The 72,089-nt window shown below is 39.9% G+C and overlaps 6 protein-coding genes across 6 annotated transcripts in view; 3 read left to right on the forward strand and 3 right to left on the reverse strand.

Moving 5' to 3' along the window:
• Positions 1-1,848: 1,848 nt before the first annotated feature.
• Positions 1,849-8,811, reverse strand: LOC306737146 (activin receptor type-1B-like; the record flags this gene model as incomplete). Its single annotated transcript, XM_079218847.1, has 9 exons — positions 1,849-1,974; positions 2,911-3,041; positions 3,159-3,283; positions 3,411-3,567; positions 4,057-4,224; positions 4,317-4,547; positions 4,674-4,940; positions 5,873-6,118; positions 8,745-8,811. The coding sequence occupies 9 exons, from the start codon at positions 8,809-8,811 to the stop codon at positions 1,849-1,851; spliced, it is 1,518 nt and encodes a 505-aa protein (XP_079074973.1).
• Positions 8,812-11,218: 2,407 nt separating this feature from the next.
• Positions 11,219-14,726, reverse strand: ankrd33ab (ankyrin repeat domain 33Ab; the record flags this gene model as incomplete). Its single annotated transcript, XM_079218739.1, has 4 exons — positions 11,219-12,060; positions 13,208-13,348; positions 13,610-13,739; positions 14,466-14,726. 4 exons carry the CDS (start codon positions 14,724-14,726, stop codon positions 11,219-11,221), a joined length of 1,374 nt encoding a protein of 457 aa, XP_079074865.1.
• Positions 14,727-17,223: 2,497 nt separating this feature from the next.
• arhgef25b (Rho guanine nucleotide exchange factor (GEF) 25b) lies at positions 17,224-43,008 on the forward strand (the record flags this gene model as incomplete). The annotated part of the gene is made up of 17 exons (XM_079218740.1): positions 17,224-17,286; positions 17,940-18,045; positions 32,655-32,977; positions 33,066-33,167; positions 35,970-36,097; positions 36,838-36,904; positions 37,089-37,192; positions 37,515-37,584; positions 38,748-38,837; positions 38,936-39,028; positions 39,239-39,289; positions 39,626-39,703; positions 39,804-39,995; positions 40,090-40,270; positions 40,361-40,566; positions 40,674-40,787; positions 42,919-43,008. The coding sequence occupies 17 exons, from the start codon at positions 17,224-17,226 to the stop codon at positions 43,006-43,008; spliced, it is 2,058 nt and encodes a 685-aa protein (XP_079074866.1).
• A 4,212-nt stretch (positions 43,009-47,220) lies between these two features.
• On the reverse strand, positions 47,221-54,947 carry b4galnt1b (beta-1,4-N-acetyl-galactosaminyl transferase 1b; the record flags this gene model as incomplete). Its single annotated transcript, XM_079217935.1, has 11 exons — positions 54,899-54,947; positions 53,575-53,797; positions 53,302-53,478; positions 51,844-51,950; positions 51,425-51,462; positions 51,158-51,338; positions 49,341-49,433; positions 49,039-49,226; positions 48,813-48,953; positions 48,453-48,690; positions 47,221-47,438 (listed from the first exon to the last, which is right to left on the reverse strand). Exons 2-11 carry the CDS (start codon positions 53,787-53,789, stop codon positions 47,221-47,223), a joined length of 1,596 nt encoding a protein of 531 aa, XP_079074061.1. The 5' UTR covers positions 53,790-53,797; positions 54,899-54,947.
• A 2,755-nt stretch (positions 54,948-57,702) lies between these two features.
• os9 (OS9 endoplasmic reticulum lectin) lies at positions 57,703-69,091 on the forward strand (the record flags this gene model as incomplete). The annotated part of the gene is made up of 15 exons (XM_079217869.1): positions 57,703-57,870; positions 58,318-58,500; positions 61,402-61,465; positions 61,546-61,622; positions 62,285-62,383; positions 63,527-63,728; positions 64,038-64,193; positions 64,287-64,402; positions 64,649-64,709; positions 65,012-65,094; positions 65,217-65,420; positions 65,540-65,741; positions 66,153-66,320; positions 66,782-66,891; positions 67,800-69,091. The coding sequence occupies 15 exons, from the start codon at positions 57,703-57,705 to the stop codon at positions 67,935-67,937; spliced, it is 2,031 nt and encodes a 676-aa protein (XP_079073995.1). The 3' UTR covers positions 67,938-69,091.
• A 1,028-nt stretch (positions 69,092-70,119) lies between these two features.
• c1galt1lb (core 1 synthase, glycoprotein-N-acetylgalactosamine 3-beta-galactosyltransferase 1, like b) overlaps positions 70,120-72,089 on the forward strand; it is a gene marked incomplete at both ends in the record, with an annotated part of 5,754 nt that continues 3,784 nt past the window's right edge. The window contains one exon of the mRNA XM_079218741.1: positions 70,120-70,339. Coding sequence (XP_079074867.1) covers positions 70,120-70,339 — 220 coding nt within the window. The remainder of the gene's footprint in view (positions 70,340-72,089) is intronic.

The raw sequence follows: 72,089 nt of genomic DNA on the forward strand, positions 1-72,089 counted from the left end.
AGCATACACATATAAATAACATGGGAAAGACGACACACAGACAGTACCTCTTGAGTTTGCATACAGGTAATGACAAAAGTTCACCTATTTCCTGGTAAACCTAAACATGTAGACAGTGATTAGCTTGACAGAAACAATCCACATACAATTTGCACATTGCGGAGGTATTGTATGGTGAACAAACAAGAGCTGTGAGGGGAAACATTGATTAAAAATCAAACACTGCTCTGCCGTAGAGGGCTGAAGGAGAACGTCAACATGAGCAGTGCGTTGGACACGCACAGCGACGTCGCTTCAGAGGTCAAAAAGTAGGTCGATACACAACTCTGTTCACAAACAGCAAAATAGAAGCACTTTTCTTTCTACCAACCAAAAAGCTGATATAAAAGATTCAACCATCTATAACATTTTATCTAAGTATTAACATACAATTCAATTTAACTGTCAAATTTACACACGTATTACCTTAAAAAGCTAGTATATTTCCAGTAGTTATACTTGACCAGGGAAAATGTGCCCTGAGGTGAAAAGAACATTGGACATGCTTTGACAATATACAAAATTAACATAAAAACAAACTATTATTCAGATTCCCGGAGTTAGTGTATTTAAAAAGGGATTAAAAATAATAAAAAAAAATTCTCGTATTAGAGTACAGTGTAAATACGATTGGATGAGGCGAAGGGCAAAATGTTTATCTGAATGTCGTGCATATCAGCAACGCGTATTCTCATGGCAGGTTATGGTCTGTGTCTTGATCGAGAGATAACGGCTGCTTTCAGATTGGAATACTATCATATATATATATATATATATATATATATATATATATATATATATATATATATATATATATATATATACAGTATCATACATACACTACTACTGTAAACATACAGTATCAACTCCTCTACGTTTATGCCTCCATCTTAGTGAAATGCATTTTGCTTATAAATTCAACATGTGTATTCAGACAAATAAAGGGTTGATTATAAGCATAAGGAAACCTGAGGTTTACAACAGCTTATGGGAGGGGCTCCTGGCTCGGGGTCCAAAGGCTAAATCCTGTTTGGCAAGTTGCCCTAAAGCTCTGGTGAAGTCTTCAAACACCTTGTTGTAAAGTAAATGGCCTGCAGCTACACAAATGGTCTCGGCTGCTTTGTACATGCTCACATAGTAATCAGCAGACAACTAAAAAACACAGCTGTAGCAGAACCAGGTGGATTATTCTCTTTGAAGGATTTCTAAACCGTTTGTAATGAGCCTGAATGCTGTCGGTGGCAAAGAGAAACCTGCACAATAGCCTCACAAACACCCATATATTAATAACAAGATCTATTCATTAAATGACAGAATAATAAAATATAAGTAAATCAATCCAACCCTCCCAGCTGGCCCTCTTTCAAAAAGACAAAAACAGCAAATGCTATTTGTTAACTATCAAGCAACTGTGATCAAAGAGACCTTGAGGAAACATCAGCAACCGCTTTTTAAAATGTTAGGTGGTTAATTACATATCCTGCCATCAATTGCATACGAGTACAAAGGAAATCCAAGGATCCTTGTTAGTGCGGAGTGTAGAGGAACAAAAAGGGCAGCAGTAGCTGAGGACAAGACAGGAAAGGTGTTCTTGGTAGTTTGGCTGGGTAAGCGAGGTAGGGTTTGTCAGAAATCAAGTGGCTTCAAAACTGGCAGGAGTGTCAATGGAGTAATATTTTACAAAGTGCGAATCTCCATCACATTCTCTTACTTTTTGCGTTCTTTATCGAGGGCCCGGCCCCTTCGTCTCAGTGTCATACAGTGTGGAGTCTGGTCCCGCTCAGTGCTCTTTCTCCGCGCCTTGCTGACTCAGACTTTAATGTCCTCTTCAATACTGAGCTGGGAGAGGCTCTTCTTGATGCGCAGGGCCGTCAAGCGGGCGGCGCCGTTAGCGTACCAACACTCCCTCATGATTTTGCCCATAACCCGCAAGGCCTGGAGAAGCAGAATGGAAAAGCGAATTAGGATTAAGAGACTACAATACAATATAAATTATCATGAGGATACAAATGTAGTTCAAGAAGTCAAGTAGTGTTCGAGGCTTGGTTGAAAGACCCTGTTCCTGTAAGCATATTTTTGCCCGTGTCAATCAACTCATTTGGCTTGAAAATATAAATAAATATGTACATTTTGCATAAAAAATTAAAAACGATTGAAAAGATAACTCAGTTTATTGCATCATTGGTTATATTTTTGTAGTTTTTGCCGTCATTTCCAGCAGTAACTCACTTAAGTCACTGCTGAGATCTGGTAAATCAGATTGGGCAGGAAACATAAACAATCTAACAGGCGGTAAACATAATACTGGGTTTTTGAAGCCAATTATCAATAATTGTGAACTTAAAAAAACGAAACAAAAAAAAAAAGTACTTTTTTACGTATGCAAAAAAATAAAACATGAAGATTTTATACTTGGATCCCTTAAATGATTTGCTTAAAGACTAAGACCAAGACATGAACTGGACATTTGGACAAAGTAAACTAGTCAAAGTGGACAAAATAAACTAGTCTGGTGGACAACAATGTGATGGAGAAACTGTTTCTAGATTACATCAAACACACCTTGATCGTCTGAATTAAGCTCCACTGAATCTAGTAATACCGGCTGATATATCTTTCTCTAGTTGTGAATAAGCAAACAGCTTTGCCTGATTGGAATGGAAGGCAGACTGTAGACAGAGTGACAAATATCTGTTAAAGTAATCATTTTTACCATATTAAAATGATTTTAACCCAGGGGACTAACCTGACAACTTCTTGGACTACTTTTTAGTGATTTCACAGCGTTCTTAGATCTCAGCAACTAACTAGATGTTGTAATAAACTTACGCTGTAACTGCAGATCTTAAACAGTAACATTCATTGTTATACCTCATAGCTCTGCCACCAATTAGGGATGTTGGGTCGTAGCTTCTGGTCACACACCAGCTTTCTCATCTCCTCTATGGAAGGATCAGACGGTACCAGGTCATAGTAGGGCAGCTGGTACTCTTCATGGATAGCTGATAACAAAGGACAATGTCAGGGTCAGATCAGCGCTGTGATCTCAGTTGTTAGCATCAATAAAAAAATCAAACAACACAGGTTGAGTATCCAGAGTAAAAACAAAAGAGTCTGACCTCCACTATTACAGCGGCGAGTAATCTCCCAGTAGACCAGCCCCAAAGCGTAGATATCAGCACATTTGAATGAGTCGAAGTGTCTCATATTGATAGTCTCATCCAGAACCTCTGGCGCCATGTACCTGAGAGATGCAAAAACAATCCTAGTTTGCAATCATGTGCAGAGATAAAGGATTTTTGGGGAAAGTTGTCAAGGATATCTGTGAGAAAGGCCGGTCAGCTGCTGAAGCTGTGTGTGTTGACACAGACCTCTTGGTGCCCACCCTCTGGTTGGGCGCAATGTCGATGGTGTCTGTGGCCGAGTCGTGACGGACGGCCAAGCCCAGGTCAGCGATGGCACAGGTGCAATTCTTCTTCACGAGGATATTCTTGGACTTCAGGTCTCTGTGGGCGATGCCCGGCTTTCCTACCAAAGTAGAAATGTACACGTCAGACACTTGTATTTTGTCAATATCAACTCAAATAGAAACTACAACAACTTATGCATTTATTTATTTTTGGGCATACGTTAAATAGAAATCAATCATCATATTGTGCAACAAAATGTCCTCAACTGCACTTTAATCTTCCATGACGGACAGTTAAACAGAGGATTCAGTAATGAACTGCATTAAAAGAGAATCAGTATATTATAGATATATACGATCAGATGGCTTACTATTTCCCCTGACCATTCCAAAAACAACAACAAACAATGTCTTCAAGAACATAATTTATAAATCATATTTTTGTGGGTAACATGTAATCAATCAAATTCTACACGGTTACTGGGACATATCATATTGTTTAAATGTATAGGTCCGTTGTTAACATGAGAGGCCTTGTGCAGAGGAAACATAAGGATCGGGTTTCAGAGGAAACAAGCACTATAAGCGGTGAAACGTGTTGCTGTCACCTTGGGTTCCTAGAATTTCCATGTGCAGATGTGCCAGACCGCTGGCAGCTGACAGAGCCAGTTTGATCATTCCTTCAGTAGTGACAGAGTAGCGATTCAGGTAGTCAAACAGAGAGCCGTGCTCATGGTAGTCCGACACCAACCACAGCTGGGTCCACGTGCCGTTGTCTGGGCAGCAGACACAAATAAAGAAATGATACGTTTAAATGAGAATGATTAATTATTTCACGACAAACAAATATACTGTCACTGTTTTGCACCTTTGTTGTCAGCAGCTATAAAACCCAGGATGTTTTCATGGCGGAGCATGATGGTCTGATAGATTTCCGCCTCACGGAACCAGGAGCGCTCCTCTCTGGATGAGAAGATCTTTACCGCCACGTCACCACCCCTCCAACGTCCTCGCCACACCTCCCCGAAACGCCCTTTGCCAATTATCTCTTGGAGGACAATTGTTCTGGCCACGGTCCGCTGGACAAACAAAGGCAGACCTGCTCAGAAAGGATGAGAACAGTCATCAGCACTTTTCTGATAATAATCAGATCTAAAAGTGTAAACCAGTGTAAAGTGCAACATAAGTGCTGGCCTGCAGCTATATTAACACGTTGTGCACTGACCGGAGCCTGAACCAGACGTGGACAGATCGTAAATCAGGTCCTGCAGGGTCCTGTCTTTGGTCATGTAGAGGTGGTCACAGGAGGGGTCCTCCACCTCTAACCTCTGCCTGTGGCTGTAGGCCCTCTGGTGGTACTGGTACAGGAATGCACCCATCAGCAGCAGCAGACACAACAGAAACAGCGGCCCTGCAATCACAGCAACTAGTTCCACCAGCCCCCATGTCCCACCTGGGCCGTATCCTCCCCCGAGACCTGATGGAGACCTGACTGAAAAGGTAACAGTATAACATTAAAATTAAACATCTGGCATTCAGAACACACATAAGACAGATGCTGCTCTTTTATATGAACTGCTTAGTGTACGAAACAACAGTACAAAGCTTTTGACTAAGCAGATAATTATAAAATGGAGTCAACATTTTGTTCTTGCAACTTCTATTGATTCTTCCCAGTAATTTAGGAAAGAAATGCTCAATTGTATACACAGAAAGGCTTTTACGATAAAAAATGTGTGCAAAAAGTGCTGAAATTCCATTAACAGCCCACTAATAGTGTAAAAGCCTACTTGGTTCTGCCTGTTCTCTCTAATGACCATTCTTTGTGAAGCTCGAGTTTCTCCTCAACTCCACCCTTGATTCATAAAAATTAATGACTTTCAGGATCTTTGAAGTTCTGACATAACCTTCTTCTGCACTATACTCATTCCAAGATAACCTAACATGCATACTATCGAAGGGAACACTTTGTAGTCTTTTACACCCATTTGTCATACATTGCAGCATAGTTCTGATGAAAATCCTCTTGTTTATACAAGTCTTTTGAAGTGCTTCATATATTTCAAATCATATGAACTTGTGTTTTATGTGCATGCTGGTGATGAATACTGTCACAATAGTTTCATATTAACACTACAGGAACTCACTCTGAAAAATATTTATAGACACTGTACAAAACCCCATTGGACACTTCTCAGGAAGCATGAGTCACAAAACTGTGTAGGAAAGAGATACATGTTCATGCCTCGGGTTATGTTAGATGTGTGGTACTTCAGGTAAAGATACTTTTTTTGTATTTGCTCCAAGTCGTATGATAGACTTACATTTGTGTTCTGATATGTCATTAAAAAAGATAAAAGCTTGAAGGTCAGCCACTTGGTGACCTAAATGTAAATGTATGGTGTGTGATACCTGACAGTATACCTGAAGGTACTTTGAGGTCAATGCTGTTGCAGAAGTCAGTGTAGCAGCAGTGGATGTTGAGCAAGCCCTCTGCACTGAGGCAGTAGAATGGTTGTCCAGGGGGCACAAGTTTGTCCCGTGTGATGCAGATACGGATGTGCTGCTCTTGGGCGTCAATAAAGGAGGTGGAGGCCATGCAGGCTCCATCGGTTTCACACTGGGAGCCAGTCTTCTCACACTGGGCAGTGGTGCAGTTACACCGCAGAGCTGCAAATGTAATAATTTGCATGATTAAAAATACTCGACTTTGAAAAACAGTCAAATGTATGAGCAACATGTGCAGGAACTTAGAGTACACATGATGTGCAGTAGAGGACCGTGGCAGTATGCATAACATTATAATCTATGGACTTATAAACAATGTGCAACATATCCTCACATGAAAAAAACAAAATATAAACGACAATAACTAGCAATACTTTGTCAATGATGAACTCCGCTTAGCGTGTGGCATCTCACTTTGTGAACGCTAAGGATGATGGCTATATAATTAGTTTGGTTTGTGGGGGACCCGCTTGAGGCAGCTAACTCACAAGGTTAGAGAGCAAAATCTCTCTCAAGAGTCTCTTCAATATTTCAAACACTAAAGGAAACTTTTACAATGACTGATGTGTTGCAAAGATGAACTAGAGAGGTAAGGACAGAGAGTCACCGTGGTGCTGGTAAGGTCAGGAAGTAGAGGAAGTGTTGGAGGTGGGGTGTGTTAGGCTGACATGGGCTTTGGGAGGATGGGTGGAGAGTTTGTGTGAGGGTATGTAGGAGTAGAGATCAAATGATCCGCTTAGACTGTAATAAAAAATAAAAAAAGGAGACTGAGACTTCCTCTGTGAAATCAAATAATAGCATTAAGACACAGACATGAGATCACATTCCAGCAATTCTGGAAAAGCCTCCAGTGGATTCCCAGTAGAAATGATGTAGCTAACTAACCTATGTTCTTGTTGTTAGAAAACCCAAATACATGCAGCTGAACTTCAGTCTCATTCACGTCAAACAGGGGAAATGTTATTGTGTTAGTTTGTGGTGCTGACTCATACAATGCCAGCCTACATGGTGGATGCTGGTGGTCAAATGCGAGAAATTAAACAAGCGGGGATGAAATAAGGAAGATACATGGTGACTCATTATGAAATGATACTGACATTTCAGACTTTCTATGGCTTTAAATGTCACGCAATTGTAATCCACATTTGGCTGATTGTTTTAAAAACACCTCAGATACAAAATAGAGGAAAGATACTGATCACAAATATAAACTCTTGTTAAGTACACATCAGTTTGTATCACCACTGAAATTCAGCTGCATTAGCACTGGGTCATCTTTTTCTGTTTCCGACAAGAACAATAAGATGAGATGTTCCATACGTCTGAAGACAATAAGAGGAACAGAAATAAGATATCTACAGTGCACTGTGTTGGCACTCAAAGGAATGTACTGTACAGTGAAGATGTGTTCCTCACACTATTTCACAGGTTGCAATGACAGAAGAAAGAGAAAGAACAGTTTCCACATTTTTCAACATAACTTTGTCCTATTGGTGGTGTTAAATAGATCTGTCCTCAAGTATCTGTGTCTGTTGATCGATGTAACAATTAGGGGATAGACAGAAAGTGAATCGGCAGCTATTTTAATAATCAACAAATCCTTTAAATCTGTCTTTAAGCAAAAACACCACATCAACCTGGTTACAGCTTCTAAAATGTGAGGATTTGCTGCTTTTAAAAAACAAAATAAAATAGAGTATCACCAAGACTGTTGATCTAAAAAAGCAATTTGAATGCTAATGTTTCCCTTTTTCGGGACAATTTATGGAATAATAATCAATTTATTGAGAAGATAATCACCCGTTTAAATGCCATAAGAATAACTGCCAGTAAGCTTCTTTATGGCTATACTGGATTTTTGCATCAATGTCTTGAACACTTTTTTTCCTCTACCTTCTGCTTATTTTATCTATGAACCGTTTACCACTGAATTTTCAGGAATTATGGATTATAAATAAGAATAACAAACATATTGCCCATCATGTAATAATGTACCAACATATCCAGTGAACTTAAGATAAGATACGATAAGATAACTCTTTATTAGTCCCGCAGTGTGGAAATTTACAGGATTACAGCAGCAAAGGGGTAAAGTGCACACAAGAGACATAGTACAAAAACTAGTGATCTAAATAATAAACAGTAAAAACAGTGAAGAATCTACAATAACTGAATATTATATGGCAGAATAACTCAAATAAAACATCTGTGTAATATTTATCTTTATAACAAAACTGTAAACAGAGTTTCATCTCTATGTCTGTGCCTGGAGACTGTAGTAATATTTGTAATGTGTAGCTACATCTACTGTAATAACATTAACATGTGAGCACTCTGACTTGCAGTAATAATATCCACATGACAGTATAATATACAGCAACATGTCACATGTCTTGAGAGGTAAAGGACGTAGATAACCATCTCTTTCGCGTTAGTTTTGTATATTAAATAATTATTCCTCCAAAAAGACCAACTGTTTGCAGCCAGAGAGGTTAATGTTTATCCACCGAGCTGTCGCTCCACAAACAGCTTTACCTGCCGCACCAGACGTGAGGCTAACTAGCGTTAGCTGGACAGAGACACGGTGACACGTCGTATTTGGTTACATTTACATGACTGATATTGAGACTAAACCTAGGTTTAAACTACCTGAAGCTGACCTGGTTTCATGTCTATGTGTCAGTGAAACACCAGCTAGCCCAGCTAACGCTAGCTAGCGGCTAGCTCCACAGCAGCAGCAGCAGCAGCAGCAGCAGCTAACGACCAAAACAAACAACACGTCTCTCACCCTCGCAGCTTCGGTACAGGACGACCTGGACCACCACGACGGCCAACGCAATCCCAAGGTGAGCCATGATCAATGCATTGCCGGCTCATCGCATTGAGACGTTCATCAGATGTGTCGAGGCGTGATGGTGACAGCGAGCCAGGCTGTCAGGGAACAGTGAACAACATGCTCCACCAGCAGGCTGCAGCACGCACACAGCTGGGACCGGAGAGGCGGGGGACTCATAGTCTGTCTTTCTTTCTTTCTTTCTTTCTTTCTTTCTTTCTTTCTTTCTTTCTTTCTTTCTGTCTGTCTGTCTCTCTTTCTTTCTTTCTTTCTTTGACTTTCTTTCTATCTGTATGCCTGTATTTCTTTCTTTCTCTCTTTCTGTCTGTAGTTCTGCATGTCTGTCTTTCTTTCTTTCTTTCTGTCTGTCGTTATGTCTGTCATTCTTTCTGTCTGTAGTTATTTCTGTCTGTCGTTCTGTCTGTCTGTCTGTCTGTTGTTCTTTCTGTCCGTCTGTCTGTCTTTCTGTCTGCCTGTCTGTCTATGGGACAATGGGTGGAGAGTTTGTGTGAGGGTATGTACTTACAAAAAAATAAAAAGAGCCTGAGACTTCCTCTGTGAAATTAAATAATAGCATTAAGACACAGACAGGATGTCACATTCCAGCAATTCTGGAAAAGCCTAGTAAGTAATAGTAGTAGTAGTAGTAGTAGTAGTAGTAGTAGTAGTAGTAGTAGTAGTAGTAAATGACGAAGCCAAAGAACCTGTGTTCTTGTTGTTAGAAAACCCACTTCGGTAAAGGTCAACATCATGAGGATGTACTGTTGTCCTGGATGTGGCAGACAGGATTCTCTGAGATATGCCAAACAATTTCAGGTCACTCACTAATGGCCTATTTGTCTACACCAAGCATATATTTATTTGTCAGTATGGCCTCGTTGCTGTCAGAAGAATGGAGGAAAGACTGCTTCTGGAAATGTGTTTTTGTCACATTTCTTCACTTTCATATGACTGGGGGATTGCTGTCTTCAATATAGCCTATGGTCTTTGGTCTTAACCACCGTCAGCATTTGGACATTACAGCTGCATTGGATTATTATTTTTGGCCCCTTAGGGGCAGCAGAACAAGCTGAAAATACAACATTGACAACAGACACCTCCAGTGCTGAAAAGTGAAGCCACTGTGGAAGTACCTTAAACTTGCATTATTTCTAATGGGCTTCGGAAGGTGACTCCTCTGATTGCAAAAATAAGTCAGTTTGTTGAGAAAGAAAGAAAAAAATGAGTGATACAATGTTGATTTTGACAACTATTTATATACAGTCTAAGTCAATGGTGAAATTCAATTGTTTGCAAACAGTTTCCTATTTTCACATGAAGCTGATGTAGTGGATCAACACCCCTGAGAAACATATGTCTCTTTACCTGTTAAATGTTCCACAGCTAATCGCTAACTGTGTTAGCTTTTCTGCTGAACACAGTTGCCTTCTGCGGCTGCAAACAAGGTTGATGAGAGGTAAACCAAGACAATGAAATAGACTTACAATCAGAGTTTGGTGGAAACTCCTTGTGCGTTCACCCCTACGAGCGACACCTTTCACATTACACATTGTCATTTGAGCCATTGTTAATAGGAAAATATTGACTAATGCAACTTTAAACACCAATTCATTCATTGATTGATTGAATTAATACTTTCACTGTCCTATATTTATTTTGTATTTCTCACAGAGTTAATAAAATCAGCAGATATCATATGAATACATTATTGGCAATATCAGAAAATGGCAATACACCTGAGAACTGAAATAGAGGATTTAACAGATCCTCCATTGTGATGATGCATGTTTGCTCCATACTGTACAATATTTACAATAGATTTTGGCTAGCATACTGTACAATATTTACAATAGATTTTGGCTAGCTATTTACAAAAATATACAACACATAAAACAACATTTTATAACATTACAAATGAGCTATAAAGTAGCTATGTTTTTAAAATATATTTCCATCTTGCATAGGAAAATGATGCAGCTATACACATTATATGCTGTGTTTTATGCTAATGGTAATGAGGTAGATACCGGACTTACTTTAGCACCTGTGAAACTGAACCAATAAATATGGGTTTCATACATTGTATCATAATCGTTAAAAAAAAGGTATTGTTAGTCATATGTGATTCTACATATTTTAATATATCCATACGATTTTGTTTTCTACGCTAACTCAAAATATTTATGTAATATTTGACTCAGAGTCTTAAAGCTACAAACTCTTCTAAAAAGAGTCTCTGCAGTGCTCGTTTGAGGTTCTTTGTCATACAGTTTTAGGAGGAACAAATATCTCCTCTCTAAATCGATCTTCCTTTTAGGTTAAAGTTGCAAATGTCCACTATATTTGGTTTGAAAGTTGAAAGTTTGGACACATTTAAAAAAACTAAAAAAACATTGATTTCAAAAGGGATGATTCATACAGCAAAACTATTAAACATTTTTGGCCTTCTTGTTGTCTTTTTCTTTCTTTTTCTCTTTCTCAGCATTTTCTTTCTCAGCTTTCTTCTTCTCCTTCTTTTTCTCATCCTTGATCTCCTTGTACCTCCACTTGGGTAGTTCTAAGAAGCCCTTGGTCTTCTTCTTCTTCTTCTTCTTTTCTTTCTTTGGCGTTGCGTCTGAAGGCCGGCTGACATCGATCTTGGGGATGCAGCCGGATGGAAACACGCTGTTCCTTCTCGCCATAGTGCGGGAAATGAATCCGGTTGTAGCTTTGGTGGAAGCCAATGAGAGCATGCTGCCTCGCCGTTCTGTCTCGGCACAGCACGTTATAGCGTTGCACTCCGCAGACTGGATTGGGGGGATGACATGTGCCACTGAGCCGTTGCTGTGGCACACTGAGTTCCCTTCTAGGTCCTTAGCTGGGTGTTTCTTCATCAGCTCTGACACAGCCATGCGCCTCTTCCCCACCTCTGGAGGGCTCGTAGGGCAGAGCGGACGGCATCCAGTTGAAATTAGGGGACTGTGGACACTGGTGGTAATGCGCACCATGTGGTCCAAGGCCCCGTTGTCTTGGGGGTCACGAGGAAATCTGAATTCAAATGTGCTTTTGATCCGCTGGGTGATTTTTTCTCTGGCACTTTTGTCACCTGTGGCCTTTGCTACCCTCTCCTGGAGCTCAGGCCACTCAGGGACATAGCTTTCACAGCACTGCTCGGCTTTTGGACGCATGTTAAGGCGGCGGAGACGGAGCAGGGTCTCATAGCGACCTGTTTTCAGTGCCCAGTCCCGAGCGCATTTTCCTCTTGTGGAGTCTACTGCGTGTATGTGAGCCCCTGGAAATAAAGATGGTAGAGCAATGGTTAATTAACATGAATCATTTATTGTTTCTACATTTGAACTCTTTTTGGTTTTATTCAGATCTGCAGAGAGCCGATAAGCCTTTTCCATGACTGACATTTTAGCTTGTCATTGCACAAAAAGCACAGGTGTCGTTAATCACATTAACAATGGTCTATCCAAGTTACTGTACACTTGGATAGACCATTGTTAATGTGATTACCAGTATGCCGTACCAGTGAGCCAACTATCACAAACCCAGAGCCCTGAATCTGAAACATTCAATGAATGCAACCATTATTAATGATGAATTACACCTGTGTGTTTTCAGTTATAACATTATAAAATCTCAAAAAAGGACAATTAATGCCCGCAACCGAACAATATACAGCATGGTTGTCACTGTACAGGCCTTTTTCATAGCACGCAGTAGATTCATCAGTGAAGAAAATAATAATAAGTTGTGGCCCTACTGCAATCTTTAACAAGAATTCATGATATTCAGAGATTTTAGGAAACATGTCTACAAATAGCTCTATATGTGGCTAATTTACAACCAGCCTGCGAGACCAGTAAATCACAGGTTACTTGAGGATGTGCTAAAATAATGTCCTCGTAATGATCCCTTAAACCGGTCTGGCGTCACTGGCGCATTCACTCGCAAACAGAGTTAGCTGGCTTCAAATATGGACAGATAAACCGTGGGCTCAGCTATTCTCACCACCTGTGCTAACTGTTAATTTAGAGCTGCGGGTTAATGAGCTAATGTCAGGATTTCCAAAAAGACCTAATAATATCATAGTGCAGCAACTACTGTGTGAGCGCAAAGGTTGTTAGACTGGTGGATGAAGAAGCTACGAAGAATAGTTTTTGTAAAAGTTAAATGGTGAGAAAACTGTAATATCAGTCATCTGAGCATTAGTTTATCCACATTAATGTACTTATATGCATTTTTTTAGACAAGAAAAGGTTTGTAATCGATGAAAATGCAATAGACTGTACAGGAAAATGGCTGTGATGAACACCTGAATGTTTTTATGAATGAACATGTCAAAAACTTGTCAACTTGTCAAAAATGAATGACAACCACAAAAGGCTACCGAAAACTCTGATGACAATAAAGCAAACATCGGAAAGACATACCAGCCATAAGAAGGGCAGCCATGACATCATTGCGGCCGGTCATAGCCGCTTTGATGAGTGCTGTAAAACCGCGACAATCCTTTATTTCAGTGTCTATATCAGGATAGTAGTTTAGGAGATACATGACTGTGTTGACATGACCTGCAGATAAAAACAAAGAATTCAAAGATCAGATCAGTTGTGTGTCAGAAAATGTGTAACGTTTGAAAACTGTCTGGCTGGGACTTTATGCATTAAGATACAATAAAAGCACTTATGTTTGACATTTTTCAGTCTATATATGATGTATCATGCTGTATAAGATATTTGATACTGTCTTATTAAACCAGAATTGTGTTGTACTTTACTGGTTTATCCCCTGAATTTGACCTTTGTTTTGTTTATTGTGTAGGCACCACTTACCTGCTTGGGATGCAATCATCAGAGCAGTGTTGCCTTCATTGTCTTGGTGATTTATGTCTATAAAGGGGCAGGTGTGAAGCCCGTATACAATGTCCACGAAACCTTTGCAGCAAGCCACCATCAAGCCATTCTGTTGGTGATAGACAACGGTGAGGATGAATGACTTGAGAATAAGGCCGGGCGATATGGCCAAAATCGTGACATCGCACATTTCATATCTGGATAACAATATATATCTCAATATATAGCATCTTTTCTATTAGTTCAATAAACAATCTATATGAAATAACCACATGGTAAAGTCTAGTTTTGTATACTGTGATGTGATACTTCTACTGTGCAGCCCTGAGCTGCTAAAACGTCCACAATGTGAATAAAGTACTTGATAAAAGAAAGGTATTTTTTCATTTGATTAAGCACTTAAATGAAAAATTAGGTAACAGTTTCAAGTATGATTTTACAATTAAATTGAAATAAATGTTAGAGAATATAAAATAAATGGCAGCTTTACATTGGTTCTTATCATGTATCCCATCTTTCTCTCTGTTTTTTTGTGTAGTGCTACACAGTGTTTTATGTCTTGCGAGTGTGCTATTGTAAAAAAAAAAAAGAAGTAAAAAATATTTCCAGCTATACACTGACTTTGTTTTTGTCCATACACATAATTAAAGAGTTTGATTTAACTGAGCAGTTTGATCAGATTTTCTGTTTTTATCAATTTAGACAGCATAACACAACATAATTGTGTATTCCATTGAAAGGCGATAAATGATCACATTGAATTACATCCCCGCTCCACTGTGTGAGTGTTGACATTATGAGCTATGATTTACAGCATTATGAATGAGACTCTCACCATGCCATTGATGTCCAGCTCTGTGACCTCCTCTTTTGTGACCCCTCTATCCAGAACTCTCTGCAGAGAGACGGATTCATTACGGGCGCATGCTCGATACAGCGTTGATGCCGCATGGCCGTCTGTTTCCTCTGATGTGTAATCTGGAAGCACCGAGTCATCAGAGAGGATGCTGTCCGAGTCGGACTCGCTCCCCAACAGAGACTCGTCGTCCTCATCCGGGCCTGAGCCCAGGTGGGCGTCATTTGCTGCAGTGGCCATCTTCCAGCAGCAGAACAGGTGAGATGTTGTTGTATCCTTTGGCTACATCTACAAGAAAATACAAAAATAAAAACTATGTGGATGTTGTCTGGAACAACAAAGGTGCAATCAGGTGGGCTCGAGAGATGGAAACTTTGAAAGGATGAATTTTTCTTCCCTGGAAATCTGTCCGTAATTACACATGCTGTAATACCAAGTTGAAATCATGTCCTCGTTGTAGACACATAGCTGTTGGTGAATCACAACATGCTATAGCCTATATGAAAAGCTTCAGATCTGCCACCCTCAAAGATCAAAAGTTTGCTTATTGTCAAATTGATGAAGGGAAAAAATGAGTCCGTCAGTCAGGGATTATGAGTGTGTTATCTGTGTGTCATGAAGTGGGTGTGGTTGTATGAGCTCAGAGTTTTGCTGTTGAGTAACTGGATCAGCATCTTAAAGCCCTGCTGAGCATCCAGCAGGGCTAAATGAGGAACAACCACCTCAGAATAACCCCAGTCACATGTGGCCATGATCAACTCATGTTTTGATTGCTGCTTTCTGAAGCCAACAAAACTATCGACGCTAATGATGACTGAAATGTAGCTCGTATGTAAACACATGCAAATGTTTATACTTATACTCAAGTGCTCCTGACTGATGAAATCAAAGAAAAATAACTGTGATTTGGGAATATTCAAAATGTCTAAAGAGGATCACTGACACTGGTTTTATCACCCGTGTTGCCCAAGAAAGCGCTTGTCTCTATGAATGTTTTTTATGAATCTCAGACATGCCAAATGTTTTATGTCAGAGACCAATGAAACCGCAGATCATAAAACCAAAGTGAAGATTCAGAGGTAGAACTACATAATCTACCATCCCTCATCAGTACAAAGAAAACACTTTGATCAAACTAACAGAACATAAAGAATAAACACTCACCATAAACCAATTAGCTGCAAATGTAGACGTATCCATGTGTCGGTCAGTGTATGTCACTCCTTTGTGACTTCTAGCTGGACGCCTTCTGACTTCCTCCAACACTCCTACTGCGTTTCCAGATCAGCCGAGAGATCACAGTTTCCTCCTGGGCCTGTAAATAGAGGTACTTTAACCATTTCCATCCCACATATCATTGTGATGACATACAACTGAGAGGAGGAGTCTCTGCAGAGTGACACTGGATGTTCAGCTTCTGTGCTTAGCTCATCCCAATTACCACAGCTTTATGGAGAGGATTACTTTCTGGCCTTTTTCTTCTTTCAACATAACACCAGTGTTTCCTGCTGCTTTCACCTGTTTTTAATTGTTAAACTAAAGAGAGTTTCTTGAAGTTCCATGCCATTTTTTCTCTCTTTTTGTCTATATTTAGATATTTTTGGGCAAATAAGTTAATTAAATTCTAGTCATAAACTGTCAAGAATACATAAAGTATGACCCACAATGAAACGGCACAAATCAAGACCAGAATCTTATGAAACAAATGAAAACAGAAAAATGGAGGAAAAAAAACAATCACACTCTGACAATAACCACACTTTATCTTCTGTCAAATATAATTAAATATGGAATCAGACACTCTCACTCAGACAAAACACAGAACAGTATTTTGTATTTCATCCACTAATAAGTCATTAATCCATTTGTATTAAACCGTACACTGCTTAAGCCAGAGGATTTTGATTAATTGTTCAGAGGTGACTGACCGGCTCTGAACAGATGGGACCGATCCAAGACTCAATAGTTTAAACACCAACAGAAGTCATTTCACAGAACTGCAGTGGCAGCCGAGGCTAAGTGATGATCTTTCTCAGATGTATCGCAGGATGACTCTCACTCGCACAGTTCAACAGGCTTTAATCTCACCTTTTATAATTTGGTCATAGAAGAGTGAAACTGATGAATACCCAGTTATACATGTGTTCTAAATTTTAGGAATGTACAAATTTAATAAACATGATTTAAATCTGAAGTGCATCACTCTTGAACTCTAAATGAGATTAAGATTTTTTTTTTCCTATTTTCGTAGAAACTGGAATAAAATCTCTAAATGAATGAAACTGGACCAATGAAAATAAAAGAAGGAAATCATAGAGGCAGTTTAATCTGGTCTACTCAATGACAATGATAAAGCACTTTATGTTTTTCTGAAGCTGTTTTGAGTTAGTTAAAACTCCTGCTTTAGGAATGGTCACAGTCTGAAATTAGCCTGTGGGACGTGGCTGGACCTGTCTGGACCGATTGATCCTCCTCTTATCCAGAAGGGCCTGAGGACACAATTGAACAGCTGTCCTCATCTGGCCGAATTGTCTATTTGTTTCCTTCTGTTGGACGTCAGGCAGGACACCAGAGATCTTTTTCTGAAGATTTTCAACTTGTTTCTGCTTATTAATTAAATAAACATCAAATAATCCGGCATGGATGCTTAATTGAGGTGAGACAACTGAATTCAAGAACATTCAGGTGAAGAGAAAAGACGCCACATTAGGACAAACGGAAGAGAAAGGGATGCAACATGAAAACTTTGGCAAAAGTGCGAGGGAGGACTGAAGAACTTCTGGATTACGGGGTTGATAAAGTGAGTGTCTTTGGTTTATGAGGCCAATGTTGTTCAAGTGAGGTAATGGAAATAACAAACTTGTTAAAAACCTGAGTACATCAACTTGGGCTATTAATTGTTGTACACTTACATAAATGTTGAAATTGTGTGAAGTGTAATGGAGTTAGACCCATCATTAATACCACAAAACAAGACGACCACACCTGAAAGTAAGAATATTCATTCACAAATTATCTTTACATTCTTTGTTAATAGGAATTGAAACACCCAAATATTGTTGCAGCTCATCATATGTTCTTATCATATTCATCTGTTTTAGAAATATGGTTGATTTGAAAGAAATCCTAGTTGAATTGGCTGTGTGGTTTTAAAAATCATATCATGACTTGTAGTAATTTAGCTCATGTGCTGATACAATTTTGCTGTGGCAAATACTCTCCTGATCAGTTTAGTCCTCTTAGTGAAATTCCTCAGATAAGATAAAAAAAATGCTTAAGATGAAGCAAAAATAGGAAAGAGAGAGAGGTGAAAAAGTGGTGTGATCAGCTCAATCAATCTTTTAGTTCTGTTAGTTCCTGCCTACTTCTAAATCGGTCACGTATACTTTTAATACAGCTACAAATAAAGTTGATTTAACTTGAACTCTTTAACTGTATAATATTTTGTGTAAGGTTTCAGACACCAGCCAAGAGAGACAGTTGTTGGATAAAAACAACCAGGACATTCAGACGCAGTTCAAGTGGGCCAGGAAGTCCAGTGTGGCTGCAGGATGCAAAGGTAACGCAGTGGGTTTATCTGCTATACTCTTGTGTTCTGGGACTTTTGATGCCCATGTTGTATCAGCATGGGGAGCTATCTGACAGAAAGGAAGAGAATCAGAGTTGCACTTTGCACATAACACATCATGCATGCATTGAACTTTTAAATACTAAAAGTAACACCAAAAGCAGAAAGCCCACATCACCGTATCTTTAGAATTAAATACTGGCTAATTAGGCGTGTGCACACCCACATACACATGCATGCACATACAATAATCCTACATTGTGGAGAGATCAGTGTTTTTCAGCTCACATGGATCATTATGTCAGCAGTTTTTTAAAGCTTAACTTGATGGCCAAGAGAGCATTTTTATATTTTTATAGCTGTAATCCGTCCTCAGTGGATTGAGATTGCAGGGTTATGTCGGTCGACCTGTGACGTGAATGTTTGTGTATCTATCTGTGTGTGTGTGGAGCTGTCTAACTACATAGAAACAGCAGCTGAAGTCTTCGCTTCCTGTTTGGTTTTCTTCTTCACTGACACTTGTTTGGGTTTATATATGTTTATGCAGAAATATTCTTAAATCACACCACGAGCCTGGACAGCTGTGCTCAGAAAATCATCTCGTCGTAAATGCTTAATCTTGGCTTTGAGATTAAATCGGTCTGCCTTCATCCTGCCAGCTCAGTTTGATGTGTGTGGGATATTTATACATGCTGGTTTTTTCGCAACAGACAAAATGCTTCGGTACTTGTGGTGACAAAGGAGAGCAGACAACAGATTTATTGATTAGAGATTACGATTATTCAGCAGTTAAATAACAAACATATATGATAGATTATCTTCGTTGATCCACAAGTGCAAGTACATCTGAGTGACTGGGCCTGAGTCTGAGTCCCTTTCCCAGGAAGGTTTTTGAATTGCCTATAAAACATATGGTATGTCTACTGGTTACCCCTCAGTAGAGTTTGCAAATGTTAAAGGTGCTAAATATGAAATTTAGAACATTATTATCTCAACGAACCACTATGTAAAGATATGGTGGTGCAATGTCGTCCTGAGCAGAGAATTAAGTCTGTATTTGTGTTCGTAGCTGGTCTGGCTGTGCATGCATGTTGATGCATATGAGTCCTAGTGTGTGTGCCACTGTAGCTAACCGCCACCGTTCTGTACTGCATTAATATGACGTTCACTGCTGATAATGTCATCCCAACCCCGAGCATCATCACATAAGCATACCGGGTTCCCCCAGGGTAAACACTGTTAGCGCTCTCATCACTGTTGCCCTTGTTTGCACTGTTTGTGCCGTGTGCATTGTTAGCTCCTTGCCACTGGCTCAGCCGGCGCCACGTTGAGAGCCGTGTGGAGGCAATCCTGCAATTGTAAATATACTCTGAATTTGGCATTTTAAAACCTTTAATTGTTGGTGGCTAGCTCATCTAAAAATGGATTATCCAGTGTATCACAAGTCAAAAGAAAAGATTAAAAGAGAAAAAGTAACTGAAAAATATTTTTCCCAACCCTATCATCTTCTAATGACTCCTTAAATGTATCTTGTGGCACCATGAGGGAGTCCAGCAACCACTGCCATAAAATACATACATTTTCAATTTAATTCAGTTTATTTTGTATAGCCCAAAATCACAAATTACAAATTTGCCTCGGAGAGCTTTAATCTGTACACATACGACATCCCTGGGATGTTTGGGATCTTGTTCTGCGTCTGCACATCTGTAGCTGTTTGTGTGTTAGTGGGTCATTGCCTGTGACAGTAAGTACATGTATGCAATTATATTTCATATGATTCTGTTACATTTTAGTAATTTAACTGCATGGTTGAAATAAAGTACTGCTTATTTCATGGAAAAGTCCTTTGCTCATGCAATGACAACACTGGATGTCCCACAGCCACAGAGCTAACACTGAGAAGAGACGCTGAGGGGAGAGGGAGCAGAAGGAGCAGAAGGGGAGGGGAATGAGAGGAGGTGGGACCTGGAAACAGATGCTGGCACAGCAGTGCAGCATGTTAGCCCCCCCCCCCCCCCCCCCCCCCCCTTCCCTCATCACAGCCCCTCCCATTCCCTGCCTCTCTGTTGCTCCCTCACTTATTTCTGGTCCCTCTCATAATCTTTGTCCACTATTTGACCACACAGAGAGGCTGACGAGTGGAGGAGAGTGCTGTCTCTGTGTTTTTCCGTTGTTATTCTTCAAATCATGGGATAGAAACAGCATTTTTTTTGTCCCAGAGGTTTTGTGCTGAGAGTTGGACTATGACTGTGGAGCTGTCGGTACACTTAAGCTCCCATCTCCTCAGGGTATTACCAAAGGAATAGTGTGGGTGTGTGTGCGTGTGGGTGTGGGTGTGTGTGTGTGTGGGTGTGTGTGTGTGTGTGTGTGTTTGCGCGTGTACACGTGTGTATGTGTGTCCGTCCAGCATGATGTCTGTTTCTGATAGTCTTGAGTGCAGCAGGAGTGGATCATCATGAGAGGGGGTCACCAACAGCGAGGCTGTGGGTGTCAGCACCTGTTCCAAAAACTTCTCAGCAAATGTGGCTGCTGCTTTGTTCGAGTTCGAGGTACGTAGATGCTCTTCAGGAGTATTTTTACTGTAGTTGTTCTCCGATTGTGGAGTACGGTCATATTGATTATCATTATTTTTGTTGCTTGTACACAAAGTTTAGTAATGTTAGGAGATGCACTCGATTCTTACTTATCTATGATACATCAAAGACAACGGTAGTTTATCTAAGTCAAAATAAAATCCAAAGTACCTTTTTTATACATGTTTTTTTTGCAACACTTTTATTAATCATTATTATGTTTTCCATTCATTAATCTCACAGCCTCATTGTGCTTGTCATACCGAGAGGCCAGTAGCATATATAAAGAAGCTTTGAGAACTTTGAAAAGCACTACATTAATCAGATTTATTGTTCTAACCATAATTATTGTTATTAAATATCCAGAAAACAAATAATGGTGTTGTTTGGACAAAATCATAGGCTTCCTACTGTGTGTCCTTCATGTTCACATAATAAAAGAAAAAGTGTTGAATAAAAACAAGTATTCACTCCCGGATTATATTGTGGATGATACACCAATCTTACATTTTTAATGCAAAAAAGTATGAAATACACAGATTATCAGCTTCAAAAAAAACATTATTACTTACTATTACATGTACGTACCCCTTAATTAGGTCCGCTAAGGTAATTGTCTTTGTTCTTATTGTGAATACATTAGCTTCCACGAAGTGGTTGCTCGTATTCCAGGGCTCCCGGTTTATATTATCAACCCAATGTGTGCTCTGTTATTATCTCCACCAGGAGAATCAAGCAATGGCTCGCACGTGTGCACCTCTGTGTCTGTCCACGGCTAGTGTCACATTCTGCTGCAGCAAACTGCATATGATTTTGGGTGGCCAGTTATGGCTGCATGCTCAAGGATCTCTCATGGTTGTAGGGACTCAAAATCTCTCAAAACTCCTTTTCTTGCCTGTTGTATACTGCCATTGACTGACTCCAGACTCCTCACTCACGTCTCTATACTCTGCGGTCAGAGACACAGTGGAGGAAAACCGCAGACTGTATGTTTATGGAGAAAACAGTTACTTTTATTGTTTGGCAACTAACAGCTTACGGAACTACACACAAAGCTGACTGCATCACTGCCACTCAACTGCCGCTCGGATGCCACTTATGCTGGTCTGCGCCCAGAGACACAGATATTCGGTGCCTTTTTATTGCCTAAACAAACGCTTCAAGTCACATTTAAACATCCATGAGAAGGAGCTGAGACGCCCGCCTCTACAGAGCTGGTGAAGAAATCTGCATAGATTAAAATGGGAGCGTATCTGTTGTGTGAGATGTGCAGGTAAACAACTCATCTGACTCTTGCAGTCTACATGGAGGGTTAGCCAATTATAGGTTGTGTTTATTCAATCAAACATAGCAGTAGTCGTCATTACAGACACACCTGGTGGACATCTGCACTCTAATGAGTACATGTTTCTAGTGTTGGTTTGCATTTGTTTGTTTATTGTGCAGTTACACCATTATTTGCACTGTTAAGATGCACAACCAACACAAAACAGCTACTTTACTGCCAGTAGGAAGGGTTAGCTGAAAAGATGAAGCTCACCATATTAACGCTGCTAAATAGCTACTGTAAACAGAAACCTCAGCTAACAGATAGTGTGCTACAGCTTTACTCGTCAATGGCTTTTTTGTCCCTGTTGGTTTTAGTTTATCTTTGAGAGGACATGTGAAGTATGTATTTGTCATCCAAGCACAAAAGGCCTCATTGTTAGTTTGATCCATATTTTTGGGGGATTCATTTCGTGGAAATCAGCAGTCTGTGCATAGAAGGATGCGATACAGATACAGCAAGAGCAGCCAGTTATTCATGTCGGAGTCACATCTGGATCTCTGCAGTGACTCCGAATATGCTGCTGATCTCTGAATCTCTGAAACAAATGAATCAATGAGTCACTTTACCGACATTTCTCTGCCTGGAAAACTACACACACACACATACACACACACACACACACACACACACACACACACACACACACACACACACACACACACACACTATTCCTTTTAGGAAGCGAACACTATAGATGTCAACTGACGGTCTTTAGTTGAGTCTTTTTAACTTAATGAGAACTAATCTACAAAATATCAAGGATAAAGTCCGGTCCGGGTTCCGTTCTGGAATGTGCGTGTTCCGGCAAGTCCAGGTTACAGAATGTCCGTGTTTTGGAATGTCCGAGTTCCGTTTCGGAATGTCCGAGTTTCTTTCCGGAATGTTCGGGTTTCGTTCCGGAATATATCAGAGTTTCGGGTTCCGTTCCGAAATGTCAGAGTTCCGTTTTGGAATGTTCAGGCTCCATTCTGGATTGTCAGAGTTCCGGGTTCCGTTTCGGAATGTCAGAGTTCCGTTCCGTAATATTCAGGTTCCGTTCTGGAATGTCAGAGTTCTGGGTTCTTTTCCGTAATGTTCGGGTTCCGTTCTGGATTGTCAGAGTTCTGGGTTCTTTTCCGTAATGTTCGGGTTCCGTTCTGGATTGTCAGAGTTCTGGGTTCCTTTCTGGAATGTCAGCGTTCCGTTCCGGAATGTTCGGGTTCTGGAATGACTTGATCGGAATATCCTGGTTCCTGGTTCCGGCATGTCCGGGTACCAGAATGTACGGGTTCCCTTCCGGAATGGGCAGGTTCTGGAATGTCCGGGTTCCGGAATGCCATGGTTCTGGTATGTTCTGGAATGTCCGATATCCAGGACTTAAGAGTGGTGGTGTCTGTAAACTTTCAAGTAGTGCAAGATGGCTAGCTTAGTAAGCATTAGCTTGGCTGCTAAAATGCTACTTTTACAAAAGTAACCAATTCCTAAAGTGGTAAAGCGAAAACATAGTTTAAACAGAGAGTGATTTTCCTAATCTGTACCCCTACAAAACTGTGACTCTGCTTCAGAGCAAAGGCAGCTGTACGCACACACACTTTTGAACATGCACAGACACACAAAAATGTCCCATTACTGCCCCGACCCTTAAATCCTCTGTTGTTCCAGTTGCTCGGGGAGTGATTACAGAACAGCTCTTCCCTGAGCTGCACTGCTCTGACAGACTGTTCAAATAGACGAGGTAAATATATAAAATTTAAAACAGTCTTTATATGAGATGACTTGCTTTCCCACCTTTGTTTCGAAACTATTAGAACATCTCAGGCACATTTCTTTGGAATATACATTGCTACTATGATATGGCGTCCCTATTGCTGTGATCGTGTCTGAATACCCTTTCTGTCTGCTTGTGAGTTTGTGGATGAGTTAGCTTTCTGTTTATAGAAAGCCTAGCAGTTACAATCAGGATAGCTGCTCTCCTTTTTCATCTAATCTGTTTGTCTTTTCTTTCATACTTGTTCTATTATAGTGGTTGCAGGAATACTTTAGCTGGAGAGCCTTGTCTTTTCTTTTCAAATGTTGTTCTTCCTGGGTTTGGGGCTTTCTCTTATGGGTTTTTTGGCTTTCTAGTATCTCACTACATCCCCTGAAGACGTCCTTCTTATAATTCCTTCATTCTGCAATCTCTCTTATGTGTTTCATTTTATTTGGCCAAATGTCCAACATCTATTTATAAAGGCAGAGAAAAGCCTCCAGATAAAGTATGTTTGAGGGAACTTGCTTGGAAATCTACTTAAAAGTCCTGCCAACAAATCTCACTGTCTTATTACACATATCATCACTGAGGCTCAGAAACTGCCATGACTAACAGTCCATTAGTCCACCAGTGTGTATGAGGTCATCACTGCCAGTATGTGAAGAAGTAAACATGATGACTAACAAGCACAAAAGTGTCTAGTACCACAGTGCAGCTACATAGACAGAAGGTTATCTGTAGGCTCAGCCATGTAGCACTTTTGCATTTGGTGGTTGTTTTGTGGTTTATTGTCACTGAACCACACGGGTGCCTGATCTTCATTTAAACTTAAGAAAATTTAACAGGGTCCTTTGTCCATACAGGAGAAGTGTCCAGCAGACACTCTCCTCTGAGGCAAGGAACGTTTATTTGTAGAGCAAAGACATTTCATAGTGCTTTACATAATGCCTCAAACAGGACATATATATTAAAACATTAAAATACAAGTTAGAAAGAACTAGAAGTACTTCCTCCGCCATCCCTTCATGTTAATGTTTGTTTCTGTCCAAAACGTCATCACATCATCAATTTATTCTATTACATAATTAGCATATGAGCTCTTGAGTTTTGGTTACAGTGACCATCAAATTCTAATACAATTAATTCTTGAGTCCAGGTGGAAGCCTGTGCCAAATTTTAAGAAATTGTCTCAGAAGTTGCATCCACGAGAATGTTCTGTACGTACGGACAATATAAATAAAATAGGAGTAGAACGAGCATTCCCATTTAAATCAATATAGTCAGATGGTCAGAGTGGCAGACATGTGTATGTGTATCGTTGCCATTGCAACCGTTAACTTCCGCATGAATTAAACCGATTTAGGGCAAGTCGCAGGCTGACTGAGGTGAGGTTTTGCAGTAACAGTGGAGTAGTAATGTGACAGAGCAGAGACCAGAATAAAGAAGTACAATTTAACAACGTAATGCTTCATCCATATATTAATCTCAAGATGTAAGTGCAAGGTGTGAATTAGGGTGTGATCAATAGTTTTTTCATCGCCAATAGATCAAGAGATTATGTTATGTTATGTTGAAGGTTGATGAACTCTCAAGGCAAGGCAAGGCAAGTTTATTTGTATGGCACATTTCAACAACAAGGCGATTCAAAGTGCTTCACATAAAACCATTAAAAGCATCAAAACATAATGCAGATTTAAAAACAGTTAAGAAAACATTAAAACAGTCAAAAAACTAAATAAAAGTAGAAAAAGCAACTTAAAAAATAAAAGTTGAATAAAAGTTGCAGTGCAGTTTAAGAAATAAAATGCAGTAGTGAGATGCAGTAATTGAATCTGGTTCAGTTAAAGGCAGCAGCAAACAGAAAAGTCTTCAATGTGGACTTAAAGGAGCTGAGGTTCTCAGCAGACCTGCAGCTTTCAGGGACCTTGTTCCAGATATATGGAGCAGAAAAGCTGAACGCTGCTTCTCCATGTTTAGTTCTGACTCTTGGAACAGAAAGTAGACCCGTCCCAGACGACCTGAGTGGCCGGGATGGTTCATAAGGTAGCAGCAGATCACAAACATACTTAGGCCCTAAACCATTCAGTGCTTTATAAACCAGCAGCAGGATTTTAAAGTCAATTCTTTGTTTGACAGGGAGCCAGTGCAAAGACCTCAAAACTGGAGTGATGTGATCCACTTTCCTGGTCTTAGTGAGGACTCGAGCTGCAGCGTTCTGAATCAGCTGCAGCTTTCTGATTGACTTTTTACAGAGGCCTGTGAACACACCGTTACAGTAGTCAAGTCTACTGAAGATAAATGCATGGACAAGTTTCTCCAGATCCTGTTGAGACATAAGTCCTCTAACCCTTGATATATTCTTCAGGTGATAGTAGGCTGATTTTGTAATTGTCTTGATATGGCTGTTCAGGTTGAGGTCTGAATCCATAACTACACCTAGATTTCTGGCTTGGTTTGAGGTTTTTAACATTAGTGATTGAAGCTGAGCGCTGACTTTCAATTGTTCGTCCTTGGGACCAAAAACAATTACTTCTCTTTTATCTTGATTTAATTGAAGAAAATTCTGGCACATCCAGTTATTGATTTCTTCAATGCATTTAGCCAGCCCTTGTATGGGACTATAGTCCCCTGGTGATATAGTTATGTAGAGTTGTGTGTCATCTGCATAATTATGATAACACACTTTGTTGTTTTTCATAATCTGAGCCAGTGGAAGCATGTAGATGTTGAACAGAAGAGGCCCCAGTATTGAACCTTGGGGAATACCACATGTCATCCTAGTCAGCTCTGATGTGTAATTAGCTACCGACACAAAGTATTGTCGGTCCTTTAAGTAGGATTCAAACCAGTTAAGTGCTGCGCCAGAGAGTCCAACCCAGACTTTCAGTCTGTCTAATAGTATGTCATGATCAACCGTGTCGAATGCAGCACTGAGATCCAGTAATACTAAGACTGAGATTCTGCCACTGTCTGTGCTTAAGTGGATGTCGTTGAAAACCTTAACAAGAGCAGTTTCAGTACTGTGGTGCTGACGAAAGCCGGACTGGAAGACATCGAAACAGTTATTTTCGGCCAAGAAGTTGTTCAGCTGTTGAAAAACCGCTTTTTCCATTATTTTACTTAAGAATGGGAGGTTTGATATTGGTCTATAGTTTTTCAATATTTCGGGGTCTAAACTAGCCTCCTTTAGAAGTGGTTTAATAACTGCAGTTTTTAGGGCTAGTGGGAAGACACCTGAGAGAAGGGATGTGTTTACAATGTGTAAAAGATCAGGGGTCATGCAGTGTGAAATATTTTTGAAAAAGATAAATATCACCCAAATGTTCAGCCCCTCAGCTCAAAAGAGCTTTCCAGCCACAGCAGCTGTTATCAGCAAAAACTATTATTTACCTACTGTACACTTACTCATTCACATCTTACCCTAAACTCAAACCTAAACTCTGACCTTGACCAGACCTCCAGTAAGGGGGGATTGAGAGAGAGAGTTTTTATGAGCAGCAGACAAAAACTATGAGGGTTGACAACAATGTGCAAGTGAGAAGCCACATCAGCAGTGTGCAGGGCTGTGGGAAACAGAAAGAAAGAAAGGAGTGGATGTCCTGCGATACTGTGAAAACTGTAACTGGGTCAGTTGTCAACATGCAGGATGTATTTGCATGTGATGTGGAGGGACATTAATCCTAATCATTCTTGTCATAGTTTACCAGTAACCTAATAATGGCTCAGGTCACAGACGAAGAGCAAAGAAAAAAAGAGTAGACTAGCAATATTTTAAAGTAAATAACACAGAACTTAGATACCACTGACTGTATGGAGTGGGATATAAATACTCTGTATAGTTGATGTACATGGAGATCAGCTGATCAGATCCTGGTTTAACCTTCAGCTTCAATCTGTTTTTATTTTATTTTTTATTTTTTTGACATGTGGCCAACCCTTTTCCTGAGTGTGTGCAGCATTTTTACATACATGACCAAGTCCTCTCTTGTGTTTAGGAATGAAACCACTTATTACTTTAATGTGGAGCAAAGAAGATTGTGTGTGTGTGTGTGTGTGTGTGTGTGTGTGTGTGTGTGTGTGTGTGTGTGTGTGCGCGCGCGTGTGTGTGTGTGTGTGTGTGTGTGTGTGTGTGTGTGTGTGTGTGTGTGTGTGTGTGTGTGTGTGTGTGTGAACATGTGGGTTTTTAATTCTATTAATCTGTCACTCTTCTGGATTGATAAACTGTGCATCAGTCCTGTTTGTGCGTGAGTGGAGGCATACAACATGAAAGTGGCTGATTTGTAGTTCTGGTGATGACAGCGGTGTGGACTGAGAAGTATTTTCCTTGGTAATATTCCAAAAAAAAGTGAAGCAGTCTATTTAACCCAAAAAATTACTGAGCTTGAATGCAATAATTATCATTTCCTACATGAGCACGCACAAAATATGAAGCACCAACAGTAACAATCTCACATACACACACAAATGAAGGCCTGACAGGTAACGTGTAAAGCTGCATGCTTAGACTTGGTGAAGTGTCATCACCTAAGTAATTCCTGCTGTTGCTGACCATGACCATTTATGGGCTTTAGTGGGGGAAGATGTAACGCTCCCAATCGTCTACTTTAACAGAGAGGGAGACTTCCATATTTGAGTTAGGATGCAGCACAAACACAGTTTATGTTCTTCCTCTCATTCAATATGTTAATTATTATTATACCCTGTCTAATGGACAGGGTATAATAATAATGGAGAAGAATCATCTTTTCTTCATACACATACAATTAGCTTTGTAGAAGGATTTTATACCATAACTTTATACCCTGAACTTTAAAAATACCACCTTGCTTTTAACAATACTATGAAATCTAAAGTCTAAATGCTTTGGTTGTCATTCAAAAGTAGCAATAAAGCTGTTAATATTCACCCATCTGTCCTCTGTGATTCAGAGGATAGTATAGTTTCTCATTGTATCACATTAGATCATATGGTCCATTGATGAATTGCTGCTCTAAAGTTTTACTCAAAGAGATGAACTTCCACTTTACTGGTAAAAACATGTAAATGTATGCTATGTTGACATTTAAAATGAACTACTCAGAGATAGATAGATAGATGGGTATCGTTTGGGTTTTTTCTGATACCGGTGCTAAACCGATACTTTTAAAACGATACCGGTGCCTAAACGGTGCCTGAACCGATACTTTTTTATTGCCATGGCAACTCCTTTTCTTAAAATTGAACAATATATGAACTGTTTAAAGTATACTTTACATATAAATAAATAAATACATACAACACACTTGTCTTCAAACTACAGCTTCAAACCTTTTAACTTCAAACTATAAACAATATATATTTAAAAAAAGAACAGACACAAGCATCAGGTGGCCTGATTGGGACCGTGTGCAACAGAACTCAGACACTGTTGGATTCTACAAACTGCTGCTTTACTGCCATATTGGCACCGGTTCTCGGTACCCAACCCTACTCAGAGATAGTCCAACATACTGTAACTTTTTTTGACAACTTGAAAAGGCTGAGAGGACAGTTCTAACCACAACTGCATTTCTAGGACAGCAGTATCAATGTGTCAGAGGCAAGGTTTTACAAGTTTGAATGAATGAAAGAATGTTCAATAATGGTTTATTTTATTACATTTTTGACTTTTCAATTTAATTTTCAAGATTAAATATATTTGTTTTAGTTTTAGATGTGAAGCAAGTGCGGCACAATGCCGTCTCCTCAAAGTCAAGTCTGTTCTATGATTCAATGTCATGAGTTTTTTTGGTACTGATATTTTATAGGTAAAAAACTAAAACTGAAAGGAATGTAAGTTCATTTTTATTTATTTTTTCAATCAGGCAATTTTGTTTCAGTTTAGTTTGATTAAAGGAAATTACCTTTATTTAGTTTCGGTTTACTAAAAGTATCTTTCACTGCTTATTTTATTTGAACTCCTGCACACTGTCATCCTTCACAGTCTTTATTATTGGTCAGTCAGTTAAGTGTAGCAATAAAGAAAGAGTGAAGAAGCATACTTCTTACATGTGGAAATGATAAGATAAAATGGTTAATAAATTAAGCCAGATGTCTTTTTTTTTCTTGCTCACTATCTGCTCACTATGAATGTCTCCACGATTGTCGAGTTGGCAATGCTGTGTAGCCTTGTAATCATCATTGGATATGATTTAAGCTGAAGTAAAGTCTGTTGCTTCAGTAGATTACATTGGAAAAACAAAAACGACACAAATAATTTAGTCACTTTCAATCAGTTTCCCCTCTCACATATCCAACTGTTATTTAGCCACAGTGCAATTTACTGCCAGTGAGCTGCCGGTGCTTCAGTGCAACAGACAGGATTACTGTCGGGGAAACTGACCCTTTGCTAATGTTTTGTTCCTGTTTGCTGCCTTCTCTTTCCATCTGGGTAGGTGTCTCGTCTGAGCCAACCGGGTTGCCGAGAGAATTAAATCCCACCCAAACTTAATCCTTCCATCAATCTGTATGCAGTAGAGAATTTGTGTGGCACATAAAACCATCACCATAGAAGTTGCACAAATCTGCTGCAGTGATATGTCGAAATGGTCACAGAAAATCATTTTCCTGAAATTTAAATTGGACTTTACTCTCCACTACTTACTATTTCCATGGACAGAAAGGTTACACAAGAAGAAAATGTTTCAAATGTTCAACAACATCATTTTGATGTCCATAAATCCTGCAGGATGCATTCACAGCATGTATGCTAGCAAGCTGACTGCTAACACTCCCTGCAGTCCGGATGGTGGTCCAGCTGTTGCTCTGTGGGAAAATGACACATTACATAAGTGTCTCAAGCAAACATGACCAGCTGAGTCGCTGAACTCAGCGGTGATTTGGACGTCACAATGACCATTATGCCCCATTAAGAGTCAGTTCATAGAAAGCGCTGATGTGTTTGTAGAAAAGCCTGCAGAAAGGTGCACTTTTTGTACCATTTCAGCAGATGGTGAGGTGGTTGATCATAATAGATAAAGAGCAAGGAGGCCAGATGCCTGTCTTTGTTTAGGATGATAACGTACAATATGGGTTGATGTGGACATCTGGATGTTTGCACCAACTGATTATGTTCAATTTGTTCTTTCATGTTCCTACTTGAGTCACAAAGTTGAAGATATGGTGTCAGAAAGTAATTTTTGGTAAAGTAATTCTGACATTTTATTGTTAATTGTAGGGAAGTTGTTGCACTTTCTCTTTAACGTTGCATGGAGGTCTGGGACAGTGCTCGTATATTGGCAGACCTAAGTGTTGGTTTCCATTTTTAAAAAGGGGGACTGGATGGTGCGCTCAAATTATCAAACCACTCAGCCTCCTTTCAAAAGTTTATACCAGGGTGCTAGAAACGAGGTTCCGGGCCTTTGGAGTTTGTACAATACTTTGGTTTATGACTAAAAACCTTGAAAACCAATGACATTCCCATCATCCTTAGCTGTACCTTGTCTTTGAAGCTAAGTACCAACTGTTAGCATGCTAACACGCTAGATTAAGAAGGTGAATGCTAAACATCAACTTGCTAACATTGTCATTGTGAGCATTTTTGCATGCTAATGTTAGCTTTTGCCTCAAATCGCTAACATGGCTGCCAACTTTGGTTTCCCAATGAACAATGCCTGTGCTAGTTCTTTTCTTCTTCTCCTTATCACCATTTAAATGTTCTCGATACATTCTTATTTCTTCTACCTTCCTAAACTGGTTGATTATTGTTGCTCTCAATGACTTTTGATGAAATTCATTTTAAAAATAGGCAAACCAAATGGTTCAAACTTTGGCCAAGAACCACCACCACACAGACACAGACACACACACATACACACACATATATATATATATATATATATATATATATATATATATATATATATATATATATATATATATATATATATACACACAACCTACTTTACTTGTCAGCACTGTTCAGTCGAAGGCTAGAGACTATTGTCTGGCATCCTATTAACTTGATGAATGTAGAGAACATGTATTTTAATAAAATCATCCCAAAAGATCATCACCAATGCCGTGAACAGGGAACTTATTATTTATCTTTCCGGGGGAAGGTTTTGCTGATCGACGGAATATAAAAGGAGGACTGAAATGAATAAGTGCGAAAAGCACATTATTTTTTATATTTTACTGACAATATGGCTTCTTGTTTAATGGCAGTATCAGGCAGTTTTGGCAAATGGATGATCCAGATTTCCACTGGCTTCTTGAAAGCTTGTTATTATGATTACAGCTTCCATAAATGTGCTGACAGGGAATAGTGGCTTCTGGCAAGAGACCAGATTTACAAAGTGAAACTACACTTTGCTACGATCAGCAGAACAGATTGAAATGTTAATGTTAGGGGGCTTGGTTAAAACAGTGTGGTAGAGGATTTTGTACCAGTTTCCATAGTCAAAAGACTTAAAGCTGCACACAAAATCCAGCTGTGTTGTAAAAGGGTGACAGCTTCAGTGTTGTTCCAGCCTGAGTTGTGGATGAGGGCAGTTCAGTGTAGATGTGATGCATTCAGTTGCATTGCTTTTTTTTTAAATAATCAAAATGCCCAAAGTGCTGTTATCTGCATGAGATGCACCTACGCAAAACTATCCATGTTCAGTTATGCTGTATTTCAACTGCCTCTTCCCTGCCACCACATTTTTGTGTTTCAATACTGTAAATACATTTTCTTTTTTAGGAAATGTCTCACAAATGCAATCAAGCGGCCTTATAAAATCTCCACTTAAACGTATGAGTCCTTCCTCGTGAGAACAGATGTGTTTATAATAATGTTGGACCGGTGGGTACAGTAGCTGCAGCTACTAAAGTTACAGTTAGGGCTTAACACAGGAAATTGACCAACATTTTTGTGCAGAAATCTGTCTGCAGTATCTGACCTGAGAGGATGTACCCCTCAATTAGCTGCTGTATGTTAACCCACTCCTTTTCCTTCTCTCTGCAGCAGAGTCGTACTCTGCGGCGGGCAGTACCGGCAGCATCACCCCATCAGTGGGCCCTGTTCCCCACCAGGCCTCAGGCAGCTCCAGCCCCTGCTCACACTCCTCGTCTGGAGGATCACGGCACCCTGTCAGCACTCTCAAGAAATGGCTTACCAACCCCGTCCGCAAGCTGAGCTCTGATGCCAGAGGAGGAGCGGGAAAAGTCGAGAAGCAGATGTGCAGGTCAGACAGGAGGCCGCCGCCATCGCTCCTTTCCCACAGTAAAACTCTGCCGAGGCCTCTGGATCCGCAGGACGACTCCAGCATCCTCCCGGGAGGAGATACGGTGAGGCTTAAAGACAGACGTTTATACCTCATGAGGAAATGCATTTGATGTTCTTGTTTGTAATGGTTGTTGTGTTTATGTTGTATAGGTGAGGACAGACGGTCTATTCAGTCCTACAGCTCCTCCAACACAACCACCCTGTCAGAGCTACTTATCTGACGTCCTGCAAGGCCCAGACACTCAGACTCCCGTAACGTCTCTATTCTACTCTATTCTGTCCATTATGTTCTATTCAAAGGTCTCAAATTAAGATATATTAGAAAATAAAAACAAAAGAACTAGAAGTCATATGAATCAAAAAGAATGAAGACATGGTAGTAACATTTCTATTTATATAAAACATTTTTAAACCTTGTTCCTCAAGAACATTATAAAAATAGTCTGTGGTGCAAAACAATTTGGGGAACATATTGGACATGCTCACTGCTGCGACGGCTTGAACTCAATAAAAGAGTGTTTTTTAATTACAGTACAGAACAAAGTAGTTGAGTGAAAATAAATAATGCAGGTCAGGTGCTCTTACCACTCAATTCTTCTCTCTCCTCAGTTATTGTAATTATTTCAGTAGAGCCTCTCTCGTCATCCAACCCGTAGGTACTCAGGACTCAGTTATTAATGTATAAATTGTGGAAACGCACTTAAATGTCGAGACAACTCACACTGAAACCATAAATTATAAACATGCACATCCTTCTACATCATGTTCATTTTATTGCCATTTGAAATACTTCCTATTTGACTTCCACCAATTATTTCAAATGAAAAGCACATATTTTCCCATTTTACTGCACATTTTGTGACATGAACGCACACAAGCACATACCACTATTTTTCTGGTAACCCTACACTAGTGAATACTCTTTGTAAGGTCCTATGGAGTGAAATCAATCCTGTGGGCTTTTCTAGTTGGCATCTGGAAGTAATCAACGAGCAAAGCAGTCTGAAACAGGCTGAACCAGGGTCAGGGTTGGTGGGTGAGAAGTGTACTTGACTCCCAAGCAGCCCAAGCAATAAAGAGCTAATTAGCCAAGTGTCAATCCATGGCCTCCTCGTTTTCCTCCTCGTCCAGCTCGGCATCAACCTGTAGTTCCTTCTTTTCTCGGGCAGCAAATGCTCCAGTTTCTGTAGCATTGTTTGCCATTGTTCTGCTTGATAAATTACTGTCCTCACTTTCAGCCTTTCTCACTTCATTGCCCTTTGGGACAATTTTATTTCATAGACACCTGCAGCTTTATGTTTACTTTGGTTTCTCAACCATTTAATGTTATTCTACCCAGATCAGGGCTTATCTTCTCTTAACATTAATAATTTTACATTTGGAAGGTATGCTTATTCACTTTCTTGCTGAGAATCAGGGGAATGACACCACTCACACTTCTGTATGGTATATATAACCTAAAGAGGCCAGTTAGCTTAGTTTAGAAAAAGGAAACAGCGAGCCTGGTTCCGTCCAAAGTAAACAAAACTGGCCTACCAGCACTTCTAAAGCTCACCAATTGGCATGTTACATCTGGTTTGGTTATTAAATACAAAAACTAAAATGACAATTCCTTCTTAAACAAACAAATATATAACTATTTCTTGCCTGGGGGCAGTAACTTCATGGAGTCTCCGGCACATTGTCCAACACATAACTTCCCCTGTTTCCAGTCTTTATTTTAAGCTAGGCTAACTGGATACTGGCTCCAGATATCAATCCTAGACATGAGAGTGGTATCGATCCTATACTTAAACTCTAGTCAACAAGAATATTTCCTAAATTGCGGAACTATTCCTTTCTCAGAGGAGCTAATGGATTTTAGCTGATGAGAAGTAACTGGAATAGAGGAGGAAACATTTAAAGCAACAAGCAAGCTAAGCACATTTTTAATGGACTCTGACTAGTTGATCAGAACCAGAGAGGAGATGGAGTTTGAATCAGCCTCAGTTGTTTCACATATGCAGGATGTCTGCTGGGTGAAGACATGAACAGTCGACTCAGGCAGAACAATAGAGCAAAAACACACAGCCTGAAAATAAACGGAGGGCATATTTTACCTACAAACGGATTCAGCAGAAGGATTATCATCTAGTGAACTGAGTCAGAGCACAAATTGTAGTGAGACTACAGTATGTCAAGAGGATTGCAGCGAATGTCACATTAGATTATACTGCTTTTAGTGAAAGAGAGATATTTGTTATACAACAACTCTACATGCCCGACCTCTTTTATCTGACTGGACAAATTGTTCAAATGTTGCTCATTATTCAACTTCATCTGCCAGGTCTGACTCTGCTTTTCCAAATTTCTCTGCCCAACGGTCTCCTCAGCATCAGAGAAACATTAAAAAGTGATTACTACTCTCAGGTTACTTGGGATTTGGGTGGTGGCATGACTTTCCAAAAGGGATTATAAAAGGGAACATACAATTACTCCACTGATGTGTTCTCCAGTATTAGGACCATCTCAACGTTGTATATTTCTGCACATGTGCGCTGGCTGGTTCAGAAGGCGCTGTAGATGAAGCTCAATGATTTTAAGTTTGTGTGCTTGATGCCCAGTGGTCAGATATCACTCAAGTAAAATGACTAATACAACAGTTTAAGGATGCTCCATTACAAGTTAAAGTTACGCCTTCAAATTCCTCCACAAGTACAAGTACAGAAGCATTATCAGCAAAATGTAATTACAGTATTAAAAGTAAAAGTACATTTTATGCAGAAAAGGGGCCCCTGTGACTAATATATTATTATATGATGTCTAATACATTATTATATTGTTCATGCTAATGCCTCAATGCATTTTAACCTGGGGGTCTAGCTCCTTCAAAGGCTCACAAGTTAAATCTTTTTTGTCTGACTTTTTGTAATTCTAGCTATTTTTGTGAATAATGGATGTTACCTCCTTACCTTTCTATGGAAAATAGTCTTTGGTTAAACGGCTAACAATGTATAGATAATATGTCATAGTGATGTTCACTTAAAGTTGTACTTTCTTGTTTGTGTGTTTTAGAGTCACATATCCAGCATCAACACTCTCCAAGGGGAAGACGGCTGCACTGTGACTGACGACTCAGCTAGTCAGTGGTCTGTGACAGTGGACAGCGAAGAGGAGAGAAACATTGCGCTAGAGAAGAGCATGTAGGTGTTGGCCTCTACATTAAAGGAGTAGTTCAGCATTTTAGGAAACAGTAATTGCCTTTCTTGCAGAGAACTAGATGAGAAGATTGATGCCACTCTCATGTCTGTATAATAAATATGAGGCGACAAGCAGCCGATGGTTAGCTTAGCTTAGCATAAAGACTAGAAACAGAGGGAAACAAAGGAAACATCTGCCTACTATCACCTATAAACACATTACATCATGTTTGTTTAATCCAAATAAAAAATACTGATTGTATCACGTCAAGTTGTGGGTTTATGAGGGGTGATCTGTCTGGGAAAAGTGACTTTTTGCAGTCTTGTCACTGTGATGTTGTGATCCAGCGGAAACAACAGGCAGTCACTGACTGTGCCTGGCAAAATGTTCACACTTAGACAAATGGGATATAATGTATCAAGACTTAGTGAGCTTTAGATGTGCTGCTAGGCAGATTTAGTTTCTTTTGGTCATGAGCCAGGTTAGCTGTTTCCCCCTGTTTACAGTCCTTATGCTAAACTAAGCTAAATGTCTCCTGGCTGTAGCTTGATGTTTCCCAGTCAGACTTGTGAGTAGTATTAACCTTCTTGTCTAACTCCCAGCATGAAATCGATTAACCATTTTTCCAAAAATGTCGAACATCCTTTACTATGTATAATACATTTCTTGTTTTAATTTTTCCAAAATGTACATTTATATTTCTTAATGTCCCTTATTTGTTGTTTCAAAATCTCTCTCTCAGATATGTCCTGACGGAGCTGATAGAGACCGAAAGATTGTATGTGGAAGATCTTGGACTCATAGTGCAGGTGTGTCCCTCTTTCAGCTTTCAAATAGTCTGCTTATGACATTTATAGAAAACTGAGATCCCTTCATCAATAACATGCTGCAACATTCACATCTCAAAAGAGAGAAGTTATGGTTTCCATCTGGAAAACCTTGGATTTCATTGGTGACGTACGTGTGCGTGTGCGTGTGTGTGTGTGTGTGTAGGGCTATATGGGTGCTATGGTCAATCAAGGAGTTCCAGAGGACCTGAAAGGAAAGGACAGGATTGTGTTTGGAAACATCCATCAGATCTACGACTGGCATAAGGAGTGAGTGTGTGTGTGTGTGTGTGTGTGTGCGTGCGTGTGCAAGTGCATATGTGTGTGCGTGTGTGTGTGTGCGTGTTTGCTGCCCCCTCGCAGTTCCTCTGAATTTGAACAATCTCTTACAGTGAACACATTTTTGTCGAGGTCCTCATGTTTCATGGTGGTTCAGCGTGTGTCACGTCCCCTGTGACTGTTTGTTTCCTGTGTGTGTGTGTGTGTGTGTGTGTGTGTGTGTGTGTGTGTGTGTGTGTGTGTGTGTGTGTGTGTGTGTGTGTTTGACTAGATGACTGTTCCTTCCTGACCTTCTCTGCTTCATGTCACACAGTTATTTCCTGGGAGAGTTGGAGAAATGTGTTGGTGATCCAGACAGCCTGGCCCAGCTCTTCATCAAACATGTGAGTCTTCAGATCAGTGAGGTACAAATGTGGATGACAAGTTTATTTTTTCCTCGCTCTGCGTGTTTTCAGTTTGGCTGAAGGTCTCAGCCATATCACAGATCAGAGCTCTGACTGTGTGGGAAACCTTGACCCCGCCGCCATCCAGATGTGTCTTCATGTTGCAGATCAGTTTGTCTGCAGGTGCAGCTGCAGAGTGAACGGTCTTGTTACCATCAGCTCTCAGAGTCGACAATCAGTGTAAAAGATGCTCTGCAGAGACCTTGTGTGAAAATGAGCTATAAAAAGTACTCACGCTCAAGTTTTTCATCTGTGGTTGTTTAACACTAAACTTTTAGAAACTACACGGCGTGTTTAACTGGTTATGAAACAATCTCAATGTAATACTGATGCCTCTATGACCTACTTAAGCAAACAAGACCATAAGGGAAAAGATTGGCTCTCGTTCGATATAGTTATTCTTAATCAGACAAAATGATTCACAGACCCAGATCCAGCTTCGGTGCTGGTTTCAACCTGCAGTCGAAGCTCCAGCGGGAGGTGGATAGCCGTGCACCCTGCAGCAGCTCCTCCTCCTCCTCCGGCCAGGAGCAGAGCTTTGTCTCGCTGCTCTGTCAGTCCCTGCTGGGAGCAAACACCAACAAACACCACGCTGCTGGAGGCCCACGCTGTATTGCTGGGCATAAACACAGATTAATTGAAAGACACTGATCACATGGATTCAGTGATGTTAAAACTTTTATTGGCACTGTATATCAGTATATAGTCTCGTTACAGCGGAAATATAAACGACTAGAAAAAAAGAAGAAAAACTATTATGTTTTGGCACAGCTCCCTATCTGCTTCACTCAGTGAAGCGCACTGAATTATATCACAGCCATTTAAACCGTTCTTTCTCAGCCACTGGAACTATTTAATGAGGCAAATGTCCTCCACTGTTTTAAAAACTCCCTGAAAAACTCTTGCGGGGAACGGGAACAATACAACACTGAGAGGAAACTAAGAGTCAGAGCAGCTCAGAGGCGGCTCAGTTGTTCCTCTGTCAGTTTGTCACGCTGCACCTCACTCATAGATTATTGACAATATTTGTCATATTACCTCTCTCTCTCTCTCTCTCTCTCTCTCTCTCTCTCTCTCTCTCTCTCACATTTTTAAATTTCCAGGAACGGCGTCTTCACATGTATGTGGTTTACTGTCAGAACAAACCCAAATCAGAACACATTGTCTCTGAGTTCATTGAGACCTACTTTGAGGTGAGTCAACTTTTATACTAGTCAATTTCACTGGAGCTCTTTAAAAACTTTTTTCTAGTTACTCAGATAACGTTCTCTCTTTCTATGTCACCTGACAGTATCTCAGGCAGCTGTTGGGTCACCGGTTGCAGCTCAATGATCTGCTCATCAAACCTGTTCAGAGGATCATGAAGTATCAACTACTGCTGAAGGTTTGCAGTTTAACATGACTGCCTCTGGCACTGTTTCACAACATTAAATATCTTACCAGGAATTACAATTATTAATCATGTAGCCACTGTAATAAAGTCTCTTTGCATCACGATCAGATTTCTCCTTTGTTTTTTAATTCTAATGGTATTTTTTTAACTTTTGTATTAAAAATCATTAAAACTCTCAATAAACGTCTCTCTGACTGCCAGGACTTCCTGAAGTACTACAGCAAAGCAGGAAGAGATGTTGAGGAGCTGCAGGTACGAATACACACAGTTTATTAGGTACACCTAAAGCCGATGCAGTCTAATACAATACAAGTCCTGCGAAAATCCTACCTTTGTTGCACTGCAGCCGTTACTATAATGTTCAGTTGTTAGTGAGATGTTGAACTGTAAATCTCTCTGTCAAAAAAACCTGGAACATTACAACCTTCATGAAGGTACGATTTGTTGCAGGGCTGTCATATTAGACTGCATTAGTTGTTAATAGATGTACCTAATAAAATAGTAACTGAACGTGTAAAGTACTATTCTGCATATCATAAAATTATGTTTTCACTTACTGATTCTCCTCCATCCAATTTCTCTCATCAGAGGGCGGTGGAGGTGATGTGTTTCGTGCCAAAACGCTGTAATGATATGATGAATGTGGGCAGGCTCCAAGGTTTTGAGGTGAGATACTGATTATTTCCTGTCCGTCATCACACATGAAAAACACATCCGGGGTGACTTACAGTGTATGACAATGTTTGTGACGAACACACTGTTTCAGGGGAAAATCACGGCTCAGGGGAAGCTGCTGCAGCAGGATACTTTCTCTGTCAGCGAGCAGGAAAGCGCCTTTCCGTCCAGAGCAAAGGAGAGGAGGGTCTTCCTGTTTGAGCAGCTGGTCATCTTCAGTGAGCCAATTGATAAGAAAAAGGGCTTTACTTTGCCAGGGTACACTTTTAAAAACAGCATCAAGGTGCGAGTGACACTGTATTTTAAAGTATCTTCTAAAACATCACTGAGTGAGTGTTTTTTCTTTATGTTTAACAAGGATTTTTTTGGGGCTTCAGGTCAGCTGTTTGGGTGTGGAGGAGCACTCTGAGAATAATCCATTCTGTCTGGTCTTGACCTCCCGCGGGACTGATAGCAGTGTGACGCGCTTCATCATGCAGGCATCATCTCCAGAAATACAGCAAGCTTGGCTCGATGACGTGGTCCAGATCTTAGAGACCCAGAGGAACTTCCTTAATGGTTATAGAGTTCAGCGTTTCTTTAATAAATCCACAAATTCATGAGTTTGGTGCATTTGAGTAATGTGACATCTCTTCCTGTCCACTGCAGCACTTCAGTCTCCAATAGAGTATCAACGCAGGGAAAGCAAGTCAAACAGCCTGGGCAGGAACGTGAAGTCCCCAACTCCGTCAGCATCTGGCCTGCGACCTCACTTCTCTGCATCCATGGACCGACGGCAGCAGCCCTGCATGCTGTCTTACAACACCTCCCTGCCCTCTCTGCATCCACCACACCGCAGCCCGGCCTCAAAGGTGGTAAGTGTGCAGGAACACTCTCTTAGAACATATGTGTACTTTGATGTATTCCTTTCTTCTCTGATATCCTCTTTCTTTGATGTCTCTCTCTCTCTCCATCTCTCTAGCTCTCTAATCCCTGTGCTGCCACACCTGAAGCAGCTCTGCCTCCACTTCCCTCCCACCTGCAGCTCAGTTTGTGCGCCAATGGCCTGTCACGCTGCAGCCAGCAGAGTATGCAGGTACATCAGTGTTTCTCCACAAAGCAGTAAAAGGTGTATTGGAATTCGTACGTAGAAGTAGTGACATCACAGTTTAAATGGTTGGTTCAGCTGGTAGCTATGAGGACAGCTTAGAGATATTCATGCCTGGTTCTTGTTTACTTTAAACAGGTTTCAGACTACTTCTCCAGTTTCATTACATTACATTGGTTCTGTCTCTACAGCTTTATGATTATTTTTTTGAATGTTCAACACTGTGAGCACCACAAATAAATCCCATTGTATAGGGGAAAGATAGAAAATACTTTCTATTATATTTGTGAACACAAATTCTAACCGCTGACTTCCAGCAGTTTATTGTACTCCAGGGTGTGATCAGTACACCGTGACATTTCTCTTTGGTGTGCATGTTTTCAGTAAAGTTTTTACTTTCCATCTTTGTCCGTCCAAATGATTCAATGGTGCAGCTTTGAGGTTTATCAGGTTAGGTTAGGATCATTACACACTTTATAACTACACTACACACTAAAGGGTTTATTGTGCAGAGTATACATGCCATTAACACTGGGTTTTAAATTGGGAGGATCAGATTGAGCTGTTAGCTGTTTTGGGGCGACTGTGGCTCAGTGGTGAGCAGGGTCGTCCTTCAATCAGAGGATCGGCGGTTTGATCCCTGGCTACGCTAGCCCATGTCGATGTGTCCTTGAGCAAGACACTTAACCCGCAGCTGCACCTACGGTGTATGAGTGTTAGATAGACCTGATGTGGCACCTTGCATGGTAGCTCCTCTCATCAGTGGGTGAATGATTCCTATGTAAAGCGTCTTTGAGTATTCAGAAAAGCGCTATATAAAATCAAAGTATTATTATTATTATCTCTTTGTCAGCAGCCTGTTTGTTGTTCTGATCACTGGTGACGAAGGGAAATTACTCTGGAGTTGCCTTTGTCAAATATCCTGTTGTTGTTTCGGTGTAGATTTACAAACCAGGTCGACCTAAACTGTAGCAGGTGTCATTTAGTCATCCAATTTATGGAAAACCCACTGACCTGCTGTTTTATCTTATTCACTCAGACTTCCACCAAGAGCAGGAAACAGTTGTCACATTTTTGATGTGCTTATCTGGCCTGATTTCACAATGTCGCTCTCGTTGTCCATCTTTGTGTTTCCATCCTGCTTTAGGTTCAACAGTACAGACAGGCTTCCTATGGACCTAACATCTTATCTCTGATTTTTATGAAACTGTCCCATAATCTTATTTCTGTAAAATCCAATGCCAATTAGGTTTAAGAATAATAGTTAGTTAGTTTATCATCTGAATCATGTCAGAATCTGTGAAGCACAAAAAGAGACATTTTTGTAACTTAAACATCCTTTTTAAAGAGGCTATGATGAATTTTTTCCCATTAACAATTTATGAAATTGCGAGGTGCAATGTAGTGTAGTTTGTTTCAAGCAACGGCTTCATTGAAACAACTCTTAAAAGCCAGCAGACAGTTATTGATTAACTGGTGAACAAAACAAAATCAATTCATAAAGTTTCAAAAATATTGTTACGAAATGATGACTTTAAAATGATAAACGTATTATTTGATGTTTGTCATGAGTACAGTCAATTACCACATACCGTGTAAAAACCTGGTGTAGCAACCAAGAGTGAATAAGTCAGTGACATCTTTTAACCATGTGTATATCCATCTTTAATACATATAATATGTAAAGATAGCTAATTGTACAATGCAACAATTCAGCTTTTACAAAGTTTGTATAAAATAAATTGTTTACAGCGTATAGTCAATATTTGTAATGGTTATATCAGGGTGATGTGACTAACTCCATAAACCTTATTTCTGCCTCATTATTTTGTCCTCCAGTGGTTCAGCAATTATACACATTTTATCTGACCGTTTGGCTGTTGTACTTCAAATGTATTTTGTTAATACACAAAGTAATATAGGGCATTTTATTATTTCCAACCATTATCCATCTTATCAGTGTTCTCCTCATAAGGTGCTGTGTGTCATTATTAAACTGTTTAGGTAAATTTTTTTGTAACATTGGTGGTATAAAGCAAGAATGTTTTTCAACTATTTGAAGTAGCACATTTAAACCACACAAGTATTTAAAAAACTTGAATCGCTTTTGTCCTTTTAGGGTGTGACTGCCAGTTTCCAGACGACCGCATTAAACGAGGGTGCACATCGACCAAACAATCTGGATCAGCTGGAGGAGAGCGAGCAGTAAAGACCCGGGGAGACAAATAAACTCACTTTACCTTTCTGATGTTGGAGTGCCTCGACTGAGGCAGAGTGCTCCGTCAGCATTGTCTGTTTCACTTCTGTGCAGAAGTCCTCAAGGTCTCAGTGTCTACAATCTTCCTATGTTATCCTGAATTTACCTCCCTAAAATACCAACATTTAGGCTAGCCTGGCTTTAATATTTGTAATCATTTTGGTTTGATTGTGTGTGTGTTAACATGCTCACGTCTACAGATGGTGATGACCGATGAGATGAAATGTGTGAAAATAAGCATTTGAAGCACCACTGGGACTGAACTTCATATTGTATATGTATATATTTCTTACTTTTTCCATTGAAAATTCTTGGATGGATATTTTTGTAATGCTTGATATTTTCACAAGGGACCACTTCCATTGTATTCTCCCCGAGGACTCTGATCTCAAATCCCTTCACGCAGTCATGCTTCTAACTTCATCGTCTGACTCCATACGAGTTTTGCGTTCCCTGCAGATTAGCAAATTGCTGTGTTTTCCCTCTGGTGGACTATTTTAACCCCCGTCATTGTTAGACTGTTATCTGAACAAAACACATTAACAAACTCACACAAAGCTCACGTCCTAATAAAGCAGACAGAGGAAAAAGGGACCGGAGATAAAACAGAGGTGCTCCCCCGTCGCTGTCATCTTGAATGTAAATAATCTCACGTGGGATCGTTTCATTAAAACTCTTTGACTTTTGGTGTCTTGATACACACAAATAATTAAAAAGGAATGCTGTTCAGTTATGGTCATTACCATTTTCCTAAAAAACTTTCAAAACATTTCAGAGCGACTATGTTGCAGCATAAAACACTTCCTCACATGTCTACCAGTCATGGACCCCCCGCCCTCCTTCATGGGAGCAAAACACCAGACTGTGGTTGCTTTGTGTTTCTTTATAGTCATTTGCATATTTTATTAGTTGTCGTGCGTCTTCCTCTATTTGTTGTGCAACATTTAGCATCTTTTGAGTTGTATTTATATTTAGTTCGTGGTCATATTTGTTCTCCAATTCGCCAATCATGTTCTTCATAGTTTTTTAGCATGTCGTTGTGGTCATTTTGTGTCTCTTGGTCCCTGTTTTGCATCTTTTTGTAGTCGTACAGCATGTTGTGTCTAGTGTTGTTTTGCATCTTGTTGTAGTCATTCGTAATCTCTTTGTGGTCACTTTTGTCGTTTTGTGTCTCTTTGTAGTTGTTTGATTGACTTTCCAACAAGAAATATGAACATCCTTCTCAAACAATGCATTCATGCATTCCCAGTGTACTGTAAATATAAATAGACACATGAACACTTTGGAGGATATGAATTGGACAATGACATTGTTTACAGCAGAGGTCACTGCAGGAAACCATGAAAATGTTTTTGGAAAAATAGATTATTTTTAAAACACAATTCCATGATGCTTTGGTAAAGAGATTGGAGCCTTCTGATCTTTTTTCTGTAAATGAATTTGGGTCCTAATCACTTTTATTTCTGTGTCAGAGTCCCCTGTTAACACCCACCATACCTTATTACAATATACAGTTGATTTTCTATTTAAAGTGTGTTTTATTTGAAGAAAAATTAGATTAGAGAGATTAGATTATTTAAATTAGAACAGTGAACCTATACAGCGCCCTCTGTTGGAATTGATGAAGCACATTGTCAATTTGATATTCCTTAATTGATTAATATCAGAATGATATAATGGATATTTATGGACCGATTCATAGAAATGGACATGCTTGAACAAGGTACTGTAAAGTTCCTGTTTATGTCCTCAGGCTGATGGCATCGTAGTCCCAAGTGTTTCTTTAAAGGACTGCAGCTCTTCAGCACTCCAGGTGAAAGACTTCGCTGCAACACACACTGCATGATAGCACTATCACTTCTCATTTACACTGTGCTTTAGTGCAGTGTGCGGTTGGGGACTCACACAATGTATTTACTGCACATGCACACCTACATGCCTTCTATTCACTGCTCAACATGAATACTAAGTAGTTTTTGTAAATATGCTGTAAATGAACATTTTCTTAAAGTCTCACATCCTTTGAATACTTTTTATATTATACGTGTATCAAGGAGTTTCACGGTGACTCCGTGGTTACAGCTGCAAATATAACCTGCACTTGCTTTAGTTGCCCTTATTCTTGGAGTCACACAATAATGACTAACGTAGTGAACCAATATGAAAGATTATATGAACCCTAGACTTAGTGATACAGGTGCCAACTATTGCATTTAACAATGCTTTTTTGTTTAAAGTACTAAATTCAATTTTTCACACAGTAGTCCTGTGAGGAAATCACAGTCCAACATTAAGAAACAAACTATGAACTTTGCTTAAATACATTTTTGTTTTTAGAATAAGTGTCTCACACTTTTGGAGCTCAACAGTGATGCCTTGAAAGACACTTTCCTATAATGACTGAACGTGTCCCTCCTTCTCCCACCCTGTGCAATGAAAGAGGCATTTCAACAGACATTTTAATGTCAACATTTGAACTAAATAAAAAAAAATGCTCATAATGCCGTGACCAGACGACTCACACCAGTGGTTTTTGGGTGAAGCAAGCAAGTTAATTGCTGTTGTAACACAATAAAGATTACCGTTTAAAAAAAGCTCAGCTGTCAACAGTTACAAATCTTAATACAAGAGTTTGAAGTTTTTGAACACACAATTACACAAAACTGTAATGATAAAGTTTCAAACTGACCCTTCTCCACAGAGCTCACGTCACATTTTGGTGAACTTAAAGAACGCAGCATAACTGACAGGAGCATCACACAAAGTGGCTTAAAAATATTCTTCTCGAGATAAAAAAAAAAAAACATTAGCTGATAAATCTCTGGCACCTCTTTGCTAATAAACAAATGTTAACTAAATTTGACTTATTAGGAAACAAAAGAGTGACACAAGGGCGCCATCTGAAGGCCATGTTATAAAACAACAGCATCATCACTTCCGGCATAAGTGTCACAGTCTTCGACATACAACTCTCCAAAGAGTCCGTATAAAAACAGGATCTTCAAGTCCCGGGGGTTCAGCGTATCACCTTGTCTCATTAATGACGTTTTTTCAGTTTTCTTCTCATGCTCTGACTACTCATTCTGTGATTCAAGATGTTTATTCATCACCAAACTCTCTTTAATTCTGTCTCAGTGTGCTTGTTTTTTCCTCCTTTCTTATCTTATAATGAGGAAAAATAAACATGCACTTTGGTGCATGTAAAGATGTAAATTACTTCCATTGTCATTCATCAGCGTGCACTGGACAGAAGCGCTCCACTTCCTTTAATGTTTGTTTGAGAGTGACAGACAGCAGAAGACAAAAAAAAACGAGACTGCTCCCAGATCAGATGACACCAGATGCGACAGAAAGTTTCTCCTCCACAGACGTGAATATTCGCTCAATAAGGACATATGGGATTCTGGGTGAAAGGGGTGGAGGGGAAACCATAACACAAAGAGATAAAACACGCAAAAGCCAGAAGCCAAACCTTTGGCACAACCAGCGAGGCACAGAACGCAGGGACCACAGGTGGAGAAGTTCTGAATGCGTTCTTCATGTGGCATTGGGGAATAGAATACCTACGGTCTGCTCGGTGTCTACAGGATTGTCACTTTCTGGGAAGTATCTTCTTGTCCTTGTTCTCAGGCCCTCAGACGTCGCTAATGCTTCTCCAAGCTCAGTCTTTTTTTGAGATAGTGCATATTGTAGGAGGACACACGTACCTCTGCTCACATTAGCCTAGAATAACAATGAACTGACGACTCAGACTGGAAAGATGCTACTTGTGTTTTTCCCAAAGCTTGCTATCTGTGTGAGAACAACTCGAGGATGTATAGCCAGATAAGGTTTAACAAAAAAAAAAGAAGTATTTAAGTAATCACGATGATGCTGTGATTTAACTGTGTCTGTGTCAACAAGATGAGATGTTTGTTACTACAGATGATTCTCTACTTTCCAGAGAACCTGGATTATAATATCCGGCTTCTTGCTATGAGGACTTTTTTTTAGCACTGACAGAATAAACATGCTAAAATTGTGATGATAGCATGTTTTTTTCGCATTAATGAAAGGCAAACCAAAGTGTGTGTCTGAAGGCTTATCTGAAGGGATGTCGCGGAGGAGAACTTCTTTGGAAACTCAGGAAGAGTAGAGGAACCCTCAGGAGAAAGAGTAGAGGAACTAATTATGAGTCAAACACTGAAATCGGTTCTTGAAGAACAGGAGGCCGTTTTTCGTGTGTGTGGCGTCAGAGGAGGCCGGCGGGTAACGGAACTTGGCGTAAGTCTTGTCGCTCTCTGATTGGCTGACCCAGGGAAGCCTGATTTTGGTCGCATGGTTGACAATGACATCATCACAAGAGCCCACATGGAGAGATCCCAATCCATCGATGAAAAACTCTGCAAAACAAACGTAAACTAAATGTTAGTTGACTGGTTTGATTAACTTCTTAAACCTCTCTCAGTGAGCCAGTCAATAACGGTTTCACATGGATATTTAACAAATAGGATATATACATATATATATATATATATGTATATATATATATATATATATATATATATATATATATATATATATTTTGCTATTTGGCATGTGCTGACATGAACATTTTAGAGTATAATTTCTTTGCAACAATTATGATATGATACTATCTTTATAACTAAAATGAGATATGAATCTTTGAAACAATTTACTTTTACAGTTTTTACACTGATTATTATGCTGCTGAGTCTAATGGTTTATCATCAGTGCCTTCTTCAGATACAAAGTGAAGCGTATACTGCAGACTGACCTTTTGAATGTGCCAGTAAACATTAAGTGAATAATTAACTCTGAGTAAATATGCAGTAGGTACAAACAGAATAGGCAACACATTGGATATAGTGAAATATGTCAGTTTCTCGTTCTTTTGGTTTATTTGTTCCTTTTTAACATTAATGTAGTTTGCATAACTGACTTTGTGTAATTCCTGTAAACAGCTGGACATTTTAAAACAACAAAACTGTTTTACAATCTCCTTCTTACTGTTTGCTTTAATCTGTAGAGGCTTTTAAACCTGAAAAGACAGTTCTATAATGTAATATAATCCATTATTTCACAGCCTGTATAACTTCCTTTTAGTATAAAGTACCAGTATATAATACATGTTTAAAATACATGCTGTATAGGATTAATATGTGCAGTAGTGTGGCACTGGGACACAGCTATTGCTTCTTTCACATCCTGCTTTGATAAATGTGTATTCACCATCATGTTCCTGTGTCTTCTCTACGTGTGTCCATCTTATGTTTATTGTCATAAGATGCTAAAACATGCTATAAATATATTTAGATTACATTGTACGTATTCATTTAACTGTTCCCATCTGAACTGTATGTTCGATATGAACATAATAGTTCCACTGCACTCACCCAGGTGAGCGACCCTGGCCAGGCGCGGGTCAAAGCCGACCTGCTGGACTTTGTCGGTGCGAGCCAGGAAGAAGTTAATGACTCCATCAGTCACAACGCAGTTGGGGAAGCCTTGAATGATGTGATGAAATCCTCTCCTCATATGTAAACAGTCACCATCCTCCTCCCCTGACTCGATGGAGATGGTCTGTCTGTAGGTGGCGGTGTAACCTGTGGCTTCCCGCACCGCACCCCCCACCTGGACACACACACACACACACACACACACACACACACACACACACACACACACACTGACGTCACTGAGAGCAAAAACACCAGACTGTCACAGTCATTTAAACCAAACAGTTCGTCCCGCACCAGATCCAGGGTGGTTCTCTCTAAAACGTCCACCAGTTTCTCCAGCTTGGTGTTGGCTGTGAAGATGAAGTCGTCGTCCACCCACAGCACGTACTTTGTGGTCACCTGAGAGACGGCCAGGTTTCGTCCAGCAAACCAACCCTACGACAGATGAAGCAGAGTTTTAACATCAAAGAGATCGATGTGAAATCTAAAGTCTTTAGTTGGAGTCGGGCACTATTCCTACCTTTCCAAAAGGCATGATGTAATGTTCGATGTAAGGCCCAGAAATGGTTTGGGGGTTTTCGCTGTCATCAGCTATCACGATGGTGACGGTAGGGTAGTATCTCCTCACACTGTTGATAAGATCTTGAAGCTTATCATACCGCAGGAAAGTCTTCGTAGCTATGGTAACAAGGGCACTGACATTGTACTCTGCAGAGAAAGAAGATCAAACAACAGAGAAAAGTGAACTTTGGCAAATGGCATTAAAACAAATACAAGGCTTACTGTTGAAATAATGCCATGATTGATGGTGTTGTGTTTTACCTCCTTTGGATCCCGTATTGTACAGTTTGGGTGTTATGCCGTGACGGATCTTGATACTGAAGCTGGCTTGATGCCCCTCTGTCTCGAACTGCACTAAAAGACACAACACAAGCTACTTTTAATGCATTCGAGTAGTGTAATAAGATCCAACTGTGGCTGATGGCTGCACAAGTGTTGATATGCTGTTTGGAATAAGCCATCTACTTTACATAAAGTACTGCACATGTACTGAATGTAATATTCTTGTACAATCCACACAAGATGTTACCACCTGCCATATAAGGGTAACAGGTAGACAGATCATCCAGAGAAGTAAATATGGTCTTTGGTCAAGCTCTTTCATCAGACCTTGTCAATATTTACTTCTGCCTGATATGTCATTTCTATGTGTGGACCGACAGCAGGGCTGAAGCCATTACCAGGAAAGAAGACAGACACATGGTTCGTACACATTTTGACCAATGGATTTCCATGACTTTGAACCAAATTTCCATGGCCAAACATTTTGTGAAATCTCGGTGTATACATGAAAAAGTGTGAAAATGTAGTATTTAAACGAACAATAAGAATTCCAAAGCATACAGAATACCTTAGATGACACAAATAAATGAGAGACAATAGTTTGATTAAAAGAATAAACATTTATATAGATGCCTGTATGTATGCCTGCTTGTATTTTGAGCATCTTTCTTTCAAAAGCATATTTATTATTTCAAACTCAGCGTAAATGAACGTCATGAACATATGAATATAACAAATTTCCATGACTTTTCCAAAACTTTTGGGATTTTTTTTTTTTTAAGGACTTTTCCAGACCTGGAAATAACCATTTTAAAATGTCCATGACCGTAAGAACCCTGCAGACAGGTAACAGGCAATAAAGCACCACATATTTCGCTTGACAATCCAACAATGCAACAAGGGAAGTGGACCTGTAAATGTAGGCTAGTGTGGGACTGATGCGGGAAGAAGTGAGAACAGGTCAGCAGGTAAATGAGCAGAAGGTCAGCTGAAAACGTCTGAGAGTGGACAGGCAGGGAACGACAGTAGTGTTTGAGGAAGTGAGAACAAATAAAGGGCAGAATGTGACAATGGACACGACTCTCATGTCTGTACAGATAATATGAAGCTACAGTCAGCAGCCGGTTAGCTCAGCTTTGTAAAAACACTAGGAACAGCTAGCTCTGTCCAAAGGTAACACAATACACCTCCAAATCTAAAATATCAACATGTTAAAACTTGTTTATCCCACATGAAAACTTAAATGTAAAAGGAACAATTTCTTGGCCGGGTCAGTAACGTTCTGGACTCTCCACTGGTCGGCAGGCAACTGCTCAGAGCCACAACATACTCAGACACATAACTCCTCATAAAACCACAAATTATAGTTTTTACACTTTTTATTCCTGGTGGTTTCTGTAAGGATTATACAAACAAGATATAATGTGTTCTTTTTTTAGCTTTAGATGTGCTGGTGGGTGGCTTTTGTTACCTTTAGACAGAGCTAGCTGTTTCCCCGTCTTTATGCTAAGCAAAGCTGCAGCTATATATTTACATATATTTACAGACACAAATGTGGTTTCACCTTCTCATCTCACTCTCTGCCAGAAAGCATATAAGTGTGATTCCCAAAATGTCAAACTATTGCTTTAAATCTAATCACCGATCACAGAGCTAGGCACTTCATTCTGTACATGGAAGAAACTATAAAAATAGGTTTGTTACAAACTGTATTTTTCTCCAGTGTTCCCACTGATTTTTTAAAAGATGAGAAAATGAAAGTCCAGAGAAAAGTTGTTTTTAGTTTGAAGTCTCACCTATGTCTGCTGTGCTGGGGTGAAACTGTGCATTTGTGTAGGTGACAAACTGCAGCTGTCGGTTCAGGTTTGGCAGCAGGCTGCTCGACACCGTCATGCGCATCTCGCCGTCACCTTTGATTTTCACCCCGTCCACCTCTGCTGCCACGTTTAGCGTTCCCAGTGTGGCAGTGATGTTTATCTGCAGCGAGATGGGCGAATCATCTAGGTGTGACAAAGCACAGCAGGAATCTCAGAAAGTAAAAGCAGACATACTGAAATACTTACCAAGTAGTGGTCTCTGGGAACGTTGCGTAATGCCAAGCCTGAAAGCATATGGGGGCAAAATTAGTTGCTATGGCCATTAGGACAAATTCTGATTCATTTTCAAAGCAAAAATGGAAATAAAGATATGCTTTCTAAAGGAGTGAGCGTGCTAATAACTTTTCCTTCGGACAGTCTGCAATTCATTTGAACTTGTTTGTTTGCTATTAGTGCTTTCTGATTATTTGTGCTGAACACATATTTAAAATGCTCCTTCCGTCATGCAGATAAGTACTAGATCAGGGGTGTCAAACTCATTTTAGTTAAGGGGCCACATGCTGCCCATTTAGATCTCAAGTGGGCCAGGCCAGTAAAATCAAAGCATAACAACGCATACATAATGTATTGTGTAAAGATGTGTCCTGCTCTATCGGAAGTCTTACCTGGGATGATGATTGTTCTCAAAGGTCGTACCTCTACACCTTGCGTTGGATACTGTAAGGGATTGTTAGCCTCTGCAATGATGAGCTGGTCTGCAGGCGTCTGTGTCCTGAGGGGCGAAAACCCACATCAGGAAGATTCATTCACACTATATAAATACACACACATAGACAGGAATAGACGACATGGACACATCAAGTTTTGCTCTTTGAAAACACAAACAGCAGATCAATAGCAGCTATTGATGAAAGACATTGTAACCTTGTGATTTGGTTCTCGGCTGAAAAAGAAGAACTATTCAGGAGAGCAATAAACTATTATAAAAATAAAGATAAAAATAGAAAACTCTTATGACATAGATTCAAGATTTTCTTTTTCAGCCGAGAACAAAATCTTGAAGAAAAAACATGTCATAACAGTTTTCCATGTATATCTCCTTAATAGTTTATTGCTGTTATGGATCAATTAAAGATAGAATAATGAATCCTGAGTGACACCAAACTGAAAGGTGAAGAGGTTGATACAAGGTCATCGATGGCTTTCTCCATGTCAGAGAGAGAAACAGAAAGGTTGTGATTTAAAGATGGATTTTGTCAAATAAAGCCACAATATGTGCTCATGAAATGGAAAACTAAAAATACTATCCCTTTTATTGGTTGGGAGGAATTACTGAAATAGCCAGTTATGAACAATTACATTTTTAAATTGAACAACAGACAGGAGGTATTTCTGAAAAGATGTGGCCCCCATGACTACAATATTGAATGACTAACTAGGCTGAAGCTGACAACGTTATTATGTCAGATGCTGTTGGTTTGTATGGCTAGCAGAGTAGGTCATGGCATTACCATTATAAGTGTCTGATTGCAATGTGATGAATGGTGTTGTGATGGTGGCACACGCTTTACTACTCTATGTAAGTGATAGTAATGTGTTGGGTGACGTTACATTGTGACATGTGAATGATCATAAGTATATAACTATAAGATGTTAATAGTATATTAGAGGGATGATCACATTTAGATGTGAAGGGTAACAATATAACGCGCCTTATTCATCATTGCTGTTGGATGTGTGAATAGCAGCTATATGTACAGTAATACTTGCCCTTACTGTTACCATCATTTTGATATAGGATTCAAAATTACACTTACTATGTAACGTATACTATGTGAGTGATAGAAATATAGGTTGTGCCAATGATTATTTGTATTATTATTATTATTATGTTATCTTCCTGTTGTTTTATTAGTTGTATTGTTATTTTTGTTTTGTTTTCTGTTTATGATTTCTTGTATCTGTTTGACCTCTCTTGAAAAACAATAAAAAGTGAATAAATTAAGCTCCACTAAAACTGTATTCAATAAGTATGCTTCAAGTATTTATTTTTAGCTGAAATACAGCTCATGCTTCATTAATTGTTTCAGCATAAAGATGACAATGCATCATTATCTGCTTACCTCTCCTGGAAACTCTTGTACTCTTTGGCCCGTCTCCTCTTCATTTCCTCTAGCTCCGAGGCCTCGAAGGCGGTGTGCAGCGGGTGAGCTGACACCCGCGGGAACAAGAATTGGGCGAAGGGCATGTTTACTCCTCCACTCTCACCCTCACAAAGGCATCCGTTTCGTGCCAACAAGCTGGACGAATCATTGGAGACACAAGCATGTGAGGAAATCAGGCTTTAGCTGAGCTTTGTTGTGCTGAGGAGTTTATAGATGGAATAAATTAATTACCTTGCCACATTGTCTCTCACGTGAAAGGGGATGTTTCCTAATCCGTGGTCTGGTTCTGGGAGCCTCTCCTCCAGATGCCTCTCTTCAATTGGCCCCGGGCGCTGCCAAACGTCCACGGTGGTGTAGGCCCGAGTGGGCCACGAGTGGAGGAGAGCAAGTACCAGCACCACAGACACCAGGATGGCGAGCAACACCGTCTTCCTCAGGGACCGCATCCTGAAACCTGGTGTAGACATATACATGTTCATAGACTTACTGGTCGTTGTGATTATTCCCCCTCCACACTTTTAAGTTTAGATAAAGCTAATATGAAGCTTCAGCAGTGTCAGTCAGCCAAAACAAGTGGATATCTTCCAAAGTTAGTCAATTTAGTTTTTGATGAGTCTCAAAGTACTTCCACTGATTTTCTTTTGTATGTCTATCTTCCTTTGTTGAAAACATAATTGTGCTGCATTTACTTGTATCAAAGGTTTTATACAAATAAAGTGTATCATTATTGCTATTTTCTGTATTACTATCCCTCTACAGCAGCTCAGCACATAAGCACTGTCTGTCTGGCGAAACAGAAAGAGGAAAGACTGTGGCTTTTGTCCCCCATCATAAGTATGAAAGACAGACTTCAAAAAATCTGTTCTGGCTCCAGAGCTGCCGAGCATTCTTAAGATGCCATCTGGTTATATCTGTGTCGGAGCCACTTAGTGGTGCAAATCAAATGGCTGTGGAAGTATTTATTAAACAAAAACTGCACTCTAGATAATTGCTACATATCTATGTTGCTCTGTGTGGTGTCATAAAACATTCAGGCATCTAAAATGCGGTCAGAACAACAAACGCTTTTTTAAATTTAATTTGTTTAAGTTACTTCACAATTAGCAGATTTTTCTATCTTTTTTAGTTCAGCCAAAAGGTGTCCAACATTTCAGCCAACTCACACGCCACCATAACTTGGATTTTGTCCAAAAAAAACAACACCAACTTTCTTTTGCTTTTTCAACAACAGAAAGATGTTGAAAGATTTTAATTCCACAAATCATATACAAACAAAAATGATGACCACTTATTTTTGGTGTTTTGTAGTAACTTGTAGCCTCAAACGGCCATTTCATCTAGACAGTGTGCACGGAGCAACTTCGGTCATGAATGGAAGAGGAATTATGCAGAATCCTTCTGAATTTCCATTGTCATCCTCTCTATGTCACAGCAAAACAAAGAAGTGTTTATTGAGTGGTCGTAATAAAGGCGTCCCTTATGCACAGAACATTCCTTAACTTGTTTTCATGTCCAGTTCTGCATGTCTCTTTAATAATAAGTAAGAAGAGTTTACCCAACGTCCTCTATCCAATCAGTGAAAGGGCGTCCTCTGTAGGCACCTGCATCTCCAGAAACCATGTAGTCAGTCACAGAAATGAGGTAACACCTTCCCCATCTGGAAACTAAAAGTAGTAAGATACATGATTATGAAATAAAGGGTAGAAAAGCATTACATAACAGACTACCTCCCAAATAAGTGAAAATCATATGAAAAACTGCTCAAGGTAATTGCATCATTACATGAAAACACTGCCTTGCGTCCACATTCATCAGCAGCTTGTTGGTGTTACAGCCCCCAGGGGAAATCCTGCAGGACTTGGGGGGTGGGGACGAATTTAGCTTTATTATACTAAGAGCAAATAATCAATGTGTGCCTGGGCACTTAAACATTTCTCAGAGGAAATGAATCCTCATAGTGGTCCAAGCCTTTCCTGTATACACCATATGACAAAAACTCATGAATTTCACTTCCTCCAAGTGTAGATACAAATGGATTGACATTTGGTACTTTAGGCGGCACATGGAATATGGTCCTGTCTGTATGCAATAAAATAAGATATGATTTCTCTTCAAATCACATGAAAACAGATATTGAGGACACACAACGAATTAGGGCAATAATAGAGGATTGTATTCACTTCACAACCAGGCCTTTAGGTTCAGAATTATTTTGCTTGTCTAGATAAACTACCACATATATATGTATATATATGTGGTAGTTTATCTAGACTAATTTACTAGTTTATCTAGACTAATATAACATGTTAGACTAATATAATATATATAAATATATATTATATTAGTCTACCACAGTAGACTAATATATTTCCAAGCACGGATTGTCAAACGATGACATAATATGATCATACCTCCAAGATCAGACTATAATATCTCGCTCAGCTAAAGCTATAACCTGATGTAAAACAAAACAAAGAATATGACGACTGACGACCAGGAAGCATATGAAGTCATTCTTAAAATAATATCATCAACCATCTTTCTTTACATTAATGGGATTACCCAGTGCTATAGCCAGAGCTGTGGTGGTGAAACCATCCTTAGACATATTCGAGAGAGAACAGATGATCTGAAGTCAAGTGGAAATGTCCACGGGCCTATCAGAAAGAAACTGTATTAGATGTTTATGTTTTTAATAACCTAAAAGGTGGATATGCTAGATATATGGACAGAGCTCTGTGGGTCCCCTGCCAAAGTGCGCGTGACAGATGGCTCATTCAGATTCTGAATATTAAATCACTGCAATTTTATTCAGCATCAACAACTCCTCTGTGCTGCCTGAATCCCTTAAACATACGACACATGTCACAGTAACGTAATCATCTGTCCAGCGAGCATAACTGGCTGCAGATTAAACAGTTTACGATCTCTCAGAGAGAGGCCTATATTAGCCTCCTTTTCGCGAATAAGACGGAAGGGAGGAAAAAACATACACTCACTCACAGCTTGATTCGATTCGGCCTACGTGCCTTACAAGCTGAATCACATCTCCAAAACGAGGTTATAATGCATAACACATTGTGGGGCTCCGAAATGGTTCACGCCTGTCTTTTCTTCACGTTTTGTCTAGTCGAGAAACCGTCAAATGTTCACCCAGAACTGGAGATACCGAGAGAAAAATGTCGTGCAAGAAACAGATTGATAGGCCTATTCATATTGCAGCCAAATCAGAAGAAAAGGAGCTCACCTCAGTTCAAAGGCGCGCTGTGTAGCAGTGTCACCTCCCGCCTGCACGGAGGTTGCCGCTCTTAATAAAATGTGTCCCTCTGTGTTCTTGTAAATTGGATTAGATGTGGGAAAAAATGGAGCGGCAAGGAGACAAACAGGCGACCGCACATAACAGCACTGCAGGCTGTGGATGGACGCTCCCCTTGCAGCAGCAGCAGCCGCAGCAGCGCAGCGGAGAGCACGCCGCACCTCAACACACACTCAGCGGTCAATCAGCGGAGCGGCGGCATCCGAGAGCTCCGACATGCGACGGCCACAGATAACACACATGAACGAAAGCACGGATCCTGAGAAATTCATGCATGCTATTTTGCAAAAAATATGTTACAACAACTCGACCCTGCTCATAAACATGGATCTCCAATAATGTGTGTGGGTGGGTGTGTGATTGTGTGTGTGTGTGTGTGTGTGTGTGTGTGTGTGTGTGTGTGTGTGTGTGTGTGTGTGTGTGTGCGTGCGTGTGTGTGTGTGTGGAGATGGGTGGGTGCGGGGTCTTTGCATATGTATGTCGTAGGCCTGGTCTCTGGTATTATGTGTGGGAGAGCATTTTTTTCAAGGATGTGTTTTGAACGGCCTGCCTCCATACTGGCTATAATATGCAAATTCAGGAATCAATTTGGACACACAGTTGGAGATCACATTTCAGTGTACCAAAGTGTGGTTAAAACAATAAAATAGTTAGAAAATGTGGACTTTATACATCTCAGAAAAAACACGTGGTGTTACCACATATGAAAATATTCCGCATGATTGTAACTAGGCCAAATTGGCTTGAGCCATAGACTGGAGGCTAAATGGCTTTAGCCCATTTGATGCCCATGCCTGCAATAACGTGAGTTTATTATGGAAGGACACACGTTGACAGCCGATATGTGCGTTGTTTAAGAATGTGTTTTTATCTCACAAAGCCAGAGGCGCCGCCCATTCACATTGTGCCGGTGTTGTAAACTAATTTACCCCAGAATTGTAAAACCGTTGACAGGCACAAAAATAAGCCAATGACAGAGCCGCGCTTCTCGCGTCGACCAATCCGCAGCCACCATGTCAGGAGTTCTATGTTTTGTTGCTGTCATGAGCAGAGAGTCAATCATGGCTGCTTCTGTGGTACGGTGGATAAAGAGATGTTACGTTTTCATGTTGACATGTCCCCTCTGTGTCCCGGCCTTCTTGAATTTAGAAGAGCTGAATGAGATGAAATATGGGATTCAGATTCTTCCCGACCCCGTGATGTTGGGCCAGGTGAGTGCGGGTGGTTGGGGAAGCTAACAGTTAGCTTGCTAGCTAGAAAGTAATGTTAGGCTAACGCTGCCTTTAGCTGGCGTGACATATGCTACCTGCATTTAATGTTACTCACGCTGGTAACGAACAACCTCTTTGTTATCTAGTTGGGAATCCTGAGTTAAAATGTACAATGTTCTTGCAAGTTTGACCAGGAAGAGTTAATGCTGAAGTTATTTCCATGTCAGCTACGCAGCAACCATCGTTGACAGCTGTCACAACACAATCTCAGCTTCCTCACTTCCACTTAGTTAGTTAAGTTACTTGCAACTTCATTAGATGTAATTGACGAACCACAAAGACAGTCACAACACCAGGTAACCTTATCTAATAAGCTCAAGTAACGTTAATGTGCTAATATATAGTATGCAAGGTACTGCAGCTGGCTTAAAAGTGTTTCTCCTTCAGACCAAGACAGAAGAGGTGATGATCGTGTCCAGCAAGTACAAGCAGGTGTACGAGTGTCGACTTCCAGCCCAGGCCGTCAGGTTTCATCAGGACCCTGCCTCTGAGCCCGACTCACAAGGGTACACTGGGCCTGACATCCCTGACCTACTCACTCCAATGCACAATGCCCAGTGTCTAGTAAAGGTTAGTTCTCAACTGTATCTATGAGATCCAAACAGTGAAATGCTTATGCTGTTTAGAAATGGCTTCAAATGCATGTGTGACTACACAAAGAAACACCAGAAATCAGTTTAATCTGATCACTCTACCCATATTTGAGGACGTGAATGTTGTATGTGATTGTAACTGTACATTGAAAGCTATTTTGTCGATTTTAGTTAACTTTTCAGCGTAATAAACAGGGCTATTGAGGAAATCCACCATCTACCGGGTACAGGTGCAGAAAAAAAGTAACATCCAAAAATGAATTGAGTCTGCCCACTGAAAATAGCACATTCACAAAAATGTAGAGGGACATTTTTTTAACCTTCAAAACAGGCTATGTCAATCAATAAATCACTTTTTAACGAGCACATGGCTGAGGTCGGTAGAATTGTATTTCAGTACAGAATAGTGGATTAGTCCAGTGTCAGAACATCTAAACACATCCACATACAACCACAAGATGGAAATTCACAGTACACAGTGTTAAGTGCAGTTTATCTGTCAGGGTTAGTTAGATGTGTTCAGTGGGGAATTTTTATTTTTTTAAACTGAATAATTTGGCAGGCAGGGATTTACAGGGTATCAGCTAGAGCAAAGGCAGTGAGAGGGGTCAGAGATTTTTTTTTGTCTTCATTCATACAGACAGATGTCAGCCCCACCTGCAAATGGGTCACATTTAATGAAAAAAACAACAACCTTGTACCATGTAAAAAAAAAATATATAATTGTAAATAGGCGGACAGCATCAGAAACTGTAAAAAGTTTACAACTTCTGTCAACTTTGCAGTGTGCATAAAAAACACACAAAATACAGAGACAGATAAAGCACATGCAATGTGAGCCAACACAGTCGTATTATTCAAGTGTATGGCAGAACATTAATGTGTATGTTTCTCATTAGTTCTTGCAGTTTCAGACAAACATCAGTTTGGGAGTGACATTTGATCATGAGTGGTCTCTTTGTGTTTTGATGTGTGTACACTACAGCAACTTGTCACAAATTAATCTACAGTTGACTTGACACGATCTGGATACAAACTCGGAACAAGTTTTTTCCAGTAAAGCCCCAATCCTGTTAATCAAGCCACTTAGCCACCTGACTGTGCTGCACCTTGAGAAGATGTTAAAACAGGAAGTGGTTACTTACCATACTTTTCACAGATAATGATATATTCAAAATATACAACATAAATTATTCATGTCCAACTACACAAGTAGGTACAGTACCAACGTAAACTCAACCAACATCCTGTCAGCATGAAAATTATCAAAGTGACACACTATTGGTGCTATTATACAACAAACACCCTAATAACTCAGAAACAAAAGGGAAGATTGTCACTGTGTGTGTGTGTGTGTGAGAGATATTTTAAGTATTGTCTACTCTCATGGCTACAGCTTTGTCTTTTATTAGAATCAGCTTCATTAGCCGAACATGTGAACACATGGAAAGAATGTGACTGTTTTGTTTCTCTCAAAGAACGTACGCACTAATAAAACACACAGCAGAACAACAAAGCTTCGAAAAAAATCACTGAAAAATGTCAAACTCGATCCTTAGACCCTCGACTCTGATAAGAAACAACTCCCAGGCTTTTATCTCGTCCCTCATCCTTCTCTCTACAACAAGCTGCCAATCTGCCACAGCACGTTGTAGAGTGTGAGAAGGATTATCCAAAATGGCTTTGATTATTGTTGCACCAGGTGACAAAGCTCTCTATCAATCCTCTGTGCTCCTCTGTAAAAATAGCCTCTAAGTGAAGATGGAATATTTCTCACTGGAAATTATTCACTGGAATCATACATCAATATAGTAAACTTATCCATAAACAAAATACACCTAATACCTTTTATTACTTTCCTTCAGAGTTGTAAGGCCCTCGACAGCCATGGATGTAAACTGTAAGTTGATTGGTTGGTGAAAGAATACAACCGTAAGTTGAAAGTATAGTTTGGTCCTGTAAATACATGGCTGTGTGAAGGACTGTCTAAAATGAAGGGAATATTTTACACTGAAATGAAGCTCATCAAAGAGAGATGCGGAAAACCCGCAAAAGAACTGATCGCATATCAGTTCTTATGCGGGTTTTCCGCAGTATTTTATAGCCGAGGTGGACCAACTCGCCTGAAACAAAGACCTCCTCCACCACCATCATAACAAATAAATACACTTTTGTGAAATACAACATTAGCTGTCGTGGAAAAAGAGCGGAGGTGCTGTTTTACACAGCAGAAGAAACTTTTATTTCACAAGTGTGGCAATTGTTCTTCTAACTAAAGTGATCATGAGCTTGGATGCATCACGACTAACTGCTGAATATTTTCCTGAGGAAATCCTGTCATGTTAAAACAACTGTGTGCGTGTGCGTGTGCGTGCTGAGAGGACACAGAGAGGGGATGTTTTCCTCACCAGCTGATTGTAATGTCATTTTTTAAATTTATTTTTATTGACTGCAAGCGTGTTTTGATCCTTTTTCAATAGTTTTTTTTTCATGTGCAAATTGATATTTCCTTTTTGACACAAACACACACACACACACACACACACACACACACACACACACACACACACACACACACACACACACACACACACACACACTAACCTAATTCTGTTCCTGGATCTTGCATACATTTTCAATCAACGGCCATCAACCGCAGTGGTTTTAGCTAATAACAATACAACGAGTTGAAAAGTCTGTTGGAAGCCGTCCTACTGGGTTTAACCAGTTCAAAAACATAACACTATGTATACAAGTTGTTTGAGTGTGTGGAGTTCTAATGGGAAGATCAATGATACTGTTGTTAAGCAAGTAGCCTAGATGAAAGGAAAATGTATAAACACTGTTTATTCAATGTTGCTGTCTGTGTTTCCGGCAGACGAAGGACTGGTGGACTTATGAGTTCTGCCACGGTCAACATATCAGACAGTACCACCTTGAAGGTAATGGCTTACCTCCTTGTTTTGAATAGATGTTTTTAGTGACAATCACTTGATGACATATGTTGTTCTTCTTTCCTTAGACACAGAAATCAAAGGGGACATTCTCTTCCTAGGTTATTATGAATCTGAATTTGACTGGGGCAATGAAACAGCCAAGGTAAAGTTGCCTCCATGTTGTGGTTGCAGATTTTTCTATCATTCTTTGATTACCGGTATACATTAAAGAAAGTAAAGTATACATGATTGAATTATATAAACTGAACCCTTGTACTTGTATGGGTACTTTACAGTTGAATGCCTCATGATTTCGTTTTACATTTTCACATTATTGGATAACTCCCTGTCTAATTTTGGCTGTAGAGCAGAAATTATGGGAATTTTGTCTCTTTATTTCCCAACAAAATACATTGTCATTTTTTATAGTATGCATACATTGCTGAGCTCTACTTATTTCATACATCCAAGCCAACAACCACCAACTTTCTTTAAGCTCGCACATTATCTCCATCTTTATATAAATAAAAAAAAGCATACCTACATTTACAAAGTATTATCTGGTAAACTTTACTTAAAACCGTTATTTTTGGAGGTGATGTCACAGCTTGTGATGCCGCAGTTTTTGATTGGACATTACTACCAGCAAAAGACAACCGGCAAAGACATAGTGAAGCCCAATTTGGTCGATCACTAGTTTGAGCTAGTAATTGCTACAATTACAAACAGTTGTAAATCAGTCCTCATTTACTTCTGGATGATGCACGCAGTCTATGAGAATATTGCAAATCAGTTTGTTAAATATTTTTCCCGTTTACTTCCTAGGCCTCCAAACAGCACCGGCTGAAGCGCTACCACAGTCAGACCTACGTAAATGGATCAAAGTGTGATCTAAATGGAAATTCCAGAGAGACTGAAGTCCGGGTGAGACATTTTAGTTTAGTTTGAATTACTACCAAAATGGTTATGAAGTCACGAAAGAAGTCACCTCTGAGACACATCTCATTCATTTGTGTGAATACTGGAAGCATGGAGGGGAGTTTTAATTAAAAAAAATATCTTTAACCTGCTCGCTTGCACACAATTTTCACTCTAAATGCATAAATGCAGGTCAAAATGTCGGGACATTTTTGGAGCCTGAAAGTGAGAGGATTTCTAACCAACTGTCGCATAGGCTCTCATGTTAACTGACTCCAAATTCAGCAAGCTGTACCAATTTTATAACCCGCTCACATATTCTAAAACTACACACAAATTTCACACAATGTGTTCATCAGAGGGTCCTAAATCCTCACGTAAAATATTTACATTTTCTGCCTGGGAAGCACGGGTGTGAAATGTGCGCCCCAGCTAAAACTCTCTGCACCTGTCTAACCGAGGAATAATTTAGCATATACCATCACCATGGCAACCTTTGATTCCCGTACTATTAAGTAGCCGAAATGTTTGCTTAATGATCTTTAACATGCTCCCATTCCCACTTTGTTTGTTCAAATAATGTAGCCGTGAAAGCAAACAGACTTCACACATTTTGCCGTAGGAGCCTGAAAGTGAGAGAATCATGAACCACCTGCCACATAAGCACTGATGTCAACAGCCACCAAACATTTTTTGGAGGACGGCAAGCTTTATCAGTGTTCTGGCCTACTAGACAAACACAGCTGATTGTGCTGAGCTAATGAGTGCAGTTGAACACACAGACAGGAACCTTCACACTCACTCACTTGGACATTTACAGTCAAAGGACATTTCCCTATCATACAACCTACTCGTGGAATGTCTGAATCTGTCTCTCTGTTTTCAACAATTCTTACGACTTGCACATTAAAGCCATGCAGTTTAGTGTCACATTTTAAGAAAAAGCTAAAATATTCCACATCACTTTAACACTGTTGGTATGATTCAACTTTTCAATGACATTCCCACTTTTTCCACAATTCCTGCTACTTAACCTTCTTCTTACACATTTAGCCATCAATACAGGGTAGCATCAGCTTCACAGTATCCAGCATCGAAACCGCAATTTCTTCAGGAACCGGTTTTCTAATTTTACTCTTTTATTTACAGTTTGTGTGTGAAGAAGGCTCAAGTGACTACATTGCCCGAGTGGATGAGCCTCAGTCGTGCCGCTATGTGCTGACAGTTCACACCAGTCGTACCTGCCAGCATCCATTCCTGCAACCACCATCTACTGCCAAGCCACAGAGTATTGTGTGCCAGCCAGCACTAAGTGCCCAACAGTACATGGATTACGTCAAGGCTCAAGTCTGTAAGTTAACTACAGTGAAGATCATTTGGAGAGAGTCCCGTTTCATAATTGAATGTTATGTGCTGTTGAAGCAGGAGACTGGAGGACGACATAATGTGGGAAAGGAGCATTTGAAAGTGGGATGGTGATATCAGATAGGAAGATGAAGCTGTAAAATGTACAACTTATTTCATTCACTCATTTGTTGTTGAATAGGTGATTGATTTATGAAATATTCAGTATTAATTTTAAATAAGAAATATCTCATATGACTATGTTGTTTCTTTCCCTCCCCTCTTCCCTTCCTCTTCCTCCTCGGCCTGTTCCCAGCGGACACAAAGCGTAAAGTAGAGCAGATCTCAGAGGAGCTGAGGAGTCTTGATGAGATGTTAGCTGGTAATAAAGGGGCAGATGGTGCAGTGGAAGTAACAGCAGAAGAGACATCACCTGCACCCAGTGATGACCTGAGCCATTTAGATGCAAAAGGTGTGTTTTAAAAAAAAAAAAGTAATGTGTCCAATGCGTTTTTATGTCCATCACACACAATGTTAACTTGTGTGTGCCTTTATTTTGAGACAGATACTGCTGATGTATCTGAGGACGTCGGGTCCGAGGAGAAAGAAGATTCTGACTTCTGGGAGGGAGTTACAAAGCCAGGCACTTCAAAAACAACTGCTTCTCAACAGGAGAATCAGGTACAGAAATACGTCTTGGAATCTGTTTTCCCTTTTAATGAGCGATGCTATAAATGCGTAAATGAAAGACACTGCTAATGTCAAAATGCTGATTATCTTTTGTGGAGAAGCTTTGTAGTAGTTTTAATCTGATATTAATAGAATACATGTTCACAGATTAACTTCTAAGATCCCAACTGCTAGAGGATGTAGGTTGATTCCTTCACCACTTCACGACTCTAACGTGATTTTGTTTTCTACGCACAGGAAGCAGATGATGACTATAACTCACTTACAGACAATGAAGTCATGGATGATGGTGATGAAGGTATCACAATTTGTTGCCCCTCAGCTTCTCTATTACACACACACACACACACACACACACACACACACACACACACACACACACACACACACACACGCACACAAGAGAGAACAATGCCATTCATGATCATTCAATGTCCTGCTGCTTTACGAAGCCTCAAACAAGATTGATAGAAATGCAGTTTCTTATTTAAGTATATGCCGTTAAATTCTTTGATTTGCGAACTGAAAGATTCAAATTGTACTTTTTTGTGTGTGTGTTGTTCATTGTTAAGACGTTTCTTTCTTCACATTGTCTTTCAGTTGAAAAATTTAACTTTAAAATTATCACTGACCCAGCAGACCTGATGAAATTTGTCCAACATCTCAAAGAGAGTAACAGGAAGGTCAGTACTCGCCAAGATTACAAGGATACTTTTTTGTACCCCTGTTGGAATATATTTCTTATCATATTTTCTTTGCAGTGTATGGGTATTCCAATTCAATGCTGCCTTGTTTTTTTTTTTAGAAAGCACAAAACCAGGTCAAAAGTCGAGGAGAGAATCCGACAAGCAGCAGGGTAACAGAGAAGCTTGGCGAGGAAGAGAAAGATGAAGATGAACGCCTACTACAGGAGTTCGAGGATGAGATGGTCGACCTCTCCGTGAACTCTGATAAGATTGAAGAGATAAAGGAGGAAATGCAGAAGGAGTTTGACAACATTATAAATGAGGTTTCAGACTAGAGACAATGTGTAATTTCAACATGAAGATTGATGTATTCACATGTTATTCAACCAAAATGGAATAATGTAAGAATGTTTTAATGTGATTGTCTTCTCTTATGTTTTAGGCTCAGCAGGAATTGGAGACAGAAGGCCTGAAAGGGGAGTTTGATCGGACTCAAGCAACACAGGCACTGGAGACGACGCTGGACAAGCTACTTGATCATTTGGAGGAGAAAGATGTCCAGGACCCAGAGCAGCAAACAGCAGGAGTTCAGAGAGCCAGTGACCCCACCAGGGGCAGCCCCAGCCTGGCCCCAAAGCAGCCAGGTAACCGGGCCCCCTGCCCCTCTGTGGTCACGCTCATATCTGTTAACTCTGTGTCCACCTCCATCATTGTCATATTTCATTCATATGTGGAGTAGATCTTTGTTGTGACCTCTTTCATCCCTGAATAGATGCACACACACAGTTATCCACAGAGAATTTATGTTTTCAGATTTACATTTTTAATTCTATTGGCTAGTTAATAGTCTTTCATCTGCTGCCAATTCTGTATCTGTGGGTGATTTTCAAATCAAAATCATTCACAGTATTATGAATCGATGACAGTGCAGAAATGTAATGCTTATAAGAGTTTTGGAATACAAAATCTTGGTTCTCACCTCCATCCTGTGGCCCTGCTGATAGGTTTTTGAGGTGAACTGTGTTGTTTGTCCCTCTTTTGTCTCGTCACCCCAGACCAAGCAGCTGACGACCATGTTAAGATCAAAATTACTAAGTATAAGACGGGCGGCAGCCCTGATGGGGAGGTCAAAGTTCAGGAGATGGGAGAAGGAGACCCCCAGTGGCAGCACATAAAGGACGTGGTTAAAGAACAGCTAGAGAGAGCAGGACTGAAAGCAGAAGGTATGACGGTGGAGGGCCCGAAACACTCATGGCCTTTTCTCTCTTCTATCTGTTATCTTGAGCATAACTGTACTTCTCCTCTCATCTTTGTCAAAACATATACTACTGTAAGATTTAGGTTTTTCCCAGGTTAAGCTGTTCAAAGAATGCTTAACATGCTAATAGTATGAAGGGTGTCAATTAAACACATACTGTATGCTAAGAGGGAGAAACGGTTTAGACATTAGACCAGGGACCCATTACGTAATACGTTAAAGAAGAATATAAAAATATCTCTGACAGCAGCTAGCTGAAGCTTATCTTAAAGGGAAGTGAAAGGTGTGTCCATGTGCGTCCTTTCTTTTTCACTCACAGTTGTGTTAATCATGCTTCATTATGATTATTTGTTCGGAGCCACTTGGAAGTACATGAGTTTAATTGGCAAGCCTGCCTTTTCCCCTGTTCTTTTTTTTTTTTTTAAGGTAAAATTGAGGTGAAGATCTTGACGCGAAAGAATGCAGAAGAGACAGGTGATCAGTGGCTGACTGAAGAAGATACAAAGTCCTTCAGGGAGCTCCTCATAAATCTCCTGGTAATTTGAGAAGTAACTTTTCATTCGGTTCATTTGGATCATTCTGGGTGTGACTTATGCACACAATACTGTGGTTACCAGCAGCTGTGTGCTGTAGAGTTAGCTGAATACTGAATTCAATCCTGCCTTTATTTACTTTTGAATACCTCTTACTGTTGTAACAATTCTTCCTTGGGTCCACATAAAAGACCATGTTTACGAACATTCAGTGGCGGCCCGTGCGTTTTATACCAAGGCCTTGATTGACGTGTGTCCACATCAGGTGCGGACTGGGAAAAAAAGTGTCCCGGGAGTTACTGTCAGACTGCCCCCCCCCCTATTCTCGGGAAAAAAAAACAAAAAACATGTGGTTATCTCCGCAACCACATGGTTGTTTAACTTAATCTAAATTGCTACAATACCGTAACCCTTGTGAGAAGAGACATATGGTATATCAAAAAATATTATATATGAGGGAAAAGTAACGACCAGTGGGTTTCAGGTTTGCTGAGATAGGTCTACAGGGTTTTGTGCAGCATTTTATCGTAGAGTTGAACTACCTTGCCTAAACACCCTCATCTAACATCATACAATATTAATTCATTTTTTACGAGATAAAACATTAACCTGCAAGGAAAGGAAGCAGAGTGGCTATTTCACACAGACAATGAAGCCGTTTAATTAGTGTGATTATTGTATTGTTTTGTTTTTTCCTCCTCACTGAAACCCACTTCACCACCCACAAGTACACTTCTCTTCAACCTTTGCCACACTGTCTAGAAAACATGTGTGTTTTGTCATTGACATTCAGCATATCCGAATGTCAAGGACTTTGACACATATAATACTTTAATTTTCCAAAAGTTATATAAACATACAATCATAAAGGTGGTTATTTCTAATCACATCATTGTTTCCCCATCTTACAGACTGGAGGCACAGAAGAGGTTTACAAAGAGCAAAAGAGGCAGCAGGAGTTGGAGAACAACTATAGGTTTGTGTGGGGAGAGTCCCAGGAGGAGTCCCAGTCATCCAGCACCTCTGACTCAGATGACGTGGACACATGAGCTCATTCAGTGCACCTGTTGTGACGGTGAACTCCTGTGGAGGGAGCCTCAATTATTCAAATGCTATTAAACCTGGTGGATAATATCTACTCACCTGTTTGCACATTCAGAAAATGTGTCTGTGTGTCTTGAATAGGCAATATGTGTCTGGAGTAGGCACCAGTTATATGTTGCACGATGATCCCGCAACATCTCAGCTGTACTGTGCAGTTGAAGGAAGTTATGCATTTTCCCCTTTTTGATGGGATTCAGTTTTGAAAGATGGTACTTTTTTTTTGTGTGACATCAACTGACTATTTGCATCTAGTTCTGAAGTTGTCAGTGACACACTGTGTCCACAGTTGCATTATTACTTGCATTTGTGTTTATATGTTATTGACAAAGGAGTTCTTACATCTAAAAGAAAGCTGGGGGGATTGTGCATGCCTCAACAAACTAAAGGAGTGTTTAAACAGGTTGTTCAATTTACTGTTTACTCAAAAGTATGATTGTGTTTGGATATGAAAAACAAAGGACAAATACTGTTAAGAGGGGTTTGTTGCTGCATTTGGTGATTAGATTAAACAACTGTATGTTACAGAAGTGTTTGTACACATGCTGTGGCACTTTATATCTTCAGAAAAAGTTTGTGTAAACCCAGAAATTTAAAATTGTTTCACAAAAGTGTCTGTTTCTTTTGGATTGTCGTACTGTTAAATGGATCCAAAAGAAAAACACTTTTACACGTGTTAAACACGTTTAGGACGATACATCTTATATGTTTGTACTTTAATTTCTGACAATAATTTAACTTACCCTGATTTAGCAAAGGAAGAGAAATAACCCTACAATGTCAATCAGATTCAGTTTACCCAAATAATGAATCCACAAACAACTTTTCTAAGGATTCTTCAGAGGTGTGTTTAAGGGCTGACTTTGTATAATTTGTGAATAATTGTCACTACTTGGAACTCAACGTGTACATAATTCTGTTTTTGAATTGATTTGATGTATATTAGCACAAATTAAGTTAGACTCGAGTTACCCGAGTAAATGTGGTCGCTTTAGGCGTTTGTTCCCAAAGAAGCCAGTATCAAGAAGCTCAAGATCAGATAAGGAAGCAGGAAAATAAATGTTTCGGGATGCGTGTCGGTGCGTTCCTTTACTTGGTCAAACTGGACTTGTCTTCTTAAAGAATTGTGATTGTTCTTGCATTGTTATGCACCCTTCATGGTCTTATCTGATCTCGGGCCCCTGTATCGCAATGCGATGGAAACCCCAAAGTTAATAAATGTTTATAAATCAGATACCTTTTTATCAAGGAGAAATAAACAAAATGCAGTATGTGGAAAAAAATTAAATAAAACCACGTTTGCTAAGTAATATTGCACCTGTATATTTATTTGCGCCTGTGCTTTTCTTTTGAAATAACCCGACTTGACCGGAAAAAGCTGTTTCTTCTGAACGGAAAACGACTCCCATAAGTTAGTATAGTTGAAGCAGCGATTTGAAACAATTTCACATCGGGGTTTTTGTTAATGTTTTTGCGGCGTTATTTCCACCAGACTACCGGGCTTTGTCCCGCCAACAGTGAAAACTCGTCCGGATCTGTCCGTCAGCTGAGTAACTGTAACGTGTCCGTTAGTTCACACTATGTTGACACAACTGGGAGCACCGCTGACGTAGCACCGAAGTTAACGTTATAACGGCGTCGAGCACATCAACGGACCCCGACAAGGCCAGCAGACGACCAATAACCTCGATTATAAGTCGTTTTTTTCTCTCTGCCGGATATATTGTTAAGCTGGTGTTTAGGTGAACGTTAGCACACTCGCAGATTCGTCACGGTAACCGTTAGCCACATCTTATTGTGGCTAGCTGAGCTACGTTATCGTCCAGGAAAACCGCTACGTCGTGTTTAAAACGGGCTCAGCTTTCTCTTTTACAAAGTGTAGCGTTACGTGTCCTGTTCTCATGGAGTAGCGGGGCAACCCAGTTGCTATGGTGGACGCGACACTGCTGGTGAGTCCCATTAAACCCCACCTTAAACAGGCAGTGACACTGTGTGTGCTCACAGCGAGGAGTCTTGGAAGTGTACAGCTCGAGAACTGTCGTAGTGAAACGCGTGTCCATGTTGTCTCCTTCACGGTCTTATTCAGCAGCTGCCGAGTTGAACGACTGACTGAGAGACAGCGGGTCCAGCATGAAGGCCCTCGGATCCAGGTTCTCCTTCTGCGCGGGTTTCGTTGTGGGGACCTTCACGCTGTACGTGTTTCTGCGGCAGGTGTGCTTTGAGAGGACCCTGTCGGCGCAGCAGGCCAGCAGCTCCGACCAACTTCATGACCACCAGCTTGAGGAAGAGAGGACAATATGGAAGAAGGACAGGTCTGCTCTTTTCAACCTGAAGCACCCTCATCACACAGGTAACGCTGACATCTATAAAATTAGACATATACAATACTGATTCCCGTTCGTGTATTGAAGTTCACAGTGTAGTTGTTCTTCACACCCAACTCTTTACGCAACAGACTATTTATAGACTATTCCTCTTCTCTACTCACTTCTTCTTTAATCTGCACTGATAGAAAATAATAATAATAATAATGCAGGTTAGTTTGTCACTTTCAATTTCTGTTGCCCACAGATTTCACATAAGACTATTTTTAGTTGTACAGAAATTATAGTTTGCAAGTATGAATTTTGTCTGACGGTGTAATACAAGTGAGATTCTCTTGCGCTGTCAGACCCACATGCACATATTGGATCACCAACTGCACTACACAACAGGCAGTTATTTTTACTGCAACTTTTTGGCCTTTTCAGCAATTATGTAGTGATGGAAGTGACTACAAGCTTGAATCAGTTTGGACTGTTTCTCATGTTGTAAGAAAGCTGCCGATCAGAAGCTGTAGTTGTAACATACTTATTCTTTCACAATTTTACTTTTTCATAATTGCTTTGACTGATTGATGTGATATCCCTAGTCTTTTTGTGTCATATACCTAAATACTGTAGCTACAACGGTAACACAAGTTCATGATTCAAAGGGTTTTCTTCCCTGACATGTCAGACTTTTAGAATATCTTGAAAGACCTTTATTAAAACATCCAGTTCGATAGATTTTAGTTAACAAATTCTCACATCCTAGTAACTCTTCTCAAATGTTTTTTTAAATCACAAATTGTACTATTTTACAAATATTTGAAATGCTTAGATCAGAATTACTCAACTTATTTGGAGTGTGTCTTTCTCAAGGGAACCATTTTTGTCTTTACCTATTGTTCAACTGCAGCATGCTCTCACGCTGATGTGTTTGTGGCATGGCCTGGTGTGGGGTATCCTATTTAAAACCATCTGGATCTTAAAGGCAATTTCTCGATTTTTACGTCTTCTTAAATTCACCCGTGTAGTGGTACTTGCATAAAACATGATACCCAATTACCCATGTTTTTTACATCAATATTTGTCGAAAAATATCCGCTCTAACTATAACGGAGCCTTTATTTTTTTCCTAGAGTATTGTGTAAAGACAGAAGTTGGCCCTCAAGCTGAAAAGTTTAAGTTTTTTTATTTATTAATCAAATCTCTTGTAAAAACATACCTTTACTCATGTGAATGAAAATAGTTTTGATGCTTGAAAGATTTTGCCTTGGAAAAATAGTGTAATATACAGGGTAGGACATTTACATATTTTTTAGGGGGCAATTTTTGCCCCCACTGTCTGAAATCCAGGGGCATTTAAAAAAAATGGGGGCATTTTTTAAACTTGTGAAATAACATTTAACCTTTGTTCTAAATAATAAATATACTTATTTAGGCTCACAGTGTTCCCTTTCCCAAAGAACCTTGTTTTGTTATTAAACAAACTAAACGGCCTTATGTTATTGATCTTATCTACACAACGGCATGTCATTTCTGTCTCTATGGTCGCACGTTTACAACTCTTCACTGCTCTCGATATCGCGCACGGCGGAGTTCCGCCCCGATGTGCACAGACACATGTGCGCGCACAGGTGAGCATTGAGCCACTCAAACACACACACACACACACACACACACACACACACACACACACACACACACACACACCGGTGAGCGCTGAGCCACACACACACACTGGTGAGCGCTCAGCCACACACACACACACACACACACACACACACACACACACAC

Source organism: Taurulus bubalis, assembly GCF_910589615.1.
Source record: "Taurulus bubalis genome assembly, chromosome: 5".
NCBI classification, from domain to species: domain Eukaryota; kingdom Metazoa; phylum Chordata; class Actinopteri; order Perciformes; family Cottidae; genus Taurulus; species Taurulus bubalis.